The sequence below is a fragment of the Portunus trituberculatus genome, chromosome 43, assembly GCF_017591435.1.
Source record: "Portunus trituberculatus isolate SZX2019 chromosome 43, ASM1759143v1, whole genome shotgun sequence".
Classification (NCBI taxonomy): domain Eukaryota; kingdom Metazoa; phylum Arthropoda; class Malacostraca; order Decapoda; family Portunidae; genus Portunus; species Portunus trituberculatus.
In genome coordinates, this window is record NC_059297.1 from 2,963,570 (window position 1) to 3,035,334 (window position 71,765).

The 71,765-nt window shown below is 41.2% G+C and overlaps 4 protein-coding genes and 2 long non-coding RNA genes across 12 annotated transcripts in view; 2 read left to right on the forward strand and 4 right to left on the reverse strand.

Annotated features, from left to right (window-relative positions):
* Nucleotides 1-1,425: 1,425 nt before the first annotated feature.
* On the reverse strand, nt 1,426-16,544 carry LOC123518279. Of its 2 annotated transcripts, none has more exons than XM_045279012.1 (3): nt 16,414-16,544; nt 4,497-4,557; nt 1,426-1,662 (listed from the first exon to the last, which is right to left on the reverse strand). In XM_045279012.1, the coding sequence occupies exons 1-3, from the start codon at nt 16,420-16,422 to the stop codon at nt 1,439-1,441; spliced, it is 294 nt and encodes a 97-aa protein (XP_045134947.1). In that variant the 5' UTR covers nt 16,423-16,544; the 3' UTR covers nt 1,426-1,438. The 2 variants fall into 2 exon arrangements, with proteins under 2 accessions (XP_045134947.1, XP_045134946.1); XM_045279011.1 differs by lacking the exon at nt 16,414-16,544 and adding an exon at nt 5,372-5,495.
* A 3,343-nt stretch (nt 16,545-19,887) lies between these two features.
* On the forward strand, nt 19,888-24,501 carry LOC123517915 (mpv17-like protein 2). Of its 2 annotated transcripts, none has more exons than XM_045278377.1 (4): nt 19,888-20,034; nt 21,349-21,475; nt 21,660-21,783; nt 23,969-24,501. In XM_045278377.1, exons 1-4 carry the CDS (start codon nt 20,017-20,019, stop codon nt 24,309-24,311), a joined length of 612 nt encoding a protein of 203 aa, XP_045134312.1. In that variant the 5' UTR covers nt 19,888-20,016; the 3' UTR covers nt 24,312-24,501. The 2 variants fall into 2 exon arrangements, with proteins under 2 accessions (XP_045134312.1, XP_045134313.1); XM_045278378.1 differs by having other exon boundaries at nt 19,966-20,034; nt 21,353-21,475.
* Nucleotides 24,502-25,264: 763 nt separating this feature from the next.
* Nucleotides 25,265-29,702, forward strand: LOC123517918. The gene is made up of 5 exons (XR_006678618.1): nt 25,265-25,372; nt 25,621-25,872; nt 27,817-27,982; nt 28,339-28,466; nt 29,191-29,702. It is a non-coding gene; the product is annotated as an uncharacterized LOC123517918 (long non-coding RNA).
* Nucleotides 29,703-30,354: 652 nt separating this feature from the next.
* LOC123517917 lies at nt 30,355-32,850 on the reverse strand. 2 transcript variants are annotated; one of them, XR_006678616.1, is made up of 3 exons: nt 32,740-32,850; nt 31,319-31,654; nt 30,355-30,972 (listed from the first exon to the last, which is right to left on the reverse strand). It is a non-coding gene; the product is annotated as an uncharacterized LOC123517917 (long non-coding RNA). The 2 variants fall into 2 exon arrangements; XR_006678617.1 differs by having other exon boundaries at nt 32,643-32,774.
* Nucleotides 32,851-38,820: 5,970 nt separating this feature from the next.
* LOC123517916 lies at nt 38,821-41,504 on the reverse strand. Its single transcript, XM_045278379.1, has 2 exons — nt 41,180-41,504; nt 38,821-39,680 (listed from the first exon to the last, which is right to left on the reverse strand). Exons 1-2 carry the CDS (start codon nt 41,332-41,334, stop codon nt 39,509-39,511), a joined length of 327 nt encoding a protein of 108 aa, XP_045134314.1. The 5' UTR covers nt 41,335-41,504; the 3' UTR covers nt 38,821-39,508.
* A 9,994-nt stretch (nt 41,505-51,498) lies between these two features.
* LOC123517919 (WSCD family member AAEL009094-like) overlaps nt 51,499-71,765 on the reverse strand; it is a 64,074-nt gene continuing 43,807 nt past the window's right edge. For 3 of the 4 annotated variants that reach the window (XM_045278380.1, XM_045278383.1, XM_045278382.1), the window contains exons 2-6: nt 61,782-61,953; nt 58,393-58,551; nt 53,977-54,099; nt 52,776-52,911; nt 51,499-52,232 (exon numbers count right to left, since the gene is read on the reverse strand). In XM_045278380.1, coding sequence (XP_045134315.1) covers nt 51,835-52,232; nt 52,776-52,911; nt 53,977-54,099; nt 58,393-58,551; nt 61,782-61,931 — 966 coding nt within the window. In that variant the 5' untranslated portion in view covers nt 61,932-61,953 and the 3' untranslated portion in view covers nt 51,499-51,834. Of the gene's footprint in view, nt 52,233-52,775; nt 52,912-53,976; nt 54,100-58,392; nt 58,552-61,781; nt 61,954-69,046; nt 69,177-71,765 lie in introns of those variants that run through there. The other variant, XM_045278381.1, reaches the window with a different exon arrangement.

The window sequence follows — 71,765 nt, forward strand, 5'->3', positions numbered from 1 at the left end:
TGAAATGTTCTTTTTTTTTTACTATGTTGATGTTTGGAGAGACCAAAGAAATGCATTTTATATTAAACATTACAGGCATGGTGCACACAAAGGCATACATTATTTGACAGGTTAGGTATATGGTATGTATTCCCATAGAAAAGATGACATCCTTTACCGTTTAATATGTTATTCAAGAGAGTACTGTTTTTATCTACAACCACAAAACTATAATGAAGACAATGTAACTTAAAACATATTTTGCCTCCATTTTTACTCAAAAGAGAGCCATAACATAATGAGATGGTTAAAAAGCCATCCAGCAAAGAACAAAGGCAGGCAATGGTTCCAGAACATGTTAATGAAGACATATATCCAACACCCCAATGGCTGATTAAGCCATGTGCTAGTCATGCTATGACTAAGAAATCCCTAATTCATTTAATTCAATAGACTGTCCCTTAACAAAAGACCCATCCCCTCTATGAGAGCAAATCAGAACAACAGTCTGTCTCATTTTCTGCCCCCCATTTGAAGTTAGAATTCAACAAATCATCTGATGTATTCACACTTGTATGTTGCACTTATCAAAAGTACCAACAACAGTAACACTTGAAAAATTGTTATACTAATATTGAAAACTGAATAGTACTATTTATGAAAGTGTGTGTGAAGTACTTTTTAATGTTCTTGTACTATCATACATGGATCTAGCACACCTGTGGAACACAATGAGGATGCTACAAGGTTTGCGTTCATTGATGTATGTATACACCAAAGACACTTCATGATTACATTAATTACATATAACAACAACATTTAGAAATTGTGATTAAAACACCACATTTCTATAAGGTAAGAAAGGTGCTTAGGTAGTGTGCAACAGTGTTTCATGTGTTCTTATTTACATATATTGGATTTACAAATATTTCTCATTATTAATTCCTTACAGCTAGCCTGTGCACCTTCCTTACTGTGCAAATGAACTGTACTATAAGTGAGATTCAAAATTTTGTGGTCATTTCTGACTAATGATTTTATTTGTCAAATTGATCCATGAAGCAACCAGACATAGTTTTCAGATAACTAATGTTGGACTTCAAGCACACTGTGGCTGGTAGTTATACATACTGTGCTGTCTTTGACCATGACTAACTTGCAATGTTTCACATAAGGTAACATGGTCTAGTCATTGTATCTAAACTGTGAAGTACTGACACATAAGTGAATGATCACTCAATTATAATGAAACTGAAATTCTAACAACTTCACATATTTTCTATCTGATGTGAATCAAAGAGTAACAACATTGTCATTACATGTAGCTATAGACAAAAGAAAAAAAAAAAAAAATTAAGTCAGAACTTAGGTAAAATTATTGTTTATAAAAAAAACTTGAAACTCAAGTTGTAATTGTTTGTGGCATGATGCCTGGTAGAAGTGGGAAACATTGCTAGATTTAGAGATCAGTGAAGATTGCCCCAGGCAGCATCCAGTACTGTTCCTCAAAGCTCTGGGGTGCAAGGGAGGGGGTGGCCTCTGCTCTGCTATAGGACTTGACTTGTCCCAGAACTGGATGAAAGTTGAGGACCTGCATCTGTGTTGTATCCCCTGCACCAGACCGCTGCTTGGAGATGTTTTTCACCTTGACTTGCTGAACATCAGCAGTGTGTGATGCAACTTCTGGCATGATGAGATAAGATATCAGTCAGTCCATTTCATAGCAATGAATATTATAAACATATTGCAATGCAGAAACTAAGAAATTGTTCTTGTATGCATTGTGAAACACTACTTATTGAAGTTATACAACCAGATTTTCACCCATTGGATTAGTGGATTAGTGATTAAACTGCATTATCTTATCTGATGTAAAATTACATGTGAAATGGGAAAAGTAATAAGAATGAAAGATGTAGCTACCAATGCATGTGAAAATAAAAACCACAGGGAAAACTTCAAGTGGTGATCATGATTTTTAGCTTCCTGAAATATACACATGAATGAAAAGCAGAGCTCGCCGTTGTGGCACCGAGTTTCGACTTTGCGACTTTACCTCACCATGAATTTTAAAGTCGCAATGAGCAAAGTCACATCGCCAATTTTCCGCGATTTTGATCTGGAACAAAGATTATTTATTTATTTAATTTTTTTATTAAAGTTACGGCAGCTGTTTTAAGCCATCCTGTGATCTTACAAAATCTCGAAGGAAACTATTTTTTCTGCTAGAAGTTTTATTTATTTATTTATTTTTTTTTTTCCATCTCAATCTGCATCTGTCAGCCCTCGGTGCTGCGCCGCAATGTCTAGTGCAAGAGGCAAGAGCGCCTTGGTGGCATTTTAATCTTTGTCTACCACCTTATACGGTGAGCTGACTTTTTAAACTTATTGTCACTTTTCTTTGTTTATCTTCCCCTGGAACTTTTTTTTCCCGTGATAACATGGACTTACGGAACTGTACGATGGCTTCCTCATCCCTCACGAGTCACGACAGCTAAGACACTGACAGACCGTGATTTTCTAGAGAGGAAGGATACACGCGCGCTTCCGCCCCTCACACGTTTTGTCGGTTTCTCGTTTTCCCCTTGATTTAAGTTGATTACTATTCTTCAGTGCATTTATGATTTTTCTCATATCAGATATTACGGGCAAACGCAAAAGAAAAAAAGAGTAGCTTGGAGTGAGGCTCAGGTAAAGTGATTAAGTGACGAGTGAGTGAACTGACATGGAGGAGGATATTAGTTTAGGTTGTTGGAACTGTAAAAAAACAAATAGTAAAAATAATAGTAGCTGTGTTTCTCTGACATAAAAAAAAAAAAAATTTCTGTTAAGGAGCTAATGTTTACTTTATAATAATTAAACTGAATCGCATCGGGGAAAAGTCGCAAGTCACATGGGTGGTGCGTAGGATGGCAAAGCCGCATTCGCACCAGCAGAATTCGAAAAGTCGAAGTCACCTAAAAAAAAATAAGATCGCACCCAGCTCTGATGAGAAGTTAGATATTATCATCTATGCCCCATTTTTTTTTATGAAATCACAGGAATATTTGACATCGATTATGTTTCTCCATTAAGTAAGGAACAAAACAGCTCATACAAGAAAGCAACAAAATCCCTGATTTCTGATTTCTAAAATTTCTGATTTGGGTAGAGCATATCTAGCTTTGTTCAGTGTCTCAGGAGCTCATTTGGCACAACCTTGCAGGTCCACTCTTCTTCAGTGGCACTCAATTGTCTCCCTCTTCTACAAAAAACATCCTAAACTGAAAAATTCACATCTCACCTCTAGATAAGCTTTTATGAAGTTGGGCATTCTGAGTTATCTCTGCCAGGTTTTCTCAGTACTTCCCATTACCACCCCCTCCAATCCCCAATTTGTACAGAGGATTTGTCCATCTATGCATGAAGTACGCTTCACATGTGCTCATAGCTCATAAGGCTCATGATACTCTTTTTAGGTGGGGTGAGTAAGTGCATGCAACCAGATGACCACTTTGGGAAGACACTGGGAGAAAGTATAATTGACCTTTATGGTTTATGCATGGCTTGGGTGAGCGTCCACCAGCGAGCAGCTACCTAGAAGTGATCCAGTTTGCTGCATACACTTACTACCACCACTACTATTATTACTACTATCAATGCTACTGCTCCAACATTTATTTATTTCTTCTTCTTCTTCTTCTTCTTTTACTGCTATTACTACTACTACTACATTTCTTTTTTTTTTTTTTTGTTAAACGCGTAGCTCAACCAAAGAATGTTCCAACAGCATTCATAATAGGTAAAAAAATTCCTGCAATATCCAGGTTCGTAAACATTAATACCGTTGAAGCTGGTACGTATAACATATCGATTGCTATGTACACTAAGTCACACCCACGAATGCTTGGTTCTCTTCTTCCTCATAACTGACACCACCCCGCCAGCCCAATAGTCAATATCGGAGACGCCACTGGAATGTTACTGTCATTGGCATAAATTAAATAATAAACAAAGCATAGGGTAGCTGGCGGTGGTGGCAACGAAATGGTAAGTAAGGTGACAAATGAGGACTGATGCAGATGTGTTATACGAAGACGTGTCATAAAAATGTGCTCTTGTATTCTGCGTTATAACATTGCTTAAATATTGGGTTGGTAAGGATGACAATAGTAGTAGTAGTAGTAGTAGTACGTAGTGGCTGCTGCTTATCACTATCGTTGTTGTTCTTTCATGTTGCTGTTTTGAATATTGTTCAAGTAGTAATAGTTGTTGTTACTGTTATTGCTGCTGGTGATGATGATGGTGGTGATGATGATAATGATGATGATGATGACAATAATGATGATGAAGATGCTACTGCTGTTGATATAAGTAGCAGCAACAATGACTATATTAGCATGGTAGCAACAACAACAACAATAACATGACTAGCACCAACAACAATAGCAGCAATAGCAACAATAGCATCAGCACCAACAGTAGTAGTAGTAGTAGTAGTAGTAGTAGTGGTGGTGGTGGTGGTAGGTGTCACTCACCAGTTGGGGTTACCATGGTCCTGATAGTGGCGGGACGACTCTGAGACGAAGTGAGGAAGTCCTGGTGAGAGAAGACAATTAGGGATTAGTGCAATAGCTGCAAAAGTAGTAGTAGTAGTGGTAGTAGTAGTAGTAGTAGTAGCAGTAGTAGTAGTAGAAGTGGGTGGTAATGTACTAATGATGAAGGTAATTGCGTTCAATGGGAGAGTAATCATGATAACACTGGCGGTGGTGTTGCGGGACAGTGTGGAAGGGGGAGGTGAGAAGCAGTAGTCATGGTGGTATTCAAGGTTTGCTGGAGTGTGGGTAGAGCTGAAAGAGCAATAAATATCTGTAATCAATATCACGAGCATAATGTTCATGCCACTTTTATACATTAATCCTACGACAATGGCCCTTTATATCCTTAACTGAGTTATCTCATTATGTACGTACGAACTCTGATGAGAATGGATTATCACAACACGCATACGTAATTATCAGCAGCCAGTAAAACCTAAATGTTTGTGTCTTTACTTCGGTGTTAATCAATTTCTCAATGTTTTTAGCTCAGATTAGAAACATTTCCGAAGACTACAGATGTGTTGAACCTGCTTGCTATATATATATATATATATATATATATATATATATATATATATATATATATATATATATATATATATATATATATATATATATATATATATATATTTTTTTTTTTTATTTTTTTTCTCGTTAATGCAGTATAATTCTTATTAACTCTTTGTGACAATATTGAAGACACCTTTGAAGCCATTAATAATTTTCACTAGACTATGTACCGAGAGCCTGTTAGTGATAATAAAAATATTTGAGAATGCGGTCCCCGATGTTCAACAATTGTGTCACATTACTTGCACATGACTGGTGACTGGCATCCGTTATCGGACGCAGGGCTCACATCGATGATAATGTAACGTATTATGTATGAAGTGACACCCTTCCTGCCGCCTTGCTGGCGTCACTCTGCGCTGCCTCCCGCTGCCGCTGTGTTGATTATTAGGAAGACTGCCCATATTGTGTGTGTGTGTGTGTGTGTGTGTGTGTGTGTGTGTTCGTGAATGTAATTTTTTCCACTTGCGCTACAGTATACAGGGAACGTACTGTGCATCGCAATAAACTGAACACTGAATTGTCTGAGCACCAGCCATAACTGCTGTGCTCGAGACGAACTTATTCAAATTTATTGCTTCATGATGCTGTACACGTGTTGCTGATTGATGCTACTCATCAACTTTCGGATGTAGATTAAAAACAAATGTAGCTACTATGATCATAGCTCAGTACACATTTTTCTCCTGTTTCAAGGTGTGTGTGTGTGTGATATTATCATTATTATTATTATTATTATTATTATTATTATTATTATTATTATTATTATTACTTCGCTTCCCCTTCCCAGGACGTCCACTTCCTCGTCCTCGTTGTCTTCTTCGTCCTCATCCTCATCGTCTTCATCTTCGTCTTCACCCGCCACATCGTCATACGACTCCTCCTTGGCCCTGGGCTTCCCTTCCTTCGGGACTGTTCCTGCATGTTTTCCTCTCTCTGCTGGACTGTTGTTGTTGTTGTTGTTCTGGCAATCGTCCTCTTCCTCTTCCACTTCCACTACTTCCTCTGCTCGCGCGCTGGTTTGTGTGTTCCCGGGCTGAGAGCGACGCTATGGTGTTTGCGTCTGACGCCTGGGTGGGGCGAGTGCCAGTAGCGGTACATGGATGGCAGGGAGACCGTTGTGTTTCAGCAATAGAGGGATAAGGCTTTGCAGGTGACGGTGATCTACTCCTGCAATGGCCTTAGTAGTGAACACGCAAGCGAGGATCTTCGCCTCCAAGAGTTCTGGTTCTCAATGAAGCCATAGCCCGCCTTGATGTTGTACCATTTTACTCGTCCGGGGAGGTGGTCTGCCAGACGAGTGGTTTCGTCGTGGTTCGAACGTCTAGCTGGGGCCATGACAGAGGTGCATGGTCCGCGGGCAGTAGTATATAGCCGTCGGCGTCTTGTCGTGTCGTGTGTCACAGGCAATTCAATTTATATAGAAAAGAAGGGTGAAGAACATGAAGAGTCAGTAAGAAGAAAATAGCTAGAAATTAGTGAAAGACAGTAGAAGGGGTAAAGGTGGTGGGCTGACCACCTTGCTTTTTTTGTTAGATGTTTTTGATGTTAAAGGTAGCCCCACTTCCTTGTAAAGTTGTTCACAGTGTTTTTAGGCATTGTTACCCTGCCTAGGAGGTTAAATATTTAAACTCAGTAACATATTTACATAATTAAGATTCAATTTTTTCTTTTTTTTCTTCTCTTTTCCTTTTTTCCCTTTCCTTTTTTTATTATTATTATTATTTATTTATTTGTTTATTTATTTATCTTTTTTTGCTGATCAAAACTATCTGTAAAAAGTAGTCAGCGGTCCAGACTGGCCAAGTTCTCGCAGGCAAGTTTGTTTGCATTGAATTTCCCTTTTCATATCAGGCAAGATATTTAAGGTAGGTTCTGATGTGTATCTTGTATGTTTGCAAGTGTAGCGTGTAGTTTTCTGTGTGTTGGCTTTATTTCTTGGCACGGCTTAGGCTGGGTCTCCCTGTTGCACCGTAGGTGGTGACAGGCAGAATCACCACCTCTACTCCCTCGCTGATACCACTCAACTCATCACCCCCCCCCCTAAGGTGCGGTCCCCGGGTGCCAGCGACTCAGGGCGAGGTGCAACCCCCCATCCTTAACTCCGCTGCTGGAGGCATGCAGTCCCTTCCAGTGGGAATAGCCCCTCGGCGGTGAACTCTTGGGTGGAGCTGGCACTTGGCCCTCTCTCACCAGCCCACCGCCGACTCAGGGCGCGGAGCGGGCAGAGAGGAGCCCAGTCATTTATCCGTGTAAAGCAAGTGTAAATCCTTGGTAAGTAGTGTGCTTGATTGCCATTATTCCTTTTTTTTCAGATGTTCCTGCATGGAGTGTTTTAGTGGACATACATGCCCAGGTAAGTGTATCAAAGTAATTATGTGTTGTGTCGGTTGGGCTGTTAGTAGATTGGTGTTGGTATAGTGTTACATGCTATCAGACTGCTTGGGTAATCTCGGTGGTACTTGTTGATTTGGTTTAGTTTGTCTTTTAGGGTTTGGTAAGCTGGTATTTCTAGTTCTTCTATTCTCTCCCATATTGTCTTAGCTCTGTCGTGTAGGCGTAAGTTTAGTGGTGTTGTTTTGGTGTGCATGTGGATTTGTTCTGTTGTCATAGTGTAGGGGTGTTTCTGGTTGGTGGCAAATCTCAGTGCTTTATTTTGTACTTTTTGTAATTTACTTTTCTGGTGCTTACTCATCGTGTGTGTTGGGATAGGTGGATAGTCTAGTATGGGCAAGATTAATGTTTTAACTAAAATTCAAAGTTTATATAGTTTTTATAGCGCTGCAGTTGCTATATTCTTTCGTTCTTGTATGTGTTTGTTATAACCAGTGGAGGTAATGGTTTGACCCAGACACTTTGCAGAGTTTTTTTTAATTCTATTGCTTGGTTGTTAATTATGAAAGGAATAGTTTTTCTGGCTCCGAGGTGAAGAGGCGTGAATTTATTAACGTTGCGTTCAGGTCAGCGATCATATATACTGGACAGTTGCGTCTGAATAGTTTGGTAAAGTCAGGGGTTGGTAAATAATCTCTTGACGGTGGTTGGTAGAGGTTGAAATTATGATTTTTCCAGTTGTAGTTGCTATTTCAATGGCAAGTAAGTCTGATAAAAAATCATCTAGTAGTTTGTATTGCATGTTCTTTCTTATTGCTATGGCTGTACCATCGGCATGATTTTTTAGGCTGTTCTTTGTGTGTGTGTGTGTGTGTTATAGCCTGGTATTTTAATTGGTGTGTTTTCGTCAAGGCAGTGACTGTTCATTAATATAATTTCTGGGTCTATGATTTTGGATGTATTCGAAAGTGATGTTCTTCTATTTTGCCAATGTTGTACATTATGATGTATTATTTTTAGTTGGTGTAGGACCATGTTGTTTGTGTGTGTTTGGTTGTGTGGTTGTGAGTGTGTTTTACTGTAGGTCCTTTGTTATCTTTGTCTTGATGGAGGTGACCTTTCGTGTGTTTGCCCACTTCTAATTTTCCTAAATATGCTATCATGAATAACTTTAAGGCATTCTCCCAAGATTGTCTCCTTTCTTCATTAGGCCAAGGACTTCGTGTGATTCTAAAGTTGTTTCTCTATATGTGAATTTGTAGTTTCCTTCCTCTATGCCTTTAATGAGTTGACCGAGTGTGATGTTTTCTGGCCATCCTTTGCTCTCTTTGGTATAGATTTCTAGGTCGATTTCTTCACTGTCCAGTTTTTTCATTCCTTTTACTTTCTTCTTTCTGGCTGTTTCTTGTTGTTGCTTTGTGTTGTTGTTGGTTGTTTCTTGCTGGTAAGTGTTGTCTGCAGATGCTGATGCTTCTCCCGTATCTCTCCCTGCATGTTTTTCTACATCATGGCAAGAAGTTTGGAAGAGTTAGGGGTTTTGGAGACTTTGATTGGCGGTAGGTTGTTGTCTGCTAGTAGAGTATTAAGCTCCTTTTCGTAGCATCCTGGATCTGAGACGTTCATGAGATGCGCATTGATCACGCAGGAATAAATTTTCAAGTGTTCTTCCCTGGTGATTAGTGAGGCTGGAGTGATGTTGATTGGGTTGGCGTTCGTTTTGGTGGTTTGTGAGCATGTTCCTCTATTTTTCTCTTCTTCTCTCTTCTTCTTTATTGCATCTTTCCTTAAGCTGCATCTCATCTCATGTGTCACAGGCAAGTTTACAAAGTTTACAAAGTTTATTGAGAAAAGAGGGGGGAGATGAAAACAAGGGGTGGTACAGAACAAGATACAAAAACATAGAAATATAGAAACACAGAAAAAGAGCAAAGTTGCTGGGCGGTCCAGCCTGCTGCTTTGATTACAAGTACATAAATATAAATAAAAAAGAAAAAAAAAAGATGGTCCAGTTTCGAGTCGGGCCCAGCGTAGTTTGACTACTCTGGGCCGAGCGGTCACCCGTCCAGGCCCGAGTCAGACCCAGTGACGCTTAACTTCACTTCTTCGCTGGTGTGCTCAAGACGTATTAGACTAAGAGGTGAACGCACTTCAGTCTTGAAATCATTGACGTAGCGCGGGAGGCTTTTAAAACCCAGAATCGTGACGTCAGCATGTCAACCAACTAGGACAGATTTTAATTGAGGAATATAGGTGTTCCGCATATTTCTTTTATTTGAGTTGTTGTTTTTTAGCATCTTGGTTACTAAGTTTAGTAGATATAATGCCACTAACTGTATTTTACGATTCTTAGTGATTTGCAAGAAAATATGGGGATATGCCACCACCTCTACCATATGTACCACCACATACTTACAATATTTTTGCACCTCCAACTTAGTATTAGCTTCACCAGCATCTACTGTGATCGTTTCACATGCATAGCACATACCACTTACTTTACTAGAACCACTACCATACCACATTCTTCACTAGAACCAAGATGTATTAGACTAGAACCACCACCACTTACTTTACTAGAACCTAATATTACCACTACCACCACTTATTTACTACAAACACCACCACCACTTACAAAATACACAGTTTTTTACCTTTAAATGCTGGTGGATGGCCGATTCCCTGGCATCTGTGTCCTCGTGATGGCAGATTCTGATCAGGAATTGCATCCTGTTTTAAATTTCTCACAGTTCGTGGAACTGGCAGATTCAAAAGCTCGTACTTCAGATTTCGTTCAATCTGGGCTGAAGTAAAATGTCGTTCACAAACCACAGCATACTTAATATTAATCTGATCTGAACGGAAACACATGGATCCACTGTCTAGCAAGTGATGCTGAAGGGCATCACTGTGTATTGGTATAGCCCGAAGGGGGTGATGAAGGCGGATATTATTCGGGCCTCGTCCGAGAGGGGAATCTGGTAGTAACCTTTAAGCAAGTCTATAGTGGTTACAAATTTGGCTACTCCTATACTATCTATAAGGTCCTCTATCAAGGGCAATGGGTAGGAGTCTGGCACCGTCACTTTATTTAATTTCCTGTAGTCGGTGCAAAATCGACTACTACCATCTGGCTTAGATGTTAACAGGCAGGGAGAAGCCCAGGGGGATATACTAGGTTCTGCAAGGTGATGACAGAGCAGATAGTCTACCTCTTTTTTCATCAAGTCTCTTTTAATGGGTGAAATGCGATAGGCTGGTTGTCTTATAGGCTTGATGTCATTAGATATTAATGTTATATCATGTTGGATAGTAGTACAAAGTCCTGGAAGGTCACCTGTGATTTCTGAAAAGTCTAGCAATAACTTTTTAAGATCAGACTGTTGTGAAGGTGTTAAGGAAAGAAACACCTCATCAAGGTTGGACATGATTTGGCTGTTTGAGGGGCGTCCTTTAGGTGACGAGAAGAGGAATTCGATGTCGGACTCTTCCTCGGGGGCACAGGACCAGACTCCTTCCCTACCAGACATACAGGTACAGTGCGAGACAAGTCGTCCTCTGGTTCTCTGGAGTGGTAAGGTTTCATTAGATTAATATGAACTAGTTGGGAATCCTTACGACGGTCAGGAGTGTGGACCACATAGTTTAATGGACTTAGTTTTTGAGCCACAACATAAGGTCCCATGAACTTACTGTGAAGAGCATTGCCTGGAGTGGGGAGAAAAAGTAAAACCTTGTCTCCTGGTTTGAAACTTCTCATGACAGATTTGGGAAGAGAATTTTGTTGCATTTTAGTTTGAGATTTGAGGAAGTTTGATTTAGCAAAAGATCTGACTTCACTGATTTTATTCTTAAGGTTACTGATGTAGTCAGACACACTGGGGCTTGAAGGAGTATTTTGAGTAAACCATTGATCCTTTAATATTTTGAGAGGCCCCCTGATCTGTCTACCATAGAGTAATTCAAAAGGGAGTAACCTAAAGAATCTTGAGGAGATTCTCTTAAAGCGAAGAGAAGGAAAGAGATACTTTCATCCCAGTCTCCTTGATGCTCCAAGCAATACTTCTTCATCATGGATTTTAATGTTTGGTGAAACCGCTCCAGACAGCCTTGGGATTGGGGTGGTAAGCCGAGGAGGTTACATGGTCGATGTTTAGCTCATTCACTATCTGTTGGAAAAAATTGCTAGTGAAATTGCTACCCTTGTCAGACTGAATTTGTTTTGGAATTCCTACCGAGGTGAAAAAATGTATTAGATGTTTTACAATGGTCTTTGATGTGATGTTCTTAAGAGGGAATGCTTCAGGGTACCTGGTAGTGGGATCCATGAGGGTTAACAAATACTGATTCCCTCGTTTGGTTTTGGGTAAGGGCCCTACGCAGTCTAGAATGATCTTTTCGAAGGGCTCCGTCTGAACTGGAATAGGCGTCAGAGGAGCTGGCACAAGGCGTTCGTTAGGCTTACCCACAATTTGACATATGTGACATGTTTTTACATAGTGTGACACATCCTTTTTCATTCCTGGCCAAAAAAATGTTGAAGAGCCTTCTTGTAGGTTTTTGGATGCCTAGATGACCTGACAATCCATCATGAGCTAGTTCTATAATGGCTGGTCTTACAGACAAGGGATGACAACTTGATGTGTTTCTGACCAGGTGTCTAGTTGTTTCAGTTCAGGAGGTCTGTAGGCACGCATCAGGACTCCTTCCTGATAATAAAAACAAGGCAATTTAGACATATCCTTTGTCTCACTGGCAACATGTCTGATCTTAGCCAAAGTGAGATCCTGTTCCTGAGCATTAATCAAATTCTCCTTTGAAATGATGTTATTGTACAAGTTGTCAGTAGAGGCAATCATTGGTGGAGGAGGTGGTGAAAGGGCAGGGGACTTGGACTGAGACCTGGTGACTGCACACACTGGGAAGAAGTGAGGGGATGTTTCGTCCAGGGTCTTAGTGGGACTTTCTGTTAAGGGAGAATCAAGAACAATTAAGTTTGGAACAGCCAAGTTACCCGCAAGATCATTACCCAGTACAAGATGTACCCCGGTACTGGCAGTTCACCAGGTTTAATGGCTACCTCAACCTCTCCTGAAATGAACGGGCACTGTAAGCTAATATTAGCCAAGGGATAGGAGAGCTGTGATTCGAGACCTGTAAGGATCACCTTCTCCCAGTGAAAGCCTGTTTGATGTTAGGGATGACATCTTCCCTTAAGATGGATTGGGCAGCACCTGTATCACGCAGAACCTTGACATTTATTGCCTTGTCTTTACCATCAGTCAGGGACACTTTACCTTGATACATGTACGAGTCATAAAGTTCTAGAGGAGAGTTGACAGGGTTAGCTAGGGCCACTGGTTTCTTGTTCTCAAATGTGTTAGGTTTAGGGGCCACAAAAGAAAGTTGACGTTGAGAGGCCTTGCAATTTGGGTGTCTACATTTCTGGATCGTGTGACCTGGTTTCTTACAGTATGTACACCAGGGGAATTATATGCATTTGGCGAGAATCCGGTCGGCTTACCACCCGCGCCCCCAAAACCTTCCCCAAAGGAGGACCTAACATTAGATAGTGAACCACGACCTCTACTACCCAGGGATCCCATCAACAAAGCAAACGCATCAGCCACTTTAGCGGCAGACATAAGATCACTCTCTCCCCGTTCTTCCACATGCCTCAGAATATTAAAGGGTAACTTGTTCTTCCATTCTTCCAGGACCATTAGATTGAGCAACTCCGAAAAGGTGGTAATGTTAAGAGCGGCTAACCATTTCTTAAATTGTCAACATAGGTGTGAGAGTCTGGTTTTACATACTTTCGTAACTGTTGTCTGTATCCATCAGAAGTGATAGAGTAGGTGTCTAGAATGTTTCCTTTGATCTCTTCATATTCTGCCTCATCACTAAGGCCGTTGTATACCCTATAAGCTTTTCCTACTAGCTTAGGGACAAGGAGAGACACCCACTGATCCTTGGGCCATTTATTCCTATTAGCAATGCTCTCAAAAGCGCGAAATGACCCGTCAACATCAGATTCATCAAAAGGGGGAACTAGCGGAGCAGCTGTAGCGGGATTAAAGCTTGCTAACTTTTTCTTTATATCTATTTCTTCCCCTCTAAACTTAGCGTCATTTCGTAGGGCTAACTCCTGAATTTCTAACTCTTTCTCCTGCCTTTTAAGTTGTAACTGAAATTCTCTCTCTTCTTTTTTTCCTGTAGTTCTCTCTCTTCTTTTTCTGCCTGTAGTTGCATTTGTTTTTCCTGTAGTTGCATTTCTTTCGCTTCTTTTTCTGCCTGTAGTTGCATTTGTTTTTCATGCATCCGGTATTCTAGTTTAAGCTTCTCAATTTCCCACTGACTTATCCTACTCTTATCCTGTTCTTCCTGGGGACTGTGTATTATAGTCCTCGTAGAGGCTGACATGGGAGTTAACTCTTCTATGGCATTTCCTAGCAACTGACCTTCTTGCACTAGATGTTCAACAACTACATTCTTAATGACCTCTTTAGTCATCTGAGACGTGATGGGAACATCAAAATGTTTAGCGATGGCTTTCCATTGGTCCTTCTTTATATTAGCATCTTTAAGTTGTTCCAGAGAAGGGTCAGCACAAAAATCTTCAACGTTAAACTGAGCGGAAGCCATATTAAATAGATGTTAAACAACAACAAAAAAAAAATGATAAGCGAATTACTTAAGTGAGGAACTTGGCAGAGTGATAATAAAGGCAACCTTGAAATTACCTAGATTATACTTAAGTAAACACTTATGAGTACAATCACTAATGAGGGGTAAACTAGAGAATTACGGCATTAAGAGGGATCCGGATTACTCTAGTTACGAGACTTGAGAGTGAGGAGCGAATTGTACTGAGACTTGTTATTGATAAGGAGGCGGATTAGTCTGAGAGACTAGTTAAAATGGCCGATTCTAACTAGCGAGAAAAATGATCCGCGAAGTGAGGGGATTGAGGGTTCGCATGAACATATGATGATCCCAACACTTGGATAACACTTATTACACACCTGCCTATGTGCAAAAAATAGAGATAAGTGCTATCGGTGAACACGCCTTTCTACCTGGTTTCCTGCTCTACCACTGCTATGCGATACCAATGAAAGTCACGAAGCACTTTTAACCCAAAAGGAGCTACTTGATCGCACAAAGGTAAATTTAAACCACACGCAGAGTAAGTCACAGAAAAAAACACATCAAAGTCACAACACCACAGAAACACACACAAAAAAAAAAAAAAAAAAAAATAATAATGTAATCACAGAAAAAAAGTCACTGGAAAAATGGAACACTGAACAATTATCCTGTCACGGTCGCCAATTGTTATTGTTCACCGGCTCCCCGATGCCAATCTTACCCGTTTAACCGGTGAACGTAACATTACTCATCTTCCTCATCGTCATCTTCGTCGTCTTCATCTTCGGTTTCTTCGTCGTCTTCTTCTTCTTCTCCTCCCGCCACGTCGTCCTGCGTCTCCGTCTCCTCCCGGTTCTTGGGCTCGTCGGGCTCGTCTTCCGCTGGCGCTGCTTCTTCTTGTTGGTGATTAGAGCAGCCACGGTTTCATCTACCGTCTTCCCCGTATTTCCGGGATGACCTCGACGAGACAGTCTTGTGTTGGCGCCGGTGTTCGTAGTCAAGGCGCGTAGAGGGATGTGCACTGCGGGCAGGCCGTTATGCTACAGAAGGAGAGGAATCAGCCCCTGAAGCCGGCGATGATCCTTGCCTGCTAAGGCCTTTGCTGTGAATATACAGGCATAAATTTTTGCCTGTATATCCTCCTCGCCTGGTTCCTTCCGTGGTGTGCGGTGCCTGGTCGTAGGAGGGGAAGGCGTCGTGCTGACTGGCGCCACGTCCCACGCCTCTGGTCCCTTAATTCCCTCTCGAACGGTGAGAAGGACTTCGTCGCCTTCTCTGGGAGGGCGATCCTTAAGAGGCCGGATCAGGCAGGCAAAAAAGTTTCAAAAGTTTCAACGGAAAACGGCAGCTTATATACTGCTTTGGTGAGTCAGCCTGCCGGGTGGCTGGGAATGACGGCCCGTAATTGGCGGAATTATTATTGTTGTTGTTGTTGTTGTTACTACTATTATTATTATTATTATTATCATTATTATTATTATTATTATTATTATTATTATTATTATTATTATTATTATTATCATTATTATTATTATCATTATTATTATTATTATCATTATTATTATTTATTATTATTATTATTATTATTATTATTATTATTATTATTATTATTATTATTATCATTATTATTGTTGTTGAGAGAGAGAGAGAGAGAGAGAGAGAGAGAGCCGAGGTGCGGGCAGAAGTATTTCAGAATAAGTTTCTATGGTGCGAGATCTCTTGGATTCTAATGGTCCAAGAGGCACTTATGTGTTCACGGGAACGTAATGACTTTTATACGGTTTACTTCATCTCTTCAGTATCATGACACGTTTTAATATTTATTTACTATATGGTGATTTTATTCAGCTTCAGAAACTTTTGTGGGGATTAAAACAGTGAAGAGTATGGTTACTAATGTTTTTAACTTCATAGACCCTTTCTTATAATAAAATTGTCTAATTATAACCAAAAGAAATAGAAAAATGAGTTCCAGTACTGAAGGAGTTAGCACTATCGTCTTTGGGTGTTACTAATGTTACGAGAGTATTTATGTCTAACGGAGCCTTTTTAAGATAAGAACCTTTTTTTTTATTCATTCATTAATTACTTTCTAGATTTCATTCTAACCTTTTCACTGCTTTTAAGCATATATCTCCTTAACATCGTTCTTCGATCTACAGGAACTTTCAAACATTGTACTGCGTAGAAATCGCAAAATCCATTCTCTTTAATCCCCCTTCTTTCTTGTATATGCTTATAAAGATCTCGAGCGTTGCTTCTAGTCCTGTGAAGCGCTGTAAATAGTCAACTCGACACTCACCTGGGCCATAGCGGTAACCACAACACGGCCCCCAATCAATGTGGCTCGCCCGTCTCCACACCTTCGCTCATCGTAGCCGGTGACGTGACAAATCCAGCCACTGCCGCCACACACACTGAGCCCTGTAGCAGTCTCCGGCCCTCCACTCACTGCCTTGCGCCGCCGCTACTACCTGCTGCGTGACAGAAAGAAAAATAAGAATAGAAATAATGAGGAGGGAGAGATCGAGAGGGGATGTGAAAAAGTGGAAGTTATCCGGCACGAATTGATAAAAATTGGTGAATTGAAGTAGAGAGAGAGAGAGAGAGAGAGAGAGAGAGAGAGAGAGAGAGAGAGAGAGATTCTCGAGAACCCTCACCTTGGTAACCTACACATTGGCCCACTCATGTTTTATTATTATTGCTCCTGTTGTTGGTTTGCGTGTGTGTGTGTGTGTGTGTGTGTGTGTGTGTGTGTGTGTGTGTGTGTGTGTGTGTGTGTGTGTGTGTGTGTGTGTGTGTGGGTGGGTGGGTGGGTGGGTGGGTGTTCGGCGCTATCCGTATCGACAACTTACATAATATAAATCCAAATAAAACTCGAAAAGACGACAACAACGCAGTTCTTCAGAGAGAGAGAGAGAGAGAGAGAGAGAGAGAGAGAGAGAGAGAGAGAGAGAGAGAGAGAGAGAGAGAGACGAATACACAGATATATAAATAGAGTTTTCTGCAGCACGCAGTAGGAGGAGTAACGTGACAGACAAGATGGTACAATATAATAATGCATATGAGCGATAAGCGTAATGTCCTCTGTGTGTTATTCAGCGAACCAGTATAATGTGGCCCCAGTACTGCCAGGTGTGTGTCCAGCGAAGGCAGGTAGTGATGGTGAAGACTGTCGATATTCGTGACTCGCAAATCCTTGTGGGCGAAATTTATTCCTCAATAAGATGATCTCACGTGAAATCCAAGCCTCTGCAGGTATGGATGAATTATTTGTGCAGAGAGAGAGAGAGAGAGAGAGAGAGAGAGAGAGAGAGAGAGAGAGAGAGGCTTAATTGCTCCGTGCCACATTTCCACTGGCTTTATTTATTCATTTATTTAATTTTAGAACGCAAAATGCATATCAATCGAAAAAAAGAAAGTACATCACAGTTTATTCCAGTCAGTTTATTCCTTGTGTTGGGGATTGCAAAAGTAATGAATGGATTTTAATGATTTTATTGGTTGATGGAAGCAGTTCGTGGTGCAGGGTGGGTCCCTTTGTTTCCGTACTTAGTGCTGCGTTCTGTTAAAACATTATAACTTTTACCTTTCTTTTTGTCTCTTAGGTTCCTGATATAGGATTCAATTACGCTTTGCCGTTTCCAGTTTTTCGATATTTCTTTCACGAGGAATGGAGGTCAGACTAGGTTGTGTACTCTAGACAAGTGTTTTTTACTATACAATATATTTAGTGATGTCATTATGCCGTTGCACTTCAAGGCATCCTTGTGTTTACTGGACCAAATTATTCCAACATCAAAGTTTCTGCAAAGCACCATCTAAGTTTTACAGCATAGGAGCGAGACAGTCTATTGATTAATCTGTAACTTATACATGCAATAGAATACAGTCAGTTAAATGTTCATTTACCAGTAGAGACGGTGGGACGGTTGCATTCGGTGTTCTGTCTGCAGGCATTATCATGGTACAATAACTTTTTGATCTCTCGTTATTGTACTGTACCATGGGCATTATGATCTATTCAGTACGTCTCCCTCACTGCCTCACTACCTCATCACTGCTACTACTACTGATGCAAAGAGTGACATGCAAATTGTGTTACATCTAGACATGTGTTAACGGGCCTTAATTGTTTATTTCATCGTCAAAACCTGTATATCTCATCTCGTTGATATCAATTTGTTTCGTTCACTCTAGTATATCGCACGATATATATATATATATATATATATATATATATATATATATATATATATATATATATATATATATATATATATATATATATATATATATATATATATATATATATATATATATATATATATATATATATATATATATATATATATATATATATATATATATATATATATATACGTATTTTTTTTTTTTTTCTTTGAAAGAAGCACATTTAACATTCATCAGTGACTTACTAATGCCATGTCAATTCAGTGTCAGTGAATTCCATGACGCATCAGTGACTTTTTTTCGCACACTTCCGTACACACACACACACACACACACACACACACACACACACACACACACACACACACACACACACACACACACAGTATGTAGTGGTTAGCACGCTCGACTCACAATCGAGAGGGCCGGGTTCGAGTCCCGGAGCGGCGAGGCAAATGGGCAAGCCTCTTAATATGTGGCCTCTGTTCACCTAGCAGTAAATAGGTACGGGATGTAACTCGAAGGGTTGTGGCCTCGCTTTCCCGGTGTGTGGAGTGTGTTGTGGTCTCAGTCCTACCCGAAGATCGGTCTATGAGCTTTGAGCTCGCTCCGTAATGGGGAAGACTGGCTGGGTGACCAGCAGGCGACCGAGGTGAATTACACACACACACACACACACACACACACACACACTCTCTCTCTCTCTCTCTCTCTCTCTCTCTCCCCAAGACCGCGCGGCGAAAAAGTCTACGGAAAATAAGTTTCGTGTTTCATTAACTCTACGGCAAAGAATTCCGAGTTTTCATTATTGTTTTCATGATTCTAGTGGTAACATGATTATAGTGTTTGTATTACTTATCAGGGTGTTTTGGATTTAAAAGGATATATCAGTGTTTTACTCTCTCTCTCTCTCTCTCTCTCTCTCTCTCTCTCTCTAGTTTACAGTTTTAGTTTGAAAGGTAGTTTACAAGATGTTTCAAGGGTTTCAAAAGTTATCTAAGTGTTTGCAAAGATATTTGGGTTTTCAATGCAAATCTTGGTATTTTCAAGTTTACCCGCTTCTCCCTCTTCCTCCCTCAAATCCTCCTTTTGTTTTCTCCTATCCTTCCTCTCCTTCCTCCTCTCCCCTCTTTTTCCCACACCCTTTCTTCCTCCTCTTTGTTAACTATATCATTAGGGACGGGGGCAGGACAGAGTTTCCTACCATTTGTGTGCTCTTATAGTCTTTTTTTACGTGTTATCGGATTGTTAAGTGTCAGGTCAATGCATGATAGTTTCTTTCTACTGTCTCGCTCTTCCTCATCATACAATAATGAGTCTTGTTTGCAGTTGGAAGAAAAATGCGTGCGTATATTTTGATATTTTTGTGACTATTCGTGGTTTATTAGACTCCCTATAGATTGCGTCACTGCGTTGCGTAAGGTGTCTTTGAGCCGGGTAGAGGATAACTAATCTCAGTATAATTTTTAGTATTTATTCTATAAATGATATGACTAAAAAAGAGTTAAAGTAAATTAAAAAGATACAAATATTTTTTTTTTTTTTTATAAAAGAAAGATGAATGTTTCCATTGATGCAATGTTTATAAAAATGGTTACTAAATCATTGCTGTAAACACGTCGAGATGGTTCTTAGTGTTTGTTTACTTCAAGGACGCGATGCCGCTTTATTAGGTAATTCCTTTAGCAGTGGGAACCATGCGTGAGGCTACATGCAGAAGGGAGGAAAGGTAAGACTCTACTTGTAAAGGTAAATGGGATATGGTTATGGTTATTGGGAGACAACAGTGTGAAGGGAACTTGGCGAGAAATATTCGTCACAAGGGAGGGTTATTTTAAGGCCCTGCACTGGACCATAGCGGGGCAGCAGCTAGAGCCGATGATATGGAGATACCTTAGCCACGTCTCCAGAGGTCGATACTTACATGTTAGATGAAATTAAGGTTGTAGAATATCGTGCCATGTATCTATGGATTACTCTACTGGCCATGGAACAGTACCAGTAAATCTTTGTACAGTACATGCACTATATGCATCACAAAACCTATCATCCCAAACATGGAACATCAATTCAACATCCTAGTTTTCTTTAAAAAAGATAGATAATTGATTTTTAGAGTGCATTATGCTTCAAACTCTGCTTACTTGTAAGTTATTCCATCCATCTTAACTCCTCTTTTCAGGCCCACCGGATCCTCTGTCTCTGTGTCTGTATCTGTCTGCTACTGATACACGCTTTAGACCAAATAATTCTACCTATGATCGACTCTCTAGGTGTGGGATTCACACACTTATCACTAATTACACACATTAGATGGAGGGACAAGAGTAGCAAGAATCAACAGGCACCTTCATGCCTTCTGCCACAGGAGTTGACATGTCTTCCTTTCACTGTCATTTTCCACTTATGTTTTCTTCTTTACCTCAACTTTAATCTGCTTCTACATCTCTCATCATCATTCCTATCATTATTTATAATCTCATTATCATGTCTGTTTGACTCCCTAGCAAACTTGCAGTAAGTTTCTCATTACTGTTAGCCATAATGTGCTGCAGTTTTTCATTCACAGTACTATATTATCAGCTTGTTGTATCAATGATTGTTACAGATAAAGGTGGCAATAAATAAATTGCAGAAAAAAAAAGACTGTGACCAGATAGTCAGACTCCAAGAATAATCAAGGAAGGAAAAGATCACATGAAAGCCAATATATTAAGTAGTGGAAAGTAGTATGGTTTCTTAATGAGAAGATTACACCATATTTAAATTATCATCTTGTATGCTTTTACAAATAGATAATACTTTTAATTACATTAAATATGTAAGTAGTGTAGAATTAATTTTATATCATACTCTTGCCAGTCTTGAAATATCAGCTAAAACTGCTAGGAATCTATGGACATGGTGTATATATATATATATATATATATATATATATATATATATATATATATATATATATATATATATATAGGTATATAATACTGGACTAAAAAGAGAATGGCTGATTCCAGACACTGAATAATTTTACCAATTCTTTCAGCTAGTAATGCTGCGAGGTGCTGACTTGTTCAAGAGATTTGTTCAGTCACCAGCTCGAAGGGTCATCAAGTATGCATTTGAGAAACATCTTTTTGCAACAAATGTTACAATTTCACTTACATTATCAGGTAAATTGGCAAGTTTTGTTATAACTACTTGTCAAGAGAGTTTGATATTTGATTTAAAAGACATGTAATTATAAAGATGTACCTATTTCACAGTGAACAATTGATTCTTAATCATAAGGCATTTCATTGTAAATAGTCCTGGTGCAACCTTCACATGTCATCTTGTTGCCTCTCTTCCTGCTAGGGGTGGGAGATGTCCTGCAGCAGCATCATAACATCATCCAGCAGCAGCAGCACTCTTGGGACAGGGCTCGGACACGCCACATGACTTGCACTGGTGTGACAGTGGGTGCTCTCTGTCATCACTGGTTAGTGTGTGTTTATGTGTACTTTGACTGGCCCAGAGATAGCAGCAGGATTTCATTGCCTTTCTTAGTTAGAATAGATTCTTTAGATTAATGAAAATATATACAGTCCTGAGCAATATGTTGTTAATCTTGAAATTACTAACAGTATTTCTTTGAGTATTGATATCGGTAGAGTTCTAAAACCCAAATATTTAAGTAAAAAGATTGGGGGTCGACTTACATATAAGAATGAAATATCTTAGATTGAAAAGCCAGGAATCCGAGTATGATAGGAAAGGCCAATAGCAGTTTTTTGGTTCCAAAATGAAATGTTGTATGATTCTAGTATGATTCTGTGACCAGACGAGAGAAATCTTTTCCACAAATGAAGAAGTATGTCCCTAACAAATAAAGCTTATGAATTTGTAAAAGACTACTTTACTTACTTTATATTGTGGTTTTAACAATCTTTGTTGATATATTGAGCACTTGCTGGTCACCATATACATGTGGTACATAATCAAAACACCAATTGATCAAAACATAATAAAAATCCATCAGAGATTTTCACATTCAGCTTTTATAGCACCACATCACTTGTTGATATCTGTGTACTTCTACTCTGTTGCTATAGAAAAGAGAAAGGGGAAGAGACAGAGGTTAGAGAGAGAGAGAGAGAGAGAGAGAGAGAGAGAGAGAGACTAGGTCAGTCATTTTAAAATATATGGTTGTTATAACTGTTGGCACTTAATATATATATATATATATATATATATATATATATATATATATATATATATATATATATATATATATATATATATATATATATATATATATATATATATATATATATATATATATATATATATATATATATATATATATATATATATATATATATATATATATATATATATTTATATTTCTACAACTATCTACTCGACATAACCTTCCAGACAACTATCCTCTCTTCTTCAATAACACTCAACTTCCCTCTCCTCTACATTAAACACACTCGGTCTATCCTTCACTAAAAATCTAAACTGGAAATTTCACATCTCTACTCTTGCTAAATCAGCTTCCAAGAAGTTAGGTGTCCTGTGGCGTCTTCGTCCATTTTCTCTCCCTCCCAGCTGCTTGCTCTGTACAGGGCCTTATCCGCCCGTGTATGGAGTATGGCTCTCATGTCTGGGGGATCCACACACAGCTTTACTAAACAAGGTGGAATCTAAAGCTTTTCGTCTTATCAACTCTTCTCCTCTAACTGACTGTCTTGATTCTTTAAGTCACCGCCGCAATGTTGCATCTTTATCTGTCTTCTACCGCTGTTTTCATGCTGTCTGCTCTTCTGAACTTGCTAACTGCATGCCTTCCCCCTCCTGCGGCCTCGCTGCACAAGACTCTCTACTTCTTCTCATCCCTATTCTGTCCATCTTCCTAATGCAAGAGTTAACCAGTATCTTCACTCCTTCATTCCCTACACTGGTAAACTCTGGAACTCTCTACCTGTGTCTGTATTTCCACCTGCCTATGACTTAAACTCTTTCAAAAGAGGAGTGTCAAGACACCTCTTACGTTAACTGGACCCTCCTTTTAGATTTTTTTGTTTTTTCTTTCTCCTACTTTCCTCTTAACAGGGCCTGGCAACCAGCGGGATTTTTTTTTTTTCCAACACTTTGTTTTCCCTTGGCCAGTGCCCTTGTAATGTAAAAAAAAAAAAAAAAAAAAAAAAATATATATATATATATATATATATATATATATATATATATATATATATATATATATATATATATATATATATATATGATTTTGCCTAAAACTGTTCAAATAATATATATAATAATATGTATAATTTTTGCCGAAAACTGTTCAAATAATATATATAATTTTTGCCTATAACTATTCAAATCTTTTCTGCCCCAAATAATGAAATCTGTGATACATTTATCTGATTTCATATATTTGGTGTGGTGTGATACATTTATATTTATGAGGTTATGCAAATTTCATATTTGGTGAAGCTGTGGTTGGTAGAGTATTTTGCACTCATCACAAACTGTGAAAGCTTTTACACTTTGTTGTGAAGATGAGTCATAGATTATTTGACATCATTACAAGTTCAAGGTTAAGGAGACAGAGACATACTACATTGCACTAAGACATTGCACAAAACATATATGCCTCTCTAACACTCCATCAGGTATGTGCTGCTGGACCGTCGCCTGCCAGGACGCTCACTGGCGGTAGTGTTAAAAAAGCTTCTGGTGGACCAGCTGTTGTTCTCTCCTGTGTGCCTCACTGTGTTCTTCTTGTCCCTGGGATTGTTCCAGGGTGGTGACTGGAGCACCTTTGTCTCTGATGTGCGGCACAAGAGCTGGCGGCTCTACGCAGCGGAATGGCTTGTGTGGCCTCCAGCACAGTTGGTGAACTTCTATCTGTTGCCTACCAAATTCAGGGTCCTTTACGATAACTCCATCTCTCTTATGTTTGATATTTACACCTCCCATGTCTGTTATGATAAAAAGATTGTGGAGGATAACTGATGTGAGTGTATGTGTGTGTGTTTGAATATCCATACTTTTGTGAGTTGTCTTGTGTACATATATGGACATTCCTTATGAAAAGAAGAGATACATATATTTCACATTGTCTGTGAATAGATGTATTTAAATGTTGTGAATCATGTACAAATTGTAAAGAATTTTATTAGTATATATATATTATTCAAATTTATGATTTTACTTACTTAATCCTTGGGTTTTGTGGTGCACTCATCATGCAATATTGTGTTTCATAATACAGTACTCACTTTAATACTTTACTAGTTGGTAAACTCAGTGGTAAGACTGTAGGTTGCCAAAGTGATACAGAATCTGTTTTCTGTCTAATTAGTGTCTCTCTCTCTCTCTCTCTCTCTCTCTCTCTCTCTCTCTCTCTCTCTCTCTCTCTCATCTACATATTTAACTATTTAAATACATACATCCTGCTGTTGCTGCTGTTGTTTATTTTCCTGTCTATTTGTCTTTTCATCACTATTTGCTCATCTTCCTTGTCCAGCTTCTCATCATATCTATCTATCTTTTATATCTGCCTTATCCTATCTATCAGTCTCTTAACTTTTACCACCTTTCTAATCCTCTTCCTTCTAATACTTCACCTTTCTAATCCTCCTCATTGTTATTTTAATCTTTACTATATCTAATATCTATCTATACATTTATCTGTTTATGTATGTAACCCACATAGTTATATATATATATATATATATATATATATATATATATATATATATATATATATATATATATATATATATATATATATATATATATATATATATATATATATATATATATATATATATATATATATATATATATATATATATATATATATATATATATATATATATATATATATATATATATATATATACTTCTCTTCCTTTTAGTAATCCTCATTTCTTTCACCAAAGCAAAACAATTCTTGAGTTTGAATCACGGTTCACAGCGGTTCAGTTCTGGTTGCAGGATGTGGAAGATTACTGCCCACAATCTGCCTTCACACGACAAGCCTTTCCTCTGCTTTTCCGTTGCCCTGCAAGGTAGTGGTGGTTTGGTGTATATGTGTGTGTGGATAGTTCAAATTAAGTGTGTGTGTGTGTGTGTGTGTGTGGTTGATAATAAAGAAGGTTTGGTGTGTTTCGTGATGGCATTGGTGATAGACATCTTTGAAAGTGATGAGTGTCCTTCAGGTCTAGTACATTCACCCCGGTAGCTGGTTTCCCGGTTTCCTGGAACTCCCACCCTCGTCCCGTTGTTCTCTTCATACTAACTCCATCATAATTATCAGAATGATGTTCTTCGCGTGAACCAGCGCCCTGTGTCGAGTCGACCAATGTCCTACCTCGCTTCCCCGTGCGTCAGCCAATCAATGGGCAGAGGTTTATCACGCCACACTCCCGACTGTTCATCCCTCACCCGTCTTCCCAGGGCGTGAATCAAGCAAAGACCAACAGTGCCAAGCAGAGACAACTGCTTGGAAGGATGAAGGCAAGTTATTTTTCCGACGTGCTAGAACAGAGCGTACACAGACTCCAGTGAAGTAAGTGGAATTGAGGTTTACAAGGAGTAATGTGTTTTGTGCACCTGCGTAGTGTGTTAGCGACGTGTATCAATAGCACGTAGTTGTGTTGGGATGGGCCAGATTAAGTATACAGTCTACTTAGTTGTATGCTTTTGGATTTATATATGCACGGAGAAAGCAGTGATGGGCTAGAATATGGTTGTTTGGTCTTTTATGAATGATAAAGCATGACAAAGTAGAGTATCGTATGTTATTACTATCATCCAGTGCATTAGCGTGTGTAGATGTGGCACTAAAAAATCACTGAGGGAAGGAAACCAGGATTAGTGCTGTAGCCTATTTTTTTTTTTTTTTTTTTTTATGTTGAGGCTGGAGAAGAATGACGTAATTATATGGCCATTGCTTCGAGAGAGTAACTAACTACTTACCAACTTAACTGGCTAACCTTCATCTCTGTCTCCTTTCCTTTTCTTTTTTATTAACGTGAAGTGTATCATGTGACGAATGCTAATTGATAGTTAGGTTAGTGCCACTACTGACTGCTCGTCCCTCCATTGACAGTCCTGACCAACAAGTGATAGGTTGATAATTAATGATGGGTTGGGTTATTAGTGGCAGCTGAGCAACAAGTTGTGTTCGCCAAGTTTCGAGGCAGTGATTCGTTTCAGGATGGCATATCCAATTATTAATAAGCATCTTGTATTTTAGTGACTTGTATAACTGGTTGTAGTGGAATATTTTCTAGGATATTTCATGACGAGTGATAGTTTGCTAAGGATTCATTGTCAGTGAGAATAACACTCGTATGAAAAAGACATCAGCTCAGAAATTAGTCTTTGTGGTAGAACACAGCATTTCAACACTCGAGTGACAGTTCCGGCTCTAATAATGAATGCACGATCCAGAGATATACAAGTCTTCCATCCGGTTGGCTTATTTTGGTCTCGGCCGCGCAAATGGTCATATACATCAAGTGAGCCCCAATCAACGTTCGCTGTGGCTCGTGTGCTTGAATTTGAATTTTCTTTCATTCCCCCCTCACGGACCCTTTTTGTGGATGCGTGAGCTTACCATTCTGCCCTGTTACTTCCTATTATGGGGCCTAGAAAATTAATTAGTAAGGCCCAAATCTCAGTTATTTGTGTCTTTGTGAGGGAGAACAAGTCAAATCAAGAAATTGCCGCAGACCGGGTAGTAACCGCTACGATCCACGCTAGCTACACAGCACACAGATTCTTTGATGGTGTGGGATTGTTTTTCTTACTATGGTCTTGGAAAATTAGTGTTTTTTGCCTAAGAATGTTCGTATGAACCAAAATATCTACTTTGAGCTAATTCTGGATGAGTTAGATGAGTGTATGGAAAAGTGCAATGTAAATATCGTTTTGTCTTTCTTTTTGTATTATGGCAGCAAGGCACATCACAACTATTGGGCATTATAAAGAGAAAGTAAATATTGGTCTCAAGATGGCGAGGTCAGATTATGGCTTGGCGCACGGTTGCTTGGACGCGTGTAATACGGGCAGAGGTCAGGGTCTGACTGGCTAGTGGCTAGTAGCTGGGCAGTGGGGCACCCTGTATATTCCTTGGCTGGGCCCCTGCATCACACCGACTCGGGGCCCATATGTATGTACTATACGTACTATACACTCACTCTACTTCACATCTATAGTCTGTCTACTCTAAAAGTGACTCCGGAGTTCAAAATATATTGTAGCTTATTGATATGATTGAATTTATTTGAATTGAATTCTTTATTATCATTTGACACCAAAGCATTATAAAGATGAGCAAAAGTAGAAGATTCAAGAAAAATATAAGCTGTAACATTTCTTTCCATAATCTCTCTCTCTCTCTCTCTCTCTCTCTCTCTCTCTCTCTCTCTCTCTCTCTCTCTCTCTCTCTCTCTCTCTCTCTCTCTCTCTCTCTCTCTCTCTCTCTCTCTCTCTCTCTCTCTCTCAGGGACATCCAGTTTCAGTCATGGAATTTGTGGTAGAGCATGGGAGCAAGGATCGAGAATGGCTAGGCAAGCTGGGTGGTGTCCGCAGCCAGCCTGATAGTATCCACACCACTCCACTCTCCCTTGTTAATTTCCACCAAGGGAGGCAGTGCACCACATCTTACACAGGTTAGGTCGTGTGTGTGTGTGTGTGTGTGTGTGTGTGTGTGTGTGTGTGTGTGTGTGTGTGTGAAACAGTTCATGAAATTTTGTAATCAAGAAAAGATGAAATGATTGAATTGTAAGATGTACAGATTCTCAGTTTTTCTCTGAACTTGTGCCTGTCAAAGATGAATGTGATCAATCTATGTGAGGCATCGCTGTCTGAGGAGGAAGGAGAGATGAGTGGCTGACTTGTATTTATTTGTTAGGCATTGGTGAATGCAGTTTGTGTGTGTTTGTATGCATAAGGAGAGATGAATAGCTGAGTTGCTCATGTTCCTGGGTGTTGGTGAATGCAGTGAGGGTTTGCGTTCCCCTGACAGGATGTGCTGCACTGGTGGCATGGCGTCGATGTAAGCACTTCTTTGTATCCCTGCCCAAAACTTTATTGAACACATGAAGATGCTCAGAGTTTCAAGAAGGGAGTGGCACACACTTTGCTGTACTGCAAGTAAGACAAAGAAACTGTCAAGTAGTAGTTATTGTGACATTGTTGCAAATATTGTGGCTTTGCTTGCCTTTTCATTTTTTTAATACTATCTTCTTGTACCACAAAATGTGTGTTGACGCTTATGCATCAGATCACGTCAGTACATGTTAGCGTATATTTAACTACAAGGAGCAACGGTTTATGAAATTTGTAATATTTAAAAATGATATAAGAGATCTTGCATTATAAGATTTGTTTTCAGGTCTTTGTTTATTAGCATGATCTAGTTGTGTCAGTCTTAACAGTCCAGATTGTACAGACATGAAGCATTGTCCATTGCACTTCCTGCTGATGGAAGTTCAGTCAATACTGCAAGGTGTATGTGTGTGTGTGTGTGTGTGTGTGTGTGTGTGTGTGTGTGTGTGTGTGTGTGTGTGTGTGTGTGTGTGTGTGTGTGTGTGTGTGTGTGTGTGTGCCAGTCATTTCTTCATGTCAATGTCTTTCATTAAGGGAAAAAAGGTTTATATACATTTTTGAGTGAGAATATTTAGTCTGACTATAAGTAGTAAGTTTCTCAACTTTCTAGAGCTTTGCTGTTACTGTTTTGTGTAAGATTTCAGGGACCGTATTCTACAAACCATCATAGCTAATGACGTGATCATAGTTTATGTTATTAATTAATGATATATATTTGTAATGATGACTAAGTAATTTCCTTTTTTGATGCAGTAATTTACCATTATAGGTAACTGCCAAGAGGAGTACGATCAGTTTTCCCAAAACTCAAACAAACCTTGCCCTGTGTGGCCTGCATGTGTCGGGCTGTTGGGTGTAATCTTGTGTTTGTCATGTTTCTTTTGTTTGGATACACAGTCTAACTGTTCCTAAAGAAGTAATATGATGTTAATATAATTTAAATTGAAAATCATGTCAAGGTGGTATTTCTTTCTATACATATGTAAAGTTGACCAACAGTGGAGTGATGGTCAGGCATTCAGTGAGACATGAGGCTAACTGTGTAGAATGCGGCCCCAGAATGATGGTCTGTTTCTAAGTGTTGGAAGGAACAGCATGCTCTTTAAGAATAATGCCAATGTAAAAATTACTCTTACAGACTTGATAGTTCCTTCTAGACTCGTACAATGAAAATGCTCTCAAAATACCACTCTTGTGTTCTTTATGTGAAAATTTATATGCTCACAAACTACCACTCTTGTGTTCTTTATGTGAAAATTTATATGCTCTCAAAATACCACTTTATGTGAAAATTTATATGCTCTCAAAATACCACTTGTGTTCTTTGTCTTGTGTTCTTTCTTTATGTGAAAATTTATAAGTTGAAAATTTTGGTAGAGTTTTGAGACCTTGTTAACAGAAATGTGTTGATTGAATAAAAGGGAAGTAAGGAGACTCTTCATTGTATTTTTAATCCAAATATACGTCTGCACTTTCTCCGGAGACTCTTCGGAGTATTTATGACTTAGTACAGTTTTTGGGCTCTTTTGCAGGGTTTTTTGGGCCGTTTTTTTCGGCTTTTTTGTCGTTTTTATGGATTTGGTGCCATTTTCTGCTAATTTTTGTAGCTATTTGCTCTTTTTATTTAATTTTTTTAGGCATTTTGTATATAGTTTTTTTGGCCTCTGCAGGGATTTTTTGCCTCTTACTGATTTTGCAGCTATTTTTTTTTTTTTGGCATTTAGGCGAGTTTGGGGCTAATTAAGTTTTTTTTGTGAAAGGATGATTGTTTTTGTTTGGAAAGCTGGGCTAATAGGGCTAAGTCAGATTTCGTACGAGGTTAGGTTAGGCTAGGTTTGATAGTAGTTAGGTTAATCAAATTAAGTAAAAAATCAAATTAAGTAAAAAAAAAAAATTAAGTTAAAGAAAAAAAAAAGGCAATTAACAAAAGCAATAAATTTTCTTAATCATGATTTATTATTAGTAGAAACATATTACATGGGTACATACATCACAGAATATGGAATAATATACGTGTGGGTACATTCACATTAGATGGCAAGAAAAATTACACGAGTGATTGGAAACATGTATTGGTTAGGTTAGGTGCAGAGGCAGTCTGACCTCCTTCCCTGAGTGGTAACAGCCGCGTTTTGTCAGGGTAGGGTCAATTCCTCTGGGGAATGTGCAGCGGAGCAGTGTCTGTCCTCCCTCCCTGGATGGCACCACGTTACCAGCTGTACGTGGCAGGGGTCATTTCCTCCTTGGAAGGTACAGCGTGGCAGTGTCATCGCTTCCCTGGATGGCATCGCGTGTTGTCACGCTAGAGCTGGTGCGAGGCCGAGGCAGGATCCAGTTTCTCCTTGGAAGGTGCAACGAGGCACAGTTGTGTCCTCCCTCCCTGGATGGCAACACGTTGTCAGCACAGATAGTGCGAGGCAGGATCCAATTCCTCCGTGGAAGGTGCAACAAGACAGTTAACGTCTTCCAATGCAAGAAGAACCAGTTTGCTGCCGCACGTTGGGGATTGTTAGGATACGCTGGTTTGGTTCTCCCTTAGTAGTGGCAGGACCTGCAACAGACATGATTTTAGCTTTCCATTTTAATCGTGAACAATCTTGTCCTCAAATGTAGGCTAGGTGTGGTGTGGTGTGGTGTGAGCGCCCTGTTGAATGTTTAGTGCATTCCATCCACCCATCACTACAGAGCATAAATTTGTAATACGCACCACTACCGAACATTAATTTGTTGTAATATTTATCTCCAAACTTCCCTTCAAAATTTGACCGGTATTCCTCATGCTATTCCGTTTACAAACTTTAGTTTTACTTTTATTACCCTTGTTATATTACCTTCAACACCCAAGACCAAGCAATTCCTGATAATTTACGCCTCCAATGAAACGGCCCACCACCTACCTGTGCCGGACCGCACGCCTCCGCGGTCAGCGGACTCTTCTGAAGTGGACGGCCTGGAGATAGACTGCTATCACATGGTCACATGAGCAACAGCAGCAACAGGATGACGGGGCTTCTCAGACGCTTGGGCGGGTACAAGTCGGACTCGAGCGGCACTATGGCGGAGTTTGCTCGGGTGACAGACGTGGCTCTACCAAGTTGGTGGTGCGCTGATATAACGCCGGAGCCAGACTTGTGGCGGGACGTGCCCCATCTCTGATCGACACCCGAGACTCGTTTGCTGCCATGCTTAGGGGGGTGGCCGGCATGACCCGACCTATTCCCTTGTTGTATACACTGCTGCAACAAGTTATCAGTCAAACCCCCTTCACCTGCTGTGTCATTAATTCATAATGCCAAATCTTAAAGACCTTTTCTATGATATAGGGGCAAATTGCACAGTATAATCATCAGAGTGACTAGCCTCAGTTTAAATGCAACTGTGTATATTAAGGACAAACTAGCGTGTGATGCTGTACCTACATGTGCACAACACACCGAGACGTAATCTATTGTTCCTATACACTTACTACACCGGATAATGACATACATGGATAATTGAACACCTAAAACAGTTACTATAACCAGCAATTTTGAAATTTACACAACAAATCTTACTCACATTCAGAAACACTACTTAAACGCACCCCAAATGTGGGGTGGGGTGCCGTGCCGTTTCAGCACTTAACACTTAATTGATGCTTTACATTTAATGGTACACTGGTTCACAGCACATACGAAACTGGGTCCGAAACGTTACGGCATCCAACAACTCATTCGCACAACACAATATCCCACAAACCTAACTACCCTCTGAATCTCAATAAGAAACGCTAAAAGGAAAAGAGTGAAAAACCACGGAAAATCCTCCACATACTCATACCAATTTTCGTGACAGCGTTTTGTCTATATCTGCGCCACCTCTCAGTGAGAAGAACCAGAGATTCAGTAAAAGACAATAAAGCCACTAAAAGCACTTTGAACCCTAGCTATCAATGCACACCAAAGCCCTGTCGTGGACACGCCGACACGACGTTGAGTATGTGCTGCGCTCAACAAACATGTTCGAGGCACTTTCGGTTAATAAAACACTAACGCGTTATTTCATTACGGAATGGCAACTTCAAATACGGATTAACCGTTATCAAATAGCAAACCGATGTTAAAAAATACACTATAAACACACCATGTATACTTTCAAATACTCCTGTCCATGAGAAACAGGTAAGGGTACTTCACTACACACACGCACAACATCAACACCACTGTACGGTGTCTAACATACCTTCCCGACCTAAAACAACAACAGCGCCACGAGAAGGATGACACCAGACGAACACACAATGAAACACTCATCGTGACGAGGCAGTGGTCATACTCACTTAAAGTGCACACACGTCTTACCCGCACAACGCCCACAAAAGAAATTGTACCGTTGTGCCTCACTGCTTTCCGCTTCACCACCTTCTTCTTACCCTCCTCCTCCCTCCCTTGTTTGCGATAAAGACACTTATAACTAACTAACCACTCTCGGTGAACATCGTTCTATATAAGCATTGTTAACTTTAGTCTAGGTAGCCCACGTAGGTCTATCCATTTATATGTCTGTCTCTCTATTTATCTATCTATCTATCTACACACACACACATATATATATATATATATATATATATATATATATATATATATATATATATATATATATATATATATATATATATATATATATATACACACACACACACACACATATATATATATATATATATATATATATATATATATATATATATATATATATATATATATATATATATATATATATATATGTATATTATTATTATTATTATTATTATCATCATTTTGAGGACATGGCACGTAGCTACATTACTTCCAGTTGTACATTACTGAGATGTCAAGACACATAATCCTTTAACCAGCCAAACCAACATATCCACATTTTCCTGCACTAATTATGAAGCGTGCAGGCCTACAGGCATGACGCGTAAATAATATTGCCAATGCTCATAATACTGAAATGAGGAAGTGATAGTTTGAACAGCTTGTTTCAGCGAGGCAGGTATGCCATCTGCCACCTACCACCTGCCACCTGTGTCAATGAACACAATTCCTCAAACAAATTCACCACTGAATTTTTGACCAGACAGTTTCACGTCCTCGCTGTAGTCACTTCTCACCTCACGATCACGTCATTAAGGGAACACCTTCAACGTTTAGGAGGCACTGGTGACTGGTGGTAAGCTCTTGTCCACTCGTCCAGTGCACAAGCAGTGATTGACAGTCACAAGGCGGCGTTTGCTGGACTGTAATAAAGGAAGATTACGTCGGCTCAGTGCGCCTACTGACGGGTTTACGGGATAGGTTATGTCGGGTTATCGCGCTAGGTGTGTTAAGTTCTTTATTTTTATCCACAAGCTATCAAAATCGTTCTCATTAAGTAGTTAGTAAATAACAATTCCTCTTACCTGTCAATAAATAAAAGTAAAAGAAAAAAAAAAGATTGCAAACTAGCTTTTTATTTATTTATTTTTTTTCCTAGGGAAGGGGGGAGTGATGTCACCAGGCAGGCACGCACGTGCAAATAGACCCACTTTCTGCTGGTCGCCACAATGGTAGTACACACTGACGTTTTCCTGCCGTACTGTGTTGTACAGAAAAAAAAAAAAAAAATTGCATCCATGAAGTCGAGCTTGGGGTAATAACTGAAATAAAATGGTGTTTCATCTTGTTTCTTCTCATCACTCACTATGTTAGATTGGGTATGTCGAGGGGACATACAATAAATATTAAGTAAAATACCAGTTTCATTTTTACTTTTATAACTAGCACTTCACTGTATTTATTTACTTAAGACACAATCACCTGCAGAGATATGTGTCCCCCCACTTTTATTTATTTTTAGCGAAATCATGCATTAAATTGAATAGAAAACTGTTATTCCGTTTCCCTTGAAGTAATGAGATATATGGCAACGTGACACGGATTACCGGCCTCATCCTATGGGCCGGTACAATTTAGTTTTACTGTAGCCTAGTAATCCTCTACTCTGGTTGACGCGCTATCCTCCTTTATGGAGGGCTTACGCGTTACCCACACAGTTCCTATTTGTTGAGACTAGACATGTTTGACAGCCAGGCATAATAACGATGAATTAATTGACAAGTTATGATAGTTTTGTATGAAAATAGGTGGTGCAGTGACTAACGCTGACATTCATGTGTACTATCCAAACCATTAGCGGACCACACATACATCATTTATGGTGCAAAACACTACGTAGTTGTCTCTGGCGCGCTCACACCACTGGAAATGTACTGCGGAAAAATTTGAACTTTGCCTTCATTTCCACTGTTTATGTGTTATGGGATTTAACACGGGACATACCGCACAGCAGGGTTGCCAGACACTACACATGAAAAAAGGACAGACCTGCTTTAAAAAAAGGACAGCACAACAAAAAGTGTGTGTATTATATATATATATATATATATATATATATATATATATATATATATATATATATATATATATATATATATATATGTGTGTGTGTGTGTGTGTGTGTGTGTGTGTTTAAGGTTTGTGTTTAAAAGTGTATAACAGCAGAGAGAGAGAGAGAGAACTTGCAGGGTTATATGAAATTTAACAACATTTAGGCTAGACTGGGAGGCTGGGAGTGGGAGCGCTTTTTTAAGGGAGTTGCCGGTTGCTTATTATAGTTACCAGTCTGCGATCCCACAGAAAAATCATAAGTTTATAATATGCTCGATTTATTTTCATATAACACAAGAACAAATATGATAAAACAATAAAAGATAGGAAGTTGCAGAAACAAATTTATTGACTGCGTGTTTGAAGGTTTGACCGGATCCGTGGTTCACAATGAATAAACAAATAAATAAATAAATTTTGCTGAAAAAAGGACAGAAAAGGACAGATTTTGACTGTCCTTTTTTACAAGAAAACTTAAGGACAAACAGGCTAAAAAAAGGACAGACTGTCCTTAAAAGGACAAACATGGCAACCCTGCCGCACAGACACGCCTTGCACGCAGACCCTCCAGTACTCTCTCTCTCTCTTTATATATATATATATATATATATATATATATATATATATATATATATATATATATATATATATATATATATATATATATATATATATATATACTTTATTTCCATCTTCCTACGACTTGACTTCTTTTAAGAGGAAGATATCAAGACACTTGCTCCCTAGCCTGGCTCTTTACTTAACTTTTAGACAACCAGCACTCAAGTGGGCCATTTATTTATTTTTTTCAATATTGTGCTGCCCTTGTGTGACCTCTCCAGAAAAAAAAAAAAAAAAAAAATGCTGGAGAGGCCACACAAAAGGGCAGCACAATATTAAAAAAAAAAAAAAAATACTGTATATATATATATATATATATATATATATATATATATATATATATATATATATATATATATATATTGATGGGGAGCTGTGTGGTGTAGTGGGTTAAGTTTATCAATTTTCATAGTGCCAAAGTAAAATAATCATAAATCAAAAATAGCCTCTTGTCAACAATACTGAGTGCATTATAGTGAACATTGTGTACAAGGAAAAAAATAAATATAAAAAAAAATAAACAAATAAACAAATACCACTTTTCATGATCCCCTGAAGTATCCTTTTCACTACTCCACTGGCTGTCATGTCACTAATCTAGAAATTCTTCATCTTTAGTCTAATGCCTTTTGGCTCTTTATAACTTTTTTTTCATCAATATCATTTTTTTCTTTTATACCTCAGACAGGCATACCAGGATCCTTTCCCTTCTGTCCCTCAACTCCCTCTCTGTTTCTGTCCTCATTTTCCTGACAGGTGCTTAACTAACCTATTTTGTATTGATTCCTTAAAACTCTTTGTCTTCTTACTTCCCTGTCCATCATTCCTACACTTCCTATGTATCTCCTTTCTCACTTTTCTAATTTTTTGTACTGACTCTATTCACCTCTTCTTTACTTTGTTTTCGTATTTTGTCCTGCCTTTTCTTGATATTGTCCTCATTATTTGTTGATTTTATACTCTCTTCCTCCTCCTCCTACACACACACACACATTACAAATATGCAGTTCCAATTTTTTTTTTTGTTGCCAGTGAAAAATAAAATCGTAGGAGACGAAACAGTGGTATGCATAATAAAATCATATGCAGTTACCCACTTTACCTAGATGCACCACCTCAGCTGAGCAGAGGTGTAGTAATAACTTACTGAGAAAAGATAGCTTAACCATTGTACTATATGGGCACAAACACCCAAAACATAAATTATTCATCCACACAAACAATGAGGGGGAGAAGGGGTGTGGGAGGATTGGCCTGTGAGTATGCTAACTGCTCTTTAACACACACATACAAAAGGTGAACTGCCATAAACGTTGGTGGGAAGGAGGAAGCATCGACAGAATGCATTTTATCTAGATATTGAAAAAAAATTAAATAGGACACAACATTTCCATATTTCTTGGTAGAACAGCATAACCAGCCAACTGTGATACTGTAGTCTCCCCATTCCTATCTAATACTACGGAGAAGCTTGTTTTCTAAGAACGGCCATGGAGTAAAGCTGCCTTGCACGTTGGGTATTCCAATAATTACGACACGCCCAGACATCAATTGTTAACAGTAGTTACACATATCACGTGATGCCATAGCCAACATATATGCATGTTCTGTTTAAAAGGGCCATCTGAACTTTATAACTACATTATTATATTTGGGTGTAGCTTGTTTGCCACTGTGTGCTGACTCAAGGCAATAAATAAACAAAAAAAACATTGCTATTTCAGATCCTATGCCATTCAGACAAGGAAGTTTGTATTTAACAGGGTATGAAGAAGGCAAGGAGGGTGGGACGTGGAGACAGGCGTGGAGGGAGAAGTAATGGAGTGCTTGTCACAGCCATGTTCAGCTAAACTTTCCGTTTGAATGTCAAGGAATCTGAAATGGATATTTTTTTTTTTTCCCTTTGCTTTATGAAAGGCAGCAACCTATCTAACAAACTGTTACCCCTCATAGCATCAAGTTAATGCCACATGAGTAACTATAAGTTATAACAACCAGTTCCTAACAAGTTGGTCCTGGTGAAGCAATTGGGTTCCTCACATCCCCCCTCCACACAAGACACAATAGTCTGTAGGAGCCCCGTTATATGACATTTGTGAATCAATGGCCTGCTGTACATGACATACTTTTGCAATTCATTAGTTGACTGGGAGTGCCCACACATCCTTTCATAGCCTTGTAATCTAGATTATGCTGTGCAATCATGTTTATCCTATATGCTAAAAGGATACAGGGATGAAAGGTATTCCTTGAGGAAAGGTGACTGAAGTTATCAAATTTACATTCCTTGGAGGTGTAGATGAAGAAAGGATCTAATAAAGGTCTTTAAGTGGTGTAAAGGATATAACAAGGATAATATATGCAAAATTATCAGAATCAATATTGAGGATAGAACAAAAAAAATTCCAGAAAAGTTAGATTTAAAAGAAACATATACAGGAAGTAATTAGTTCAGAGAACTAGATGAATGGAATATTCAGTGCTAGGTCATTACAGAATTTCAAAAGATTAGATAAATCTATGCCTAAAGGATATAAATATTTAAGTGGTATTGGGGCTATAACAAAGGGGACAGGAGCAAAGTTCTTTGGATCAGTAGCCAGGATAGAATCAGAAATAATGTGTTCAAGCTTGAAAAATTCAGGTTTAGGAAAGAAATGGGAAGGAACTGGTTCTCTAACAGAGTGGTTGATGAATGGAACAGATTCAGTAATCATATTATTAGTGTTGAGGCAACAGATAACTTTAAAAGATTAGATAGATTACGGATGGAGATGACAGATGGAATTAAGTAACTTTGCTCATGAACTGCTATATGTAGGTCTGACAGCCTCTTGCAGCTTCCCTCACTTTCTAGTGTTCTTAAAAATGAAAGCAGGTAAATATTTGTACAATTCAGACCTAATGGCTTCTTGCAGTTTCCTTATTTTCATATATCTTCTTGTCTCGTATGAAACAAATCTGGACATAAGGTGCAATTTGAAGGCACACCAGTGAATGTGACTATAGTAGCATGACTGAAGCATTTTAGGAGAGCACTGTCACCTCAACAATATACATGACATACAGAGATTTGACCAGGACACAATATAAAAGGCAAATAAGCCTTGATTCAAGCAGAAGAAATGTTACTTCAGAAATGACTGTGATGTAGCAGAATGAATGACAGAGATAATGAAGGCATACTATAAGACACAGGGAATGAGGCAAAACAAAGGAATAGATGCTAGAATGAGTTGCATGTTAAAGCGGTGTGGTCAATTACGATTCACGATTCAAGTATGCAAGAAAATACAACCGGGAAAGGAGGTAAATACTTATAGACAGAATTACTAATAATTTTGCATTTCACATCTTTACCATTTCCTCTACAATAATGTTTCTAATCCTTTAAGTATTTGCTGTCCATCCCCCCTTTCCCACACACACACACACACACACACTAGTACCAATAGTGGTTTATTGACCACGGTTTTACATTGAAACTAATCACGAAATATAAAGTGCAGTAAGTGTAAAACTATATGTATGCATTAAAATCAGAACACTTTGATTTAAGACTATGTACTAAAATAACCTTTACTAAGCTAAATTCTTAAATGAACACTCTAAGGTGAACCATGGCATGAGAATACACACACACACAAATGCACAGAAAAAAGTTAACCTGTCTTCATTCTTCCTTGCGTTCAGTAGACTACCAAACACAGCAATCACAGAGGAAAACCTTAGGTGAGTGTGATACAATGGTTTGTACCATCGTATGCTTCACATATTTCCTAATGATCATACAAATGTATCAATTTCATATTTACTCAAATGTGGATGAAAATGACACATTCACAAATATCTGTATACATTATTGTACTTTAAAGACATCCACCAGCATCAACATCAAGCAAATACCTTAAATAAATAAAGATTATGTTGCAGGTAAGCAAAGCACTATATTTTTCAATGTAACTTAAAATCCTCCTAAACAAATTTATGTCTTCTCAACTTTCAGCACAACACCTTTTATTCTTCATCTGATACAAGCTCGTCATCACTCTCTGAGACATCGGTGACCATCTCTCTGACTAGTTCTGGAGGCAGCGTGCTCTTCAAATTTTCAATGAAGCTCAGACTCTTCAGAAGTTTAGGAGCACATCTTCTGACAATTTCTTCCCCAATGACAACCTTCCTTTGTCTGAAATGATTACCAGTCTTTACTTAACACTTATCTATATTAGACAATAAAAGATATAAAAGACATGTAAACATGAGCCCAAACTCTTCTATAGACATGTGAATGGTGAACTGAAAACCAAAGGGGCTATAGAAGAAAAAAAAGAAATTGGAAGGAGATGAAAGAGTTAACATGATTACAGATTACAAAATGAGATGGAGAAAAGAAGGCAGGGAAGATCTATTTGCAATGAATGAAAGAAAAATAAGGAGCCATGGAAGACAACTACAAACAACCACCTGCAGAAGGGACATGAAGAAGTTCTGCCTTCTATTCTTATCACAAAAGATTAGCTTCTGATTAAGCATGTGGTGGTGGTAATAAAAAAAAAAAAAAAAAAAAAAAAAAAAAAAAAAAATATATATATATATATATATATATATATATATATATATATATATATATATATATATATATATATATATATATATATATATATATATATATATATATCAAATTGTGGGGAAAAACAACATGCAAATTAATTGAAAACAAGCTGAAAAATATCACACAAACACAAAATTGGGTTTTGTTGAATCTTTTCCTGAGGTTAATACTTACTAAGATAAGATTGAGACTGAAGGATATCAAGGAAATGTTAGTAAATATAAAGACAAGGTGTGTGGCCCTGCAGCTGTTCATGTTGTTGTGATGGCGGCCATCTTCTTGAGCTTCATCTTGCCACTAGTATCTTAACCTAACTCAATCTAACCAAACAAGACACAGCAAGATCACAATTAAAATGTTGGCCATCACAAAAAATTGGAGGGATGCACTCTCTTCTTAATATTTACCAATATTTCACTTTGTCTATTATTGCTTCAACAAGTTTCCAGTTGATATAGACTGCTTGATATTCTGCAACCTCAATTCCAACTGATATGTATACAAGTATTAACCTCAGGAGGGGAGGCTGAGGTGTTATATTTGTGCTATCTACAGTTCCGTCAAGAAGAGCGAGTGAAAAATTGCCAAAATGTTAAGAACTCAATGCACTGTCCTAGTAATGTCATCCCTCTAGCATTCATTTTCCAGCTCTTTCACTCAGCTGACATAACGTTGGGAATGAAAATACAACCAAACTAACCTAACTCTAATTTCATCCAAACCTAGCTAACTTAATTTAGTTAAGGCGACACGCACCACTGATACTTCTTCAAAACCCTTCCAACCAAAAGCATGGTTATAGCTTTGGTTAGGTTGACGTTGGGTCTATTTTGGTTATCATATTTTCATTCTCACGTCATGTCAGCAGAGAGAGAGAGAGAGAGAGAGAGAGAGAGAGAGAGAGAGAGAGATAGAGTAGCAGTAACGACTTTATTAGGACTGTGCCCCATCAGGAATAGCGAGAATGGTGCAGGAGTAAAGAATTGCCAAAATGTTAAGAACTTATAACAATAACACCCCAAACACGAGGAGTAAGGTAAAAGTGACACGTAGCGAGACGGGCGCCCACTCACTCTATGGCGTAGCTGTCACAGGCCTTGGCGAGTTTTTTCAGGAAGACCAGGTAGAATAGGTACAACTCCGCCGCGGCTCGCTTTGACACACGCGCCTCTTTCTTCCTGTGTCTCGTCACGATCTTCTGTACCGCTGCCTTGGAAGGAATCCTCATCCTGCTCGCTGCTCAGGTCAGGGCACGTTTAAATCGGGAATAACTTGCTGCTGCTATTGGTGTTGCTCTTGATCTTGATCTGCCGCCGCGCTTACGATTGAAAATTATCTTGATCTTAATCTTGATCTTGATACTACAGACGACTCAGGATCACTCCTGAGCCGGGCCTTTGGATAGGCAGCTCCTGTAGACGACAAAAGAAAGGCACACAGAAAAAAGGAAAAAAAAAAAAAAAAAAAAAAAGAAAAAAAGGAAACAGGGTCCTTTGCTCTAACCGTCTGTACATCTGGCACGCCACAGTCTCTCCAGAAACTCCTTCACCGCCTCAATCATCCTTTCATTCGTTTCTCTACTCAGTCCCAGCAGCACCACCATCCACTCCCTCCCCGTCTTTTCCACTCTTTCGTTCCTATTATGCCCTAACTCAGTCAACACCACTTGCATCATCTCATACCTGTCTCTGGCATACTTCACACACTCCAGCATCACATGCTCCACCGTCTCGTCCTCTCCCGAGTCACACATCTGGCACACTTTGCTGCGGGACTCAGACCACCTGTAACTCCTTGCATTCACATCCATACACTGTGCCCTAGCTCTGAAGAGATCACCACCCAGGCTTCCATCGTACCACCTCTCATACATCGGGGCCTCTTTCACCTTGTACCATTCCAGAGTAGTCTTTCGTTCCATCCCATTCCTCCATTCATTCAGTCCCATACTCTTCACATCTCTGTCTATCTCACTCTTCCACTTCCTCACATCCCATTCTGTTCCCACTCTGCCTCCTCTTGTCACGACCCATTCCAGCTCATTCTGATTCACCCCAGCCATTCTCACTGCCCACCCAACCTGTAGACCATTCCTCTCTGTCATTCTCATACACCTTTTCCTCCATTTGCTTCCACTTTCACTCCACAGATACACCTTCCTTGCTATTCTTGCATCATCCATTCTCTCAAGCCTAATCTTGTACCTAAGTGTCGCTTTTATAAGTCTTTCCCTAAAAGAGCTCCATCCCATATCCCTCTTAAGGCTTCTACTGCCGTGTACCTCGGTGCATTCAGTGCCAGCCTAGCTACTCTACACTGCCCCACTTCTAACTTGTCAATTTCACTCTCGTTCCATGCAATCACATCCATACCATACATTATACTGGGGACAGCCACACTCTTCCACACTTCTCTCAGCACGTCATACTTGTTCTCATCCTTGCCGCGCTTCCTAAACGATCCACCCACTGGTTCACCAAGCTTATTTTTTCATTCTTTGACTTTTCACACCCATTCGGACTCATCCACATCCCTAAGTACTTGTATTCTTGTGCCTGCTTCAACTCATTCTCTCCCGACCTCCATGCTGCATTACATTCATCCTCCGACCTATTCACAATCACCACCTTACTCTTCTCACTACTAAACCTAACTTCAAAATCTCTTCCATACCCATCAACCACATCCAGCAGACTTTGCAGCTCCTCTGCTGACTCACTCATAACCACTACATCATCTGCATAAAGAAGCACACCTATCTTATCATTCCCAACACTCACTTCTGCATTCATCCTTCTCATTCTGGCTACTAATCTTGATCTTGATCTTAATCTTGATGTATACAATGATCTTGATCTTCATGCATCTTGAAGCTACAAGTGGCTCGGGATCGCTCCTGAACCCAAGCTTTGGATCGGTAACTCCTGTAGGTAGAGGGCAGATAAAAGGAATAAAGAACACTATCCTATACACTAAATAGACCTACATTTAGCACGCCACATTCTCTCCAGTCTCCAAACACTCCTTCAGGACCTTCACAGCCTCAATCATCCTGTCATTCGTATCTGCACAATACCATCCATTCTCTTCCTGTCTTCTCTCTTCCGTTCTTACTTTGTCTCAACTCATTTCCATCCTGTCTCCCATATACCTCTCACACTCCAGCCCAACACTCTCCACCGTCTCACCCTCTCCACGTCACACACCTGGCACAATTTGCAGTGGTGCTCTCAGAGACTCAGACCAGCTGTTATTCCATAGCTTAGAGGAGATCACCATCCCAGTCTTAAATCATACCACCTTCCATACATCTGGACCTTTTTCTCCTTTTACCATTCGTTTTTATCACCTCTATTCTACCAGCACATCTTCACTGTTTGCATACTTCTCAATATTATCTCCTCTACATTCTGTCCCCTTCCGCTCTTGTAAAGGATTACCTACTCCTGAGCCAACGCTGTGTATTGTCCGCTGAATCCCCTCATGTGGAAAAAAAGGCAGGGAAAGAAAACAGCATCTCTCACATCACCATTATAGTCCCTACCTTTAGCACACCAAATCATCTTCAGAAATTTCTTTACTGCCTCAATGATCCTTTCGTTTGTTTCTCCATCCTTACTCGTCACTGGTCCCCAACACTCACTGGTTCACAATGACTGCATGTGTCTTTTCCTGCAGTATAGGAACGTTCATATTCTTCCCCCTCCCTTTTTGTTGTTAAATAAGAGAAACAAAAGAAAGAAGGGAAAAAAATGTACATAGTATTTTTGACAGCATTGACATTATGTATGTTCTGAGAAATATTGAATAATAGTAAAACTCACTCACAAGACTTTACCTAGATATGAGATCTCTTGACTTTATAAGAAAGGTAGATGTGTGTGTGTGTGTGTGTGTGTGTGTGTGTGTGTGTGTGTGTGTGTGTGTGTGTGTGTGTGTGTGTGTGTGTGTGTGTGTGTGTGTGTGTGTGTGTGTGTGTGTGCGCGCGCGAGGGTAACTGCATAAGGTTAAGGTAAAAATAGTGGATGACACGTTAATTTATTGAGTTATGAACTGTGGTCAGTGTTCATTACATGTTTCAGAGCAGGTCTGATGTCAATGAGTGAAGCATTCAAACAAAATCATGAAGTTGCTTATTGTTAGCAACAATTATCGACTTTCCTATTTTTTTTTTATATCTTTCTTTCACATTTACAGACTTTGCTTATCTTTCTGTATGTTGAGTTTTTCTCTTGATCCGCAACACAAAAGAAGTGGTGAGAAGTCACTGATAGGGTACGAGGAACATGTGCAGCAGCAGCAACTTTCCCCTGCAGCAGCAATCTTTCCATGCAGCAGCTCCCTTCCCCTGCAGCAGCTCCCTTCCCCATGGAGCAGCTCCCTTCCCTTGCAGCAGCAACCTTCCCCTGCAGCAGCTCCCTTTCCCTGCAGCAGCAACCTTATCCTGCAGCAGCTCCCTTCCTTCCCCCTGCAGCAGCAACTTTCCTCTGCAGCAGCAACCTTCCCCTGCAGCAGCAACCTTCCCTTGCAGCAGCTCCAATCCTCTGCAGCAGTTCCCTTCCCCCCCGGAGCAGCTCCCTTCCCCTGCAGCAGCTAACTTCCCCTGCAGCAGCAACCTTCCCCTGCAGCAGCAACCTTCCCTTGCAGCACCTCCCGTCCCCTGCAGCAGCAACCTTCCTCTGCAGCAGCAACCTTCCCCTGCAGCAACTCCCTTCCCTGCAGCAGCAACCTTCCCCTGCAGCAGTTCCTTCCTGCAGCAGCAACCTTCCCTGCAGCAGCTCCTTCCCTGCAGCAGCTCCCTTCCCTGCAGCAGCAACCTTCCCCTGCAGCAGTTCCCTTCCTCCTGCAGCAGCAACCTTCCCATGCAGCAGCTTCCTTCCCCTGCAGCAGCTCCCTTCCCCTGCAGCAGCAACCTTCCCCTGCAGCAGCAACCTTCCTCTGCAGCAGCAACCTTCCCCTGCAGCAGTTCCCTTCCCCTGCAGCAGCTCCCTTCCCCTGCAGCAGCAACCTTCCCCTGCAGCAGCAACCTTCCTCTGCAGCAGCAACCTTCCCCTGCAGCAGTTCCCTTCCTCCTGCAGCAGCAACCTTCCCATGCAGCAGCTTCCTTCCCCTGCAGCAGCTCCCTTCCCCTGCAGCAGCAACCTTCCCCTGCAGCAGCAACCTTCCTCTGCAGCAGCAACTTTCCCCTGCAGCAGCAACCTTCCTCTGCAGCAGCAACTTTCCCCCGCAGCAGCAACCTTGCCTGCAGCAGCTCCCTTCCCCTGCAGCAGCAACCTTCCCCTGTAGCAGAAACCTTCTTCCTGCAGCAGCAACCTTACCCTGCAGCAGCAACCTTACCATGCAGCAGCTCCCTTCCCCTGCAACAGCAACCTTCCCCTGCAGCAGCTCCCTTCCCCTGCAGCAGCTCCCTTCCCCTGCAGCAGCAACCTTCCCCTGCAGCAGCTTCTTTCCCCTGCAGCAGCAAACTTCCCCTGCAGCAGCTTCCTTCCCCTGCAGCAGCAACCTTCCCTGCAGCAGCTCCCTTCCCCTGCAGCAGCTCCCTTCCCTGCAGCAGCAACCTTCCCTGCAGCAGCATCCTTCCCTGCAGCAGCAACCTTCCCTTGCAGCAGCAACCTTCCCTGCAGCAGCAACCTTCCCCTGCAGCAGCTCCCTTCCCTGCAGCAGCAACCTTCCCCTGCAGCAGCAACCTTCCCTGCAGCAGCAACCTTCCCTGCAGCAGCTCCTTCCCCTGCAGCAGCTCCCTTCCCTGCAGCAGCTGCAGCAGCTCCCTCCCCTGCAGCAGCAACCTTCCCCTGCAGCAGATCCTTCCCTGCAGCAGCAACCTTCCCTGCAGCAGCAACCTTCCCCTGCAGCAGCAACCTTCCCCTGCAGCAGCTCCCTTCCCCTGCAGCAGCAACCTTCCCCTGCAGCAGCAACCTTCCCCTGCAGCAGCAACCTTCCCCTGCAGCAGCAACCTTCCCTGCAGCAGCAACCTTCCCCTGCAGCAGCTCCTTCCCCTGCAGCAGCAACCTTCCCCTGCAGCAGCAACCTTCCCCTGCAGCATCAACCTTCCCCTGCAGCAGCTCCCTTCCCCTGCAGCAGCTCCCTTCCCCTGCAGCAGATCCCTTCCCCTGCAGCAGCAACCTTCCCCTGCAGCAGCTCACACACACATGGCCACGGCCTAACTCAATATTCATCTAACCATGCCGAGCGTTGCCAACACTTCCTGTCAGCCTACCAGTCTTTCTGTACTTGATTAGGCATAAGGAGACAGTTTGGAGAGGCTGAATAAAGTACAATCAAAATTCTCCCACTTAGACACAAAGCTCATGGAAGAAAAATCTGTTGTCGCGTGTTGTGGGGAAGGCGGAAGGAGGATGAAGACAAACGCGGGATGGTGCAGGTGTTTGTTTACTGTGTAGTGGCTGTAGTCTGTGTCGACCTGTTCGCTAGTTGATTGGAATGGCAGAAATCTTAGTGTTCTGTTACGCTACCGAATATGTCAGATGAAGACAACGAAATAAAGTCCAATCCAAGTATCGTAACAAAATCAAGACTAACAAGCATAACTTCCAAGAGCACCATTGGCAACTGAAGGAGTGATCGAGAAGTTGAAACCTTTTTGATGTCTGTTGTCTAATCTTTGGAGAAACTAACATGAGGTGGCAGGCATCATTCCGTCATTACCAGCCAGTGTTACCCTTCACCCTTTCAGTACTAGGACATATTTTTACCTTGAAATTTGTGCACCATTGGACCATTTTATTCACATTAAGAAAGGTCTATAGAGGTCAGAATATTAATGGTCGCAGTCTTCAGTATTTTAATCCCCCACTTGAGTTTGTGAAGCTGTATAAGTAAGCAAAAGGAATATGGAAACGCGTCATGGTAAGGAAGGGGTTAATTATATACCTTCCTAAGTGGAGACCGTGGCGCGGTGTGGGCGATGTGCAGTTTTCTGTGATGGCCTTGCTCCTCACTATCATCAGCTGCATCATCCCGCCAGAAGTACAAGAAGCATAACGATAAGAAAAAAAGTAGTGGAAAATTGGCTAATTCAAATGTAGGAAAATAAAACTAGAGGAAGAGAAACCAGCGGAATTCACAGAGTATACTACCTAAAAATTTCACACCTTGTATTCAAAAGATGGAAGTGAATATGTTCAAACCATTTCATATAAAAATTTCCAAAGTCAACAATGCGAACAAAGAAAAGTCGTGATCTCACATCAGAGGCATGGGGAGGAACAGACAGACCTTGTCCTTTTGTGTGTGCGGCGGCGTCATGCAGGGTTAGTCATGCTGGACAGTCTTCAGTCGTTGAGCGATGTTCTATAATAAAAAGTGTTCTATTTCTGGTATAACAATTTATTTTGACCGCTAGTAATTTTGATAATATGATGTACAACAGAACGAAAACAATATATCCATGAAATACACCTTTTTTACTTATTTATTTATGCCTTTTGCTTAGTTTGATTTCCGCTAGACACACATTATTGCTAACTGCTACTGGGAAGAAAATACTAACATAACTAACATAGTGTAACTGCCGGTAAGAACGACGTAAACCTTCATAGTCGTACAATGGAGGTTCAGTTGAATGATGTAAGGGACATTTTGTGCTGACTAAATAATACAACAAAAAAGAAAAGTTTGCCTATCGTACTACGGTCAAAGGAATAACTAGAAATACATTGGGTAACTTTTTTTTTATTCACTGAGGCATGGAAAAGTAAGACACACACAGCACTACGCGTTGGTGTGCGTGCGCTGATCGTTTGTGTTGTCTTGTTAGCAGAGACTCAGCATTGAAGTGTGTTGGTGAGTTCCTGCATGAGGGAAGGCAGACTTCAGGCATTACAAAACATTTCATTTAGGACTAGTGAACGATGACCCTCCACAGAGAGGACTCACATACATTTTCAGGAAAGCAGTGTTTTTATTCTTACGACTCTCTCTCTCTCTCTCTCGCACTTCTTTAAGAACAAAAACAGAACATACAAAAATTTTCGTTCCATTTAATTAAATGAGAGAGAGAGAGAGAGAGAGAGAGAGAGAGAGAGAGAGAGAGAGAGAGAGAGAGAGAGAGAGAGAGAGAGAGAGACTGTATCCAAAAGAGTTGCATTTTTATCTCTTCCGCTGGCAGTAAGTACTCCTCGGTGTTTGGTATGAAGTGATGCCAACAACTAAACAACCAGAGCAGATATGCTTCCTGTCTTACCAATACATGCTGTCTTGAGCCACGAAAGATCTATAACATTCTGAAGAGGAAGCGTGACATCCTTCATAGCCTTTACTTTCACAAGGGAATAGTGTACCATGGCATCAATAGCGTTAATTTGCATACTGTTTGTGATCCAGTTTCATCAAGATGGACACTTGCCACGCTTTCTGTATATCAAACCTTCCACATCGAGTTATCTGCAACGAACAACCCAAAGTGGCCAAACGATCGTCTGGGATGGGGTAAGTGAAAGGAAATTGAGAATGAATATGGAATGGAAAGGCTGCTTGCATGGAGGCTTGCTTGCCCAACACAAAGGAACACAAAGACATACTGGGAATGTTTATTATGACGGGGTAGGCACTGCGCTACGCTGCAAGACGCACCTCAAGCCCGGCTGATGGTGATGCTGAGAGATGCTGCTGGTGAGATGGAATGTAAAGCAACCGATCACATCTGTTTGACAATGCTACAGAATGACAAGAGTTGATGTTATAAAAGTCAGCAGTTCAGTTTTGTTCGGTGGTTGAGATGTTTCATACTCCGCAAGTGAACCACACCAAGTAACGAGCAAACCAAGGCTCACCAATGTTGATTCGTGTGATGTAATATTTCATGGTGCACTGATACTATTCCTAACCAACTCCCATAATTCAAAGAAAAGATATTTTTCTTGCCAGAATAGTATTTGAGTTTCTGATACGTGATTATTTCCATTTCCTGTTCCCTCTGTTTCACCAGCTACGTAGTGGTGGTGGTGGTGGTGATGATGGTTACTGGCTGGCTTGCTTGCTCAGCACCTGTCCATGCAGTCACGACATGTATCAACACACATCCACAACTGAAGTGGTCAACCATGCTGAGCAAATGTATTTTCTTTCCATATTTCTCCATAATACGCACAAAAACAGAAAACGAGAGAGAGAGAGAGAGAGAGAGAGAGAGAGAGAGAGAGAGAGAGAGAGAGAGAGAGAGAGAGAGAGAGAGAGAGTTTTCTGTGTCCTGCCAAGTTTCATTGAGATCTATTTCTGCTCAACAGCTCTTTTTAACAGTTCTTTAACGTATAAAAGACAAAATTTATTTATATTATCTTTTTTTCCTCTGTGTCCATGATATCTTTTTTCTAACAGCGCTGTGGATACAACAGTAGTAGCAGTAGATGTGTGAGACCGTCATGATGAGTGTTACCATCCATTCTAACATCAGGGTCTAGAACCTCTGTCAAGACCTGGTATTCTTTACACATTCAATGGTCTCAACGTTGCGATGTCATTCCATAGACATTAGTTAGTCAGTCACCATTAATATTATGCCATGGGAAAACTTTTATCACGAGCTTCAACCTTAAACCTCGAAAACTAAAGTAGCTGAAGCACCAGCTTGACTATAAGTGGTTGTGGTTAAATGCTATTTCTACGCAGTATTGCCAAGCCACTGATGTATTACGGTCCGAAGACTGACCAATATTTCCTTTCCTTCCCAAGATAATATTATGCTCGAAAGACTGGCCAATGTTCCCTTCTGCTTTAGATAATATTAAATTCTCGTATATTTCTTTTTCCCTTAGATAATATCATATTTGAAAGACTGGCCAATATCTTCGTCTTTTTTCTAAGTTGATATCATGTTTGAAAGACTGGCAAACGTTTAACATTTTCCCTTAGAGCTGCAAGTCTAACATATATAGTTACGGGTGCATGTACATTATACGTATAACAACAAAAGGCTGCATTTTACTGCAAATTTTTGGTCATGCCATAATGTTTAATACTAATACTGGTAAAAATTTGGTTGTATAAGATACATCCTGTCAATTCTTGATTATTATGCTTTTAGTAAATTAAACCTAGTACAGTAAATTGTAAGATGTTGATCATGCTGACATAATATATGCTTCACTATTGCTGCCTTAGGTTAATTACATCATTTAACATCTGCTAAAAAGTTATTTCTACATCAACTAATTTTGTATTGCTTTTAAAAATAGTTTATGTATCACAGATGTTCACGTCTTGTCCGACAGCTGCTGCACTGCCCATCCTGCGTCACCCAGGAGTGTAGTGCAGGACACTTGCGTCAAGGAACCTGCTGGCCTTCACACACCCGCCTTGAGAAGCACACCACAAGCCTGCCTCTCAATCAAGACCAAGGGAAAAAAGAAAAAGAAAAAAAAAGACTGTGTAAATCTTACAAAATTTGAGCTTAGGCATCAGGGGCTAAGGTGTGTGTGTGTGTGTGTGTGTGTGTTGGGTGGGTTGGGTTTGTGTAATTCACTGTTTGTTTGATCTGCTGCAGTCTCTGACGAGACAGCCAGACGTTACCCTACTGAACGAGCTCAGAGCTCATTATTTCCGATCTTGGGATAGGTCTGAGACCAGGCACACACCACACACCGGGACAACAAGGTCACAACTCCTCGATTTACATCCCATACCTACTCACTGCTAGGTGAACAGGGGCTACACGTGAAAGGAGACACACCCAAATATCTCCACCCGGCCGGGGAATCGAACCCCGTTCATCTGGCTTGTGAAGCCAGCGCTCTAACCACTGAGCTACCGGGCCGTGTGTGTGTGTGTGTGTGTGTGTGGGGGTGGGTTGGGTGAGTGTGTGTGTGTGTGTGTGTGTGTTGGGTGGGTTGGGTGAGTGTATGTGTGTGTGTGTGTGTGTTTCACTGTTTGATCTGCTGCAGTCTCTGACGAGACAGCCAGACGTTACCCTACGGAACGAGCTCAGAGCTCATTATTTCCGATCTTCGGATAGGCCTGAGACCAGACACACACCACACACCGGGACAACAAGGTCACAACTCTTCGATTTACATCTCGTACCTACTCACTGCTAGGTGAACAGAGGCTACACGTGAAAGGAGACACACCCAAATATCTCTACCTGGCCGGGGAATCGAACTCCGGTCCTCTGGCTTGTGAAGCCAGCGCTCTAACCACTGAGCTACCGGGCGTGTGTGTGTAATTCACCTCCTCGGTCGCCTGCTGGTCACCCAGCCAGTCTTCCCCATTACGGAGCGAGCTCAGAGCTCAGTGTGTGTGTGTGTGTGTGTGTGTGTGTGTGTGTTGGGTGAGTGGGTGTGTTGGTGTCCATGCCTACTTACAGTATACTGGTACCATGATGACAGACTAGCATAGTGACTTTCTTGCAATGAAAACTTATCAATATTTATCTTTCTTTTTCCAGGAAATGTTAGTACTAATAATTATTTGATACGATCATTCTTTTCATCGGGAGAGTCGTTTGTCGTTTCCTATCTTGCTGTTGTATCTCAGGCCTCGGTAATGTGTGCGCCGCCTGCAGAGAGGAACACAGGAATGCATCGTCGCGTCTGCAGACATGCTGCGTTTCAAAGTATATATCTATGCAAGTATCTACGACACACGACTTCTCTCCTTGTTTGGGGGGATGTATTTTACTAACTTCCTTCCTTGTAATAAGATTTTAATTCCTACTTCATTGGTTCAGAAATTTTTTCCTATGACGCACGACAAACAAACACCCTTGAGGTCATCATCTGACGACAGGTTTGTGATGGCCAAAGCTAAAATTGAATGCATTCATGTTGTTTAAGACCACGTTGACATCGCCCCCCGCCAGCACCTCCCGCACTGCACGCTCTACCAGTTGTTTGCAGCGATCCACCAGCGCACGCAGCTTGGGCGTGAACGGGTCGAAGCTCAGAGGTCTTTTTCTCCTCTTGTATATACCATCCAGGTGTCTCATCATGCAGTCAAAGTTACTCTCACTGACATCCAAATCCAAGAACTCAAGAATTCTCCTCATTTCTTCAGGCAAATTGTCCAGAAGATCTTCATAGAAAACCAAATGTAGTGGACCTTCGAATTTGAGCCAGTCCAGAGTGGTGTTCATCCACGCCAGCGCTTTGTTCGTCACGAACTTCTCCCAGTCTGTAAGGAAAGCATTCTTGACTCATCGCATCACAGAAAATGTACATCAGTTACTTAGTGACACAACACAAGAGTAAAGGAAGAAGTCTTGTTAGCATAGAAGAACTTTTGCACCTACTGTACACTTCTATACCAGTTGTTTCCTCACCAAATCTCATAGTTACTTATAAGCAAAGATAAATTTCGAAACAGTTCATGACATTTTTGTACTTATTTTTCAGACAGCCAGCCATAAAGAAATGTATCCTGATGGTATTCTGATGTCTCTACTTCATCTATCCGAGAACAGTGAACCAGAGTGACCAGAGGCATGCAGGTTACCTGGCACCAGACTGCCGCTGTTTGGCACTGGTCCACCGCACAGAGTATGGATGTTGCTAAGATTCCATTCCAGTATGTTACATTAGCATCATCCAGATCTAAAGAAAGCACCTCCAGTACAGTACCTTTCTTGCATTTCTCAACCAAGTAAAAGAGTTCTAGCCACAAGAAAAGGGTAGATGAATTTCTAGGAAGCGTAATTGCTGTTTCCATCTCACTTACAGCGTCCTCCGTCCCGCGTATACTTGTCCGGCTGTGCGTGGCCGATGTGACCGCCGCTCTGGCGATTGAATTCAGCCTGGATGGCCAGGTAAGGATCCCGAACCACCAGGATGGCGCGCGAGAACCCTTTGCGCATCTGGGGAGAAACATGAACCTGAAGGGAGGGAACCACACATACACACACACACACACACACACACACACACACACACACACACACACACACACACACACACACACATATTTGGGTGTGTCTCCTTTCACAGCCCTGCGAAAATAATGATAATAATAAATGATGATATTTATGATGATGATAATAATACACACACACACACACACACACACAGCGAAAATAATGATAATAATAATGATGATATTTATAATAATAATAATAATAATAATAATAATAATAATAATAATAATAATAATAACAATGATAATTAGATAAATAAAAAATAAACAAACAGAAAATATGAATAAATAAATGAAAGATGTGTTACGATTTGTCAAAATGAAAATGACACAACAACAAGCAAGTCAATAAACTCAGCCTATCTATCTGTCTATCTGTCTATCTATCTGTCTATCTATCTATCTATCTGTTTATCTATCTATCTATCTATCTATCTATGTATCCAATATATTCATCTCTATATCTATCTATTTATCTCTATCTCTCTCTCTCTATCTACCTATCTATCTCTCTATCTATCTATCTATCTGCCTAGCTTTCTATCTATCTATCTATCTATCTACAACCTATTTATCTGCCTATCTATTTATTTGTCTCTATCTCTCTCTATCTATCTATCTTTATATCGCTCTATCTATCTATCTGCCTATCTATCTATCTATCTATCTACCTATCTATCTATCTATCTATCTATTTATTTATCTCTCTATCTATTTATTTATCTATCTATCTATATTTCTATCTATCTATCTATCTATCTATCTATCTATCTATTTATCTATCTATCTATCTACCTACCTGCTTATGCATGCCTGTATGTATGTATGTATGTATCTGTCTATCTGTCTGTGTGTGTTACGGAGAGGGCAGAGTGAACATTATTTTCATTGACGTTTCTCACTTTCTGGCTCTCCACAACGACAAACCAAAGTATGGAGACGTGACGCTGCCCACCGACCCAAAGGTAAAATGAATTTCTCGTATTCATTTTACCTTGCACACACCCACCTCTGGTCCCCACTCGTGCGTCTTCACCACCACCACCGAGCCGTTGGACACCGACTCTGCAGGGAAGCCGTTCTTCATGAGGGCGTAGTCCTTGTACACGCTGCCGGAATAGTAGCCTGTCACCTGTACGAGAGAAAGGAGAGAGAGAAGCACTGTCAGGATTGAATAGTGAGTAGCGCCGTCACTCGTAATAGTAACCAAGATTGAACCAGTGAGGCTAAACAGACCAATGACCAAGTAACTGACAGGAGGAAAAGAGAGAAAGTGAATAAGTAAGTAGAGAAGTAATTGAGCAAATATATTAGATGAATAACTTAAATAAATGAATGAATGTAGCCAAATTGGTCTACTTGCTTTGAATTCTCCCGCAGATGTGTTTAAGAACTGCATAATAAACTTGTGTTTGTGTTTCACTGTTTGATCTGTTGCAGTCTCTGACGAGACAGCCAGACGTTACCTTACGGAACGAGCTCAGAGCTCATTATTTCTGATCTTCGGATAGGCCTGAGACCAGGCACACACCACACACCGGGACAACAAGGTCACAACTCCTCGATTTACATCCCGTACCTACTCACTGCTAGGTGAACAGGGGCTACTCGTGAAAGGAGACACACCCAAATATCTTCACCCGGCTGGGTAATCGAACCCCGGTCCTCTGGCTTGTGAAGTCAGCGCTCTAACCACTGAGCTACCGGGCGTGTGTGTGTGTGTGTGTGTGTGTGTGTGTGCCTTACGCGAGACCCCTTCTTAACATGTATATGTTTGTATGTCGTATCTCAACAACAATTTTCTTCTTTTTCTTTTTTGTAATTTCCAGGGACAGTGAAACTACAATTTTTCATCAACATTGGAAAGAAAGTCACCCAATGTAAATGATGGAAGCGCAGTAATAACAATGACTGAACAATTATGTGCTGTTGAAAAAAAGATAGTAGTAGTAGTAGTAGTAGTAGTAGTAGTAGTAGTAGTAGTAGTAGTAGTAGTAGTAGTAGTAGTAGTAGTAGTAGTAGCAGTAGTAGTAGCAGTAGTAGTAGTAGTAATAGTAGTGGTGGTAGTAGTAGTAAAAGTAACGATAATAAAAACAACAAAAATAATAATAATAATAATAATAATAATAATAATAATAATAATAATAATAATAATAATAATAATATTAATAATAATAATAAGTAACAATAATAAAAAATAATAACAAGAATAAGATGATAGACAAATACAAATAAATAGAAAATATACAACTATTACTACTACTAATACCACTACTATTGCTACTACTACTGCTACTACTGCTACTACTACTACTACTACTACTACTACTACTACTACTGCTACTACTGCTACTACTACTACTACTACTACTACTACTACTGCTACTGCTACTACTACTACTACTACTACTACTACTACTACTACTACTACTACTACTACTACTACTACTACTACTACTACTACTACTACTACTACTACTACTACTACTACTACTACTACTACTACTACAGATAGAAATGAATAAAACAAAGACAAGTCAAAAAGTTATGGCACTGAAATAGAAAGCAAATCTCCGGAGTTCGATGTGCAGCGGACCGAGATGCAGCAACGCACGGTCACACAGGCAAGGCGAGAGGAGTGAGGAGGCAAGTGCGCGGTGAGTTACTAAGTTCAACATCCCGAAACGTTTACTCGGATGCTGCGATGAACGATTCTGTCACTCACATCTCAAACGTTTACTGCTGGTCAGACGCTGAACTTTTTATAGTTTTCATTGCGATATGTGTCAATACGCAACACTGAAGGCAGAACACTGCAAGCAAATACAGCAAAGAGAAGAGAGATTTAAAGAAGCTTCCAACGTTCATACAGTATAATGTTTAGAGTTGGCTGTGGGACAAAAGAAATATCTCAGAGTAGTTTGTGATAAAGAGAAGATGCTACAGATAGTAGTCAAAGGGTTAAAGAATATTGATTTTCTTAAGAACTATGGTCGGATTTGGTATGACTTTAAACCCTTCAGTACCATGACGCGTTTTCATATTCATTTTTCTTACTATTTGATATGATATACAGCTTCAGAAACTTATGTTGGGATTAAAATAGTGAAGACTCTCCATAGATTCTTCCTAATGTAAATAAAATCGCCTCATCATATCCAAAACTCATGGTAAAAAATGTGTCCCAGTACTGAAAGGGTTAAGGATTATGGTTCGATTTCAGTAACGACTAGCACCAGCATCACTAAATGTCTTACTTGAGGCACTCAGAATAACTCATGCTAAAGATACGTACACGATATATGAAAGAAGCTTGCCCCAAAAGAATAAATATTCTATTCCAAATTATTTCTTAATCTTACGTAGAAAACGAGAAGCAGTGGCGTACTAATGGGGGGGGGGGACCGGTCCGTCCCGGGTGACAACCAGAGGGGGGTGCCATATGAAGAATACAAAATTGTATAAAAAATTTTTCTGATAATATTCATAACCCTTTGCAAAAAGATAAGGATGACATATTAGTACATTACATAAAATTACCCTACTATGGCCATTTGAGTTTCGTGATTCAGAAAAAAAACTTAATCACTTACTGAAACAACACTTTCCGGAAAGAAAGTTTAACTTTATTTTCTGTAACTCTTATACTCTGAAATCCTTCTTTCCTTATAAAGATTCAATTCCTTCATTCCTAATATCTAGTGTTGCGTATGAATATGTTTGTTCGTCGTGCAAGCGACATGTTGGCGAGACGAAGCGCAACTTGATGCTTCGTGTTGCCAAACATAAGGGTGTCTCGGCACGAACTAGGAAACAACTGGCCTATGATAAGCGGAACGCGGGCCATAGTTCTTGGTACGAAACCAGGAACACTATCACACACAAGCTGCCCGCGTTCTTGCTATGTTAGGCAAACGGCCCACCAACCAAGACAAAGTCTTATCAAAATAAACCAGAACAAAACCATACTGCTTATATCTCAGCCTGTGCTTTGTCCTGGAACTGCATTTGCACTTCCTCTTGTTGACCAAAAGTAAGTAAAGAAACTATAAAAAAAAAGCTGAGACGTACGCGACGGCAACTTAGAGTCAGAGGTGGTTGCCATGAGTCCAAACTATCGACATGATATATTTATATCTTACCTTTCTAAATTGATGAAATATTATTTAATATTCCAATATGAAAAATTTAGTCACGTTCTTTTTAGTTTAAATAAAAGGTTTTTATTACATGTATTATGTTTACTTTTCCATTGGAATAGCATACGGAGAACCGGGATGGATATGAATCCATCCCAACTTGGTTCCGCTAATCCCGGTCAAGTTCCAGCTACCTGGAGCGGATGTTCCTGGTTCTGCGTTCATAGGCCAGTGTGATAGGGCCTTAACACAACCTTCTTTCTCTCAAAATTTTTTGGAGACTGGGAATCCCAGCTGTTTTGCTTCGCTTCGCTCGGCAGCCCCTCCCTCCAACATCCACCTTTGGGAGGGGGTGCAAAGGAATGATCTGCCCCGGGTGCCAAATACTCTAAGAACGCCCCTAACGAGAAGATTAAAAGTGAAAAGTTTTGAAACGGAACACGACGGAGATTGGCAAGATAATTAATGAGGAGGGATGAAGAGGATCTTTGTGAGGACTTGTGGTGGCTTGGCATTAGTGTGTGTGTGTGTGTGTGTGTGTGTGTGTGTGTGTGTGTGTGTGTGTGTGTGTGTGTGTGTGTGTGTGTGTGTGTGTGTGTGTGTGTGTGTGTGTGTGTGTGTGTGTGTGTGTGTGTGTGTGTGTGTTCGTGCGCTCAGATAGAAAAGCAGACATGTTTAAAACTATACGTCACACTGAAAGTCTAACTAAAGTGAACGAGGAGCCAAGAGCTGCCTCCATCTCTCTCTCTCTATACAAAACATCAACATAATATAGATTACGCTTCGCATTTCGCTGAATTGCTTGCGGCGGTGGACGATGGGACAGCGTATGGACCTTCTGCTTTCGTTGGTCTGACCTCAACTCCTGACGGAAGCTGGCTATTTCTTGAAGCAATCGCCAAGTGGCTGACGAATATCCACATGCTTGTCGCCAGTCTTATCTTAGAGAGGATTACATTGGCTAGCTTTGCGGAATCACATAAGCCTCTACAAAAGCATCATGACAAATATATGATCAATAAACAAATAGAAATAAAAATAATCTAGAATGAATGAATGAATGAACTGAAAAATAAACAGCCTACTGCATCACAGAGAGGATGGTTTCTCAGAAGTTTAAGCGTTATACGTCAAGTAAATACTGAAAGGATATATAAATAACGAAGTATATTTTTAAATAGATAAAAAAATGCATCTGGCGTCACTGGGAGAGGTCAAGCAGCAGCCAGGCAGGTCACCGTCACAACGCACCTGCTCTCTCTGCTGACGGCGAGGCACAGACTCACCTGCTGCAGCAAGTACCTAACCCACGTGTTCCCTGAGCCTGGGAAGGACACGAGGGCAGTGACAGGTCCTGGAGGATCCCGCCACCTCAGAGGCTGACACCAGGGAAGCCTCGCTCCGCGCCCCAACCTGCGCGACGCCCAGCTCCATGTGCCGCGGCCCTGCCGGTGTAATATTAGGCATGAGGACAGGGTGCATTGCAGCCACATCAACAAATATTTAACTACTCACACACACACACACACACACACACACACACACACACACACACACACACACACACAATGGTTCGATTCCCCGGCCGGGTGGAGATATTTGGGTGTGTCTCCTTTCACGTGTAGCCCCTGTTCACCTAGCAGTGAGTAGGTACGGGATGTAAATCGAGGAGTTGTGACCTTGTTGTCCCGGTGTGTGGTGTGTGCCTGGTCTCAGGCCTATCCGAAGATCGGAAATAATGACCTCTGAGCTCGCTCCGTAGGGTAACGTCTGGCTGTCTCGTCAGAGACTGCAGCAGATCAAACAGTGAAACACACACACATCACAATCGGGAGGTCTCTGGTTTGATTCCCGGGCCATGTCAGAAGTCTTTGGGCGGACTCTTTTGCAGTGTAAGCCACGGCTTAGGGAGAAACAAACTTCTGGAAAACTACAAGGGGCGACTAGGTCATCCAGGGCCTGGCCCGTCCATCAGGTATGTATGTTTAAGATGTAGTATGTAAAATATGTAAATTAATGTGCAAGGTGATAAGTAACATGTGAAGAGTTAAGCAAAAGTTATACAGTAGCGTTGCCCTTATCTGTCCTCCTCTAAAGGCTCTGCACAGGGTAATATTCTGGCTGTCGTGATATTCTCTCTCTCTCTCTCTCTCTCTCTCTCTCTCTTCGTCACTTCGGCAGCGGTCTCTGAGGTAGTCTCAGACAGGCAACTTTGCCGTGTCGGATGACTTTGGGTAAAGTGATCGTCTCGCCTCAGCCACAAGGTTTGCGCGGGTCTCTCGGGTTTCCTGCACTCAGAGGTAATTTGGTGAGGATCGACTTCCAGGACGTGTATCGCGTGCCCACACAGCTGGAGTTGTCCTTCCAAGGCTGGTGACGCAACATAGATTCGGTCACACGAGTCGCATTAGATGATTCGCCTCGCCAGGATAGTGTTCGATATTGGAGGTGACAGTGAGGAAAGCAAGTGATGGGCCGAAGTGATTTTCTTACAAATTCAACACTTAAAAACATGTTAGTGTTTGTAGCTTTTAGAGGATTGTCATTTTGCGATATTTTTGTCTCGATTTTTATGTGTTTATGTCTAATAACCACACTTCCGTGCAACTACAACAAGTGTCTGGTGATAGTTAGCAACTCATAGCTTTGGTTCTTGCATCATTTCCCTCGACTCGACAACTGCACCTCGTCCATCCTCCATCCCCTCCCCATGCCGTCATCAATGTTCAGCACTCCCTTCCCCTGCCCGCCACCGCCACGGCAGCAACACGATCCCCGGCCCTGGCGTCATGAGGGCCTAACAGTGAACTTTTCTTAACCGCTATCGGTAAGTAAGGCAACTTTGTCTCTGAGATTTGAGGAGGCATCTTACCAAACTTAATATTCTGACAACACTTACTTACGGGGAAGACCCAACTGGTTGCTCAATTGCCTGTATTCTGAAGCGCTTTGGTCTCTCACTACAACAAGCTTCAAAGACTACAGAGAGTCGGTTTTTCAAGAATGTTCCTGTTAATAATGTACAAATCTACTTAATCTGTCACTTTTGCCATAAGAAATGCCCTAAAAATCCTGTGTAATCTGAACTAGAACCTTTTGAATGTGATGGCGTTGCGGTGCAGATGTGTTTCAGTACACGGTCCATTACGCGATGCTAGTGTTGGCCAGTAAACCATTTTCTCGGTCACGTGGCATGGCGGGCTTGATCCAATGCTGAGTTTTACCTCGCCGACTAACACAGTGCTTTGCTATTCTGCTTAATCAACGAATGCTCTTTAATGCGTTTGTTCAATGCTTCTCATACCGCTTTTACTCGTTCAGTTTAGTTCACTCATTTTTCATGCCTCTTGTTCATTCTCTTTCTTCTCGTCTCTCTCTCTCTCTCTCTCTCTCTCTCTCTCTCTCTCTTCATTTCTCCTCACTCATGGTGCTCCTCCAGATATTGACCGCAGATTCATAAAGAAAACCCAATCCTCTCCAGACACATCCTTATCTGCAGGCCTATTCTTCTACCCACCCACATCACCACATCGCCTCCACCACATCAATATTATCAGCGTCACCACCACCATCACCATCACCACCACCAGCTCCACCACCACCATCGCTTCACAAAGGCGAGAGGAATCATTGCTGCCTAATCTTCTTGCTTCCACATTAGTTAACTGCTCAATCACAACTGTTAGTGAAGAGTCGAGCAGGAGTTATACAGCAACGTTGCCCTTATCTGTCCTCTAAAGACTCTGCACAGGGTTATATTCTGGCTGTCGTGATATTCTCTCTCTCTCTCTCTCTCTCTCTCTCTCTCTCTCTCTCTCTCTCTCTCTCTCTCTCTCTCTCTCCTAAAACTTTCATAACTACATGCAGTTCCTTAATTACAACACACACACACACACACACACACACACACACACGGCCCGGTAGCTCAGTGGTTAGAGCGCTGGCTTCACAAGCCAGATGACCGGGGTTCGATTCATCGGGCGGGTGGAGATATTTGGGTGTGTCTCCTTTCACGTGTAGCCCCTGTTCACCTAGCAGTGAGTAGGTACGGGATGTAAATCGAGGAGTTGTGACCTTGTTGTCCCAGTGTGTGGTGTGTGCCTGGTCTCAGACCTATCCCAAGATCGGAAATAATGAGCTCTGAGCTCGTTCCGTAGGGTAACGTCTGGCTGTCTCGTCAGAGACTGCAGCAGATCAAACAGTGAAACACACACACACACACACACACACACACACACACGGTAGCTCAGTGGTTAGAGCGCTGGCTTCACAAGCCAGAGGACCGGGGTTCGATTCCCCGGCCGGGTGGAGATATTTGGGTGTGTCTCCTTTCACGTGTAGCCCCTGTTCACCTAGCAGTGAGTAGGTACGGGATGTAAATCGAGGAGTTGTGACCTTGTTGTCCCGGTGTGTGGTGTGTGCCTGGTCTCAGGCCTATCCGAAGATCGGAAATAATGAGCTCTGAGCTCGTTCCGTAGGGTAACGTCTGGCTGTCTCGTCAGAGACTGCAGCAGATCAAACAAACAAACACACACACACAGAAAGAAGAAGAAGAAGCAGTGCGTACCAAAATGATTAACAGTTTTGAAAGACGGCATTCAGATATGAGACACAAGGAGCTTCACTCAATCCTGTTACTGTGCAATGAGATCAGAACAAACGGGAAGGCACGCACCCCTACAGCCTCTGCAGGGGGACTGTACGGGCGCGTCAGAGTGGGGTTGGTGAGGGAGACCAGCGTGACGAAGGCGAGGAAGAAGACATAGACGAGAGCCACCCAGCCGCTGGCGCACACCAGCCACCGCCACCACCGCCACCGCCGCATCTCAGCCCGAGTCCCGCATCTCCTGCAGAAGCACAAAGGAGGGGTGTGTTAATAAGCATACCAGTCTTAATGAAGCTTGGCGATTTCATGTCTAAGATACAAACACATATGCACATTAAGGTTCATACGAATCCGAAAAAAGTCACCCTCTGAGTAACCCGCATTAACACAGACAGTGATGCAGTAGGTAAGTGAAGGAGTGGCAGAAAGCACATGAGCACCTGCCTAACAAGTAAAGGTTAGCCAGTCATCCAATAATGGTCACTGGCAGAAATAACAAAAACACTACAACACTGGTTTATCAAATTAATACATCTATTTACCTACCTACTTATTGACTAATTTTACATGAAAAAATTCTTAAGCCAACCAGAGTCATGTTACCGTACTATTTACCCTCAGATGACACGATTTTTAGGACAAAGCAGATGAAGCATCAAAGCCTGGCATTGGTGGCTGATGTGGAAGTATGTGACATAAAGCCTCCTTCGTATCTTGTGAAGAAACTCAGCAGGTTGTTTATTGCGAATACAGGAATTTATAAGACATATCTTGAGGAGTCACATAAAGAACAATGACGCAGAACAGATGTCTGAATCCTGGAGTGGACTGCTCGTTCTGGAGTTAGTTTTTCTTTCTTTTCTTTTAGCGAAGTTTTCTGGCACGTGTGTTCATTCTGAATAGTTTGCCAGTTGTGTGTCAGCGATCACTGAAGAACACACAGTCGTAGCAGCTTTCTCGTGTGTGTGGCGATCGAACACTGGTGCAGGGATGAGTGCCGCTACCCAGGATACCATACAGGGCCTCAGGGAGCCAGGACATCAACGCGTCAGGGCGGTGTCGTCGTAAATAAAACCGTGAACGGCTACAATCAACACTTTTGAGGCGTTCTGTTACAGTACCGTTTTCCACTACTATAACCCAGTATATATCGTCCGGCTGAAATCAGCCTTCAAGGTGGACCTAGGGAAACAAAACGGAATTCCTAGTCCCTAGTTGCTTTTAACGAACACGTAGCGTTCTGGTAATTATCTTATTACAGCGCCACTTTGCACTCTGCATTAGTATATTTCACTTAATTTGTGCTACATTCTGGTGTCTCACATAATATATTAGGGGGAAGAAAGTAAAAATCAAACAGCCACACACCTCTGCATTACTCAGCCTTCCAGATGAGGCCTGGCAATGCTGCACTGTGAAACACTCATGCATGTCAAGCAAGGTCTGGGAATCATGAACAGACACCAGACCTTTGTCCATGATCAATTCAAGATCTTGATTCCCCGAGTATTTTAGTTGGTGAAAATTGACATCAGTGTGAGAGAACCGACGACTCAAATGCGAAACAAATCAACTTATAGTAGGATTCATGTGCTTTTTCGTTTTACTTATACTGATAATTTCGTGTGTGTGTGTGTGTGTGTGTGTGTGTGTGTGTGTGTGTGTGTGTGTCACGGGAGGCACAGCTAACATCCACCACTGCAGGGCTTTACGGCTCCCTGTGGAACGAGAGGCAATTTACGATAATTGGACGCGTAGCAATCCTCGGCTCCTTAGGCAGGGAGGACTGGTAGTAAAGGCTTGCCAAGATAGACCATTACAGCCAGTAAGCATAGCTTTTCAATGAAGTAATTTGAATGAATCCATATTACAATCCTCGAAGAAAGAAAAGTGTCAAATCTGGTGATATTTCGAATTTTCAGAGTGGAGGGAGGCAAGAGGACAACGTTGCTGGTAACAGGATCCAATCTTTTCTGAATTACAGTAGGAAAAATCAATCTGGCCTAAATTAGTTTATCTGGCAACACGACACAGCGATGACTAATTGTGCTGGGATGGATCAGGGTGACGGGCGGCGCGGGGACCAGCTGGAGGGAGGGATGGGCCTTGACATTTGAGTGTGAGGCGGTGGTGGTGATAATACCAACGTGAATTATTTCCATATTCTTACGTCTTGAAGACACGCCCGTCCTTCTCTGTCGGTCCGGGGTGAAGGAATAACAAGATAATTATGCCGATCACTGAGAGGCAACAGATGGCTTGACTTCATCGGAATTCGCTGTTGTGAGTTGCAAGCTTCACATTTGCAGCAACAAATTTTTTTCCCCCGTCTGTGGGTGTCAATCATGTCTCTTTTCTTCTGCTTTTGAATGTATGTAGTGGAACTTTTGTTGTTTATGTAACTCGTCATCAAATACACGACTAAAAAATGTTAGGTATTCTTCTATTCCTTTTTTCGTGACTGGTTGAGGGAAGGAGGGATCCGTTTGTAAGTATTCATCATTTTCGCCTTGCTCATCATTCTCTGACTTGCTGCATATCTAAGTGATGAATGTCAAATTTGGTGTTGTCCACTAGTTGGGGTGAGGCGCCTTGGTACACTCAGCGCTGCCAGGTCGGCGTGCGGCGGCGTGCTCGGGGGTGCAGCGAGCGGCCTGGCTTGGCGCGGACAGATATTGATTGATTTGTGTTTTAAGGTGACGCAACGATAAGGTTATTGCCGACACTAAGTTGACTCTGGATCTCATAAAACTGTCAATCACTCTTCCCTGTGGTGAGTTTTACTTCACTACCATTATCAAGAGCAACACGGTGTGATCCTTCGGTGATTACACTTGTCACCGCTCAGTTTTAATGCTGGCTGGTGAAGCTCAAAGCTTATCTTTTACCATAGGATATGCATTATATCGAAAAATTAACCAACATTTCTTTCTTTTAGTGTGTATATACGTTTCTATCGTCAACGTTCCTTCACATATGGAAGACGAGACGTGAAGAATTAATGAAATATATTGTTTTTAATGAAAAAGCGACACTGAAGGGAGTTATCAGTTAGTCATGGACAGTGTTGCCTCTACAGGCTGGTGACTGCCCGACACTCGACGGAATGGAGAGTGGCGGCGAAAACACTGTTGCAGGGTTGCCCACGGAAATTAGGATAAACAGACCTTACTCACGCTGAACTATATCATTTGAATCTGCACAATGATCACAATCCCAAAGTTATGAAGCTACGTCACAAAAGTGTGGCTGCAGAATACCATGAACAAATAGGTGTGAATTCCACCAGACAGTGCGTGGCCTTTACCAAACCCTCTTACTGCCATGACCATCTTTTCTGTTAATATTCAGGACGCTATGAAAAAGATCATTTGCATGGAAACGTGGAAAAAAGAAGAAAGGATGATATTTGTCTTTTCTTCACTACAGAACTATGATTAAAAGGGAGTAAGAAAAAATATATGCCTTAATCCCTTCAGTACCATGACGCATTTTCATATTCATTCTGCTTACCATTTAGTGATTTATACAGCTTCTGAAATCTATGTGGGGATTGAAATAGTGAAGGTTCTGACCAGTAATCTTTTGACGTCCATAGACCATTCCTAATGTAGTGTAAGTTATAAATGTTTTTCGTGATCTTTTCGTGATTCAAAGTGTTAATTATCCACTTCATTATTGGGAGACATTTTTTTACTTTGATTTTTGGGCATAATTACACGATTTTATTTGCATTAGGAAGAGCCTATAAAGGTCAAAAGATTAATGGTCAGAGTCTTCAATATTCTAATCGCAACATATGTTTCTGTATAAAACTACCAAAATGGTAACCACAATAAATATGAAAACACGTCCTGGTAATGAAGAGATTAAGGCTGTACATCACCAGTGCGAAGAAAACACGACTGACAACCCGAACAATCATCTCCCTGAACTTTGAATACAATAGACAGAATAGCTCAAAACAATGAGTATAGAAGGCACCGAGTGGAAATCCGTCCCAAAGGTTAACATGACATTCCTCAGTCGAACCTCAATCTCTGCTTCATCTCACATCACTGGAAACGTAATTCTCGCCAAAAAGTTTACAGTTACGCGTCATCTGTTGGCAGCATTACTTTTAACGTACAGCCAGTCTCTATACTTTAACTCGCCACAGCAAAAGAAAGAACACGGGGACGTTTCTCACTACTGAAAAGAATGGGGAGGATAAATCAAGATTGCCCGGAGTATCCACAAGTCGAGCTCCGCTGCTACGAACACCTTATCCCGACAAGTCATTGTTATAATTCACCAAGATAGCGATAGGAATTTTTGTGGTCCCGAGAGAGAGAGAGAGAGAGAGAGAGAGAGAGAGAGAGAGAGAGAGAGAGAGAGAGAGAGAGTAATAAATTAATTCAAGGCGCATCACAAACGTGTTCATGTTATCGCGACAACTACTTAAGTACCACCACCACCACCACCACCACCAAGAGCAACAACAACATAATAGTACTATCCTCGTCAGCAAAATTCAATGCACCACCCACAAAGGAGACAAACATATTCATACAAAGCGAGACAAGAAGACTTGGGCGGAGGTGCACAGACAACAACCAGTGTGCTCCAGATTGGCCAGTCAGTAAAGTGGAGCGTCTCGCAGGTTGGGGGCTGGGTTCAGGTGGGGGAGAGGATGTTGTGGAAAAGCACATGTCAATCCAGCGTCAGAGAGAGAGAGAGAGAGAGAGAGAGAGAGAGAGAGAGAGAGAGAGAGAATATAGGAGTAACATGTCAATCTAGCATCACACACACACACACACACACACACACACACACACACACACACACACACACACACACACACACACACACACACACACACACACACACACACACACGAACCCATCCACAGCAACTGAAGAGACAAATAAAAAGCCACATCTTGCGCCAGGAACTGTACGGAAAGGGTCATGAATAGGCGGTAACCGAACATTCACACAATCATCAACTCATACTCTCTCAACACGCAGTCTGGTCAGTGTTCGAGTGCCTCCTTGGCTGTAGCTTGTGCCGTCTTGTGGCTTGTGGGGATGGGGAGCGGCATGGAGATAATTTAGTGTCATTTGGGTAACTGCGGATAATCATACGGTGGAATGTACTTGATGCTATACAGGCAGAGCATCTTTAGCCTTATTATCTTTCCTTGATATTAACAGATGCAAGTCTACGAGTGTGTTCTTTTTCTGCCATCTATCCTTTCTACTGACACCCGCCTATCTATTCTCTCTTCCTCTACTGACCTGACGACCGCTCACCAATCCTTTCTACCTCTACAAATGACCGCCCATCAGTCCTTTCTTTCTGTACAACAGCCGCCTATCTATTCTCTCTTTCTCCACTGACAGCACCTCCTCCCCCATCAATCCTTTCTACCTCTGCGAACGACCGCCCATCTTTATCCTTTGTAGCGCTGTTCCCTATAGAGATACTGTTGTCTTCTTTAAAATACTTCATTGAAAGATATAACAAATAGAAGTAAGTATCAGCCTGTCTTTATTCATCACGTCCCTAGTTATTTTTCTCTTCCTTCATGGAGGTCTTGATGTAAAGCACGTGTTAAATTTTCTAGACGGTTTATGGGTTACTCTCTGGATTTTGTGACATTACTTGCTTTGTGGCGTAACAGTGTGTGTGTGTGTGTGTGTGTGTGTGTGTGTGTGTGTGTATGACCATTATGTCAAGCACTTAGTTTTCGTGCTCGAGTCTGCCTCTCTGCCTCATTCATGCCCCCTACTCCTGCTGCTGCTGCTCCTCCTCCTCCTCCTCCTCCTCCTCCTCCTCCTCCTCCTCCTCCTCCTCCTCCTCCTCCTCCTCCTCCTCCTCCTCCTCCTCCTCCTGTTTCTGAGAGTCCTAGCACATTCGTTCCTCCTCCTCCTGCTCTTCCTAACACCTCTATACCGCCTCCTCCTCCTCCTCCTCCTCCTCCTCCTCCTCCTCCTCCTCCTCCTCCTCCTAACACCTTTATACCGCCTCCTCTTTCTCCTCCTCCTCCCGAACCTGCCCTCCTCCGTACGTCAATGTAAAACTCAAAGGGTACTTTGAATATGTTATTTTTCTAGCAATAGTATCTCTTCTGAACTTGCTAACTACTTACATACATGTTTCTCAGCTCCTACCTACAGTCTCACCTCTCTATTTTTTTTATTTATTTATACCATGTGGGCTTTTCACGGGAATTTATGGGCATAAGGGAATACTTTTTGTGGTATCTCCTATCTCAAAGCCTACCAGCTAGGAAACCGTTGCCCCGAGTGAGGAAGCCCTACATACACGCGGACCGTGGACAGGATTCGAGACCCCTCGGACCCGAAAGCACGTATGGTTCCACTGTACCACGGCGGCCCCCTGTGTGTAAACAAGGCGTTCTTTTCTTCCACCTTCACGCCATGCTGTGCTGTGCAGTGCTGTGCTGCTCTCCTCACAAGCATAACAGTTAACCGGTGCTTTTGCTCTTTCATCCTTTGCACTTGTAAAAATCTTAAACTATTTGCCTACTTCCATGATTTTTTTTCCTCGTGTTAGAATTTGAACTGTTCTAGGTAAGGAATATAAGAACATTTCTTTTTCATGACTAAATTGGCTGGCCTCCATATTGAATTCTCTCTCTCTCTCTCTCTCTCTCTCTCTCTCTCTCTCTCTCTCTCTCTCTCTCTCTCTCTCTCTCTCTCTCTCTCTCAGAACAGCAAAGTAATGCTTTCTCCTTTTTTCATCTCGCTCCTGTATTTTGTGCCACTGGGTTGGTCGTTTTTATGTATACAGAAAGAAAGTATACCAAGATTCAGGACTTGACAATGGAAGGCCTCCAATCCGATGTGTGTGTGTGTGTGTGTGTGTGTGTGTGTGTGTGTGTGTGTGTGTGTGTGTGTGTGTGTGTGTGTGTGTGTGTGTCGTACCCAGATCGTATACTTCAAAAACCATCACAAAATCTTTTATCCTCGAGTCCCTCGCACAATAATAACATGAATGTGACAATAACATACACACACACACACACACACACACACACACACACACACACACACACACACACACACACACACACACACACACACACACATACCCTCTCCCTCCCTCCTTCTCTCTCTCTCTCTCTCTCTGGATGAGCAACAAACACTCGGTGATGATGATGGAAGCGTTAGTACTGAGAGCAACGCGTCTTCAAAAATACCAGAGAGAGAGAGAGAGAGAGAGAGAGAGAGAGAGAGAGAGAGAGAGAGAGAGAGAGAGAGAGAGAGAGAGAGAGATAGGACGTGGCATCAACTCCACCTGAACAAAACAGATACTTCGGTTCTCACCTGTCTTATCTTCGCATCAGTGGCTTTAAGGAGAGTGCTAAGGACTGACGACTCAGGTGGCAGGGATGCGTGGATAGCGTGATTTAGTCTCATTCTCAAACTCTTCTGCGCTTCAACTCCACTATTTCAAAAGACTACTTAAATTTACATCAGTCTTTTTTTCTCATGTGTTTTCACGGTTCTAGAGGCAGAGTGACAAGATTTTTTCATTATTAACTGGAGAAACACTCTTGAAAACCCCGCCAATCAACTCGGTGGCCTTGGAAAATAGTCGTGGTGAAAGAACAAAGTGTTTCTAAATACGGGCCTTTGTAAGACAGAGGAAGAGAAGAGCCGACGATAGTAAGGGAGGTGGGGTGTTAAGCATATTACAAGAAAATTCATTGGTTTACTCTCTGTTGAAGGAGATATAAAGGACATGGCGGTAGAAGAATGGTAGATAAGGAAATAGATAGAAAAAGAAGGAAAGAAGAAGAAGGAAAGAAGAAGAAGAAGAAGAAGAAGAAGAAGAAGAAGAAGAAGAAGAAGAAGAAGAAGAAGAAGAAGAAGAAGAAGAGGAAGAGGAAGAAGAAGAAGCTGTGAGATAACGTTAAGTGAAAGCAAATGGAGTGAAGTGAATGTCGTTAGGTGAAGCATAGCGAGCAAGCGGTAACGGTGCCGGACGGACGCGGTGCTGCTACTCAACGGATCTTCCAAGGTGTACAAGTAGCTCTTTTCTCTTCACCTGGGGCTCCTTCTTAATGCGTATGTGTCCCTTTGCACTAATGACCAAGATAAGCCCTTTCTTTCACTGCCGCCTTCCACTACTCTCTCTTATTACCAATCACTCAGATATTTTTACTTGTTCTTCAGCCACAGGCAATCTATAAATGAGGAAAATATTGGAAAAGTGTATTCTTTTTCATGGCTAGCTTTCTTGTTGATGCTTATAAAGGCTTCACGCATTGCTTCTGGTTCTTTCCTTAGATACCAATCACTACCAGATATTTCTACTTGTTCTTCAGCTACAGACAATCTATAAACGAGGAAAATATTGGAAAAATGTTTTCTTTTTCATGGCTAGCTTTCTTGTTGATGCTTATAAGGCTTCACGTTATTGCTTCTGGTTCTTTCCTTCATGACCAATCACGGCCAAATTCAGTCTTTAAACAGAGAAAATAATTGGAAAATATATTCTTTTTAATTGCCAGTTCCTTTGCTGGTGATTATAAAGACTTCACACATTGCCTCTAATTCTTTTCCTAATTACCAATCATTCTCAAACATTTCTACTTGTTCTATAGCCACAGCCAAGCTATAAACGAGGGAAATATTGGAAAAATGTAGTCTTTTCATGGCTAGCATTCTTGTTGATGCTTATAAAGACTTTATGCATTGTTTGTGGTGCTGCTAATTGTTTCGTGTCGCAGTGAGCAATGTTAAGATGACAATAGGGATAAATTAGAGTGAAACATTAGCGAACCACTGCCCAGACCAGTCCATCAAGCGCCAAATCATCAAGCGCCAAACGTTCAGGTGCGAATGTTATGTGACTTTATTTATCGTTCATCTCGCTTGGTGTCGATTGAAGTGTTTCCAGGTTTTCTTCTTTCTTTTTTCTTCTCTTTTCATTTTATATCAGTAATATTGATTAATGTGCTTTCTTCGTTTGAATGTGCTCCTCATTATCTTTTTTCATTCATTTTTTTTTTATTTCTATATTGATCATTGAATCTCGTTTTACTGCTGTTTTGGACACCACTTATACCTTCTCTTTCTCCTCTTCCACCTCCTCCTCCTCTCCCCTCCCCTCCCCTCCCCTCCCTTCCCTCCCCAGTGGTCGTTACACAGCGCGTTCTCATTTGTGTAACACAACACCGGCAGTCGGGTAAACAAAGTTGATACTGTGTGTTAATTAGAAGGTCGTGTAGCGCGTTGGCCGCCACGCCTGGGTGGGAACAACACTTGGTTTGAATACTAGAAGAGGGGCGTCCTGCACTACAGCCTCACACCCACAGAAATCACCTCCTTCCCGCCAGTTATCCGCCTTCCCGTAGCACGCCCACCACTACCTACACTCGCTCGTCCTTACCTCACCAGTCTTCAGAAACGCTTTGCTCTTTCACCACATCTGTACGTATTTTCAAAGGCCACAGGGATGATTGGCCGGTTTCTCAAGAGTGCTTTCCCTGCTTATAATGTAGAAATCTTGCTGTCACTAGAACTATTAAAAAAACATCCTTAAAAAACTGTGGCACTTCTACTACAGCGTTTTGAAAGTGATGAAGGTGAAGCAGTGTTTCAGAATACGATCGCAGCTAAACGTTCTCCACAACAAGCGATTGTTCATTAGATATATTCACCGCCATGCACCTCACGCCACCACCAACGCCATCTATCAACAAGCTACAACATCTTGACTGCTCACGCTCGTCTCTTTCCTCTTTCCAGTGCCTTATGACTACCTATGTGTCAGTATGTGCTCTCTCTCTCTCTCTCTCTCTCTCTCTCTCTCTTGTATCTACCCTTCATCTTCCTTATCTCTCTACGTCTTATCCCACCTTCCATCATCCGCTTCCTCTTGCTCTTTCCCTTCCCTTCCCTTCCTTCCTTCCTACGTAAATTGGTTCAGCTTTCCTCGGCATCATCTCATTTCCCGGTGATGGAAGTGGTCGGCGTCCTTAACCCAAAGCCTCGAGAGTTCTGGCAAAGGATAAGCACCGAGTCAAGAGGAGAAGAA

Excerpts from the sequence above, each read along its gene's own strand:
- LOC123518279 (XM_045279011.1), bottom strand. The coding sequence starts at position 5,395 with ATGCCAGTCACCAGTCATGTGCAA. Across the intron at positions 4,558-5,371 it reads CAGTCACCAGTCATGTGCAA|GACTTCCTCACTTCGTCTCA; the intron begins GTAATGTGACAC and ends TTCTCTCACCAG. Across the intron at positions 1,663-4,496 it reads GACCATGGTAACCCCAACTG|AAGTTGCATCACACACTGCT; the intron begins GTGAGTGACACC and ends TCATCATGCCAG.
- LOC123517916 (XM_045278379.1), bottom strand. The coding sequence starts at position 41,334 with ATGAGGATTCCTTCCAAGGCAGCGGTACAGAAGATCGTGACGAGACAC. Across the intron at positions 39,681-41,179 it reads TGTGACAGCTACGCCATAGA|ACAAAGGAAGGTTGTCATTG; the intron begins GTGAGTGGGCGC and ends TAATCATTTCAG.
- LOC123517915 (XM_045278377.1), top strand. Across the intron at positions 21,476-21,659 it reads AATTTCACTTACATTATCAG|GGGTGGGAGATGTCCTGCAG; the intron begins GTAAATTGGCAA and ends TCTTCCTGCTAG. Across the intron at positions 21,784-23,968 it reads GGTGCTCTCTGTCATCACTG|GTATGTGCTGCTGGACCGTC; the intron begins GTTAGTGTGTGT and ends ACACTCCATCAG.